The sequence below is a fragment of the Peromyscus californicus genome, unplaced genomic scaffold (genome assembly GCF_007827085.1).
Source record: "Peromyscus californicus insignis strain IS unplaced genomic scaffold, ASM782708v3 Scaffold_14__1_contigs__length_90479793_seg_2, whole genome shotgun sequence".
In the NCBI taxonomy this organism is placed as follows: Eukaryota; Metazoa; Chordata; class Mammalia; order Rodentia; family Cricetidae; genus Peromyscus; species Peromyscus californicus.
In genome coordinates, this window is record NW_026294436.1 from 26,407,811 (window position 1) to 26,479,899 (window position 72,089).

At 37.0% G+C, this 72,089-nt stretch overlaps 1 protein-coding gene across 1 annotated transcript; it reads right to left on the reverse strand.

Annotated features, from left to right (window-relative positions):
• Positions 1 to 7,409: 7,409 nt before the first annotated feature.
• On the reverse strand, positions 7,410 to 56,705 carry LOC128109560 (complement factor H-like). The gene is made up of 16 exons (XM_052736708.1): positions 56,651 to 56,705; positions 40,584 to 40,778; positions 40,035 to 40,211; positions 32,170 to 32,352; positions 30,805 to 30,981; positions 26,783 to 26,956; positions 25,868 to 26,050; positions 25,604 to 25,783; positions 23,621 to 23,797; positions 22,065 to 22,241; positions 21,686 to 21,895; positions 20,887 to 21,060; positions 20,095 to 20,271; positions 17,402 to 17,578; positions 14,224 to 14,406; positions 7,410 to 7,633 (listed from the first exon to the last, which is right to left on the reverse strand). The coding sequence occupies exons 1-16, from the start codon at positions 56,703 to 56,705 to the stop codon at positions 7,410 to 7,412; spliced, it is 2,823 nt and encodes a 940-aa protein (XP_052592668.1).
• Positions 56,706 to 72,089: the final 15,384 nt, after the last annotated feature.

The window sequence follows — 72,089 nt, forward strand, 5'->3', positions numbered from 1 at the left end:
GGCCCCAGGTTTCAAACAGCCAACTCATGCAATGAGCACAGGACCCGGTCCCACTGCCTGGATGCCTCCCAAACAGATCAAGCCAATCAACTGTCTCACCCATTCGGAGGGCCTGATCCAGTTGGGGACCCCTCAGCCATTGGTTCATAGTTCATGTGTTTCCATTCATTTGGCTATTTGTCCCTGTGCTTTATCCAACCTTGGTCTCAACAATTCTCACTCATATAAACCCTCCTCATTCTCGCTAATTGGACTCCCAGAGATCCACCCGGGGCCTAGCCATGGATCTCTGCATCCAGATCCCTCAGTAGTTGGATGGGGTTTTTAGCATGACAATTAGGGTGTTTGGTCATTCCATCACCAGAGTAGGTCAGTTCGGGCTGTCTCTCGACCATTGCCAGCAGTCTATTGTGGGGGTATCTTTGTGGATTTCTGTGGGCCTCTCTAGCACTTTGCTTCTTCCTATTCTCATGTGGTCTTCATTTACCATGGTCTCCTATTCCTTGTTCTCCCTCTCTGTTGTTGATCCAGCTGGGATCTCCTGTTCCCCCAAGCTCTCTTTCCCTCGACCCTCGCCCTTCACTACCCCCACTCATGTCCAGGCTGTTCATGTAGATCTCATTCCATTTCTCTGTCATTGGGTGATCCCCGTGTCTTTCTTGGGGTCCTGTTTTCCAGGTAGCCTCCCTGGTGATGTGAGTAGCAGTCCAGTCATCCTTGTTCCACATCTAGTATCCTCCTATGAGTGAGTACATACCATGTTTGTCTTTCTGAGTCTGGGTTACCTCACTCAGGATTATTTTTTTCTAGATCCATCCATTTGTCTGCAAACCTCATGATGTCATTGTTTTTCTCTGCTGAGTAGTATTCCATTGTGTATATGTACCACATTTTGTTTATCCATTCTTCAGTTGAAGGGCATCTAGGTTGTTTCCATGTTCTGGCTATTACAAACAATGTTGATATGAACATAGCTGAACAAGTGCTCTTGTGGTGTGGTTGAGCATTCCTTGGGTATATGCCCAAGAGTGGTATAGCTGGATCTTGGGGGAGATGGATTCCCAATTTTCTAAGAAAGCACCATATTGATTTCCAAAGTGGTTGTACACCTTACGCCTGTCAGAATGGCTAAGATCAAAACACTGAAGACACCTTATGCTGGAGAGGATACTGCATGGAACAAAGGGAACTCTCCTCCACTGCTGGTGGGAATGCAAGCTTGTACAACTATTCATTCTTATTTAAGACTGGAGAATTCTGCTCTATGTATACATACGCCACATGTTCTTAACTCTATGCTATTTGGGAGCTAAGGTTGTCTGTAACTTAGATGGAAACTCTACCAGGCAGTTGCAGGTACCTGTGTTCATGTTCTTGTTTGCTTACCTCAGCCAAATGCTCAGAAGTGAGAACCCCAAGAAAACCTCCAACTCATTCTCACAAAGGCAGCATAAGTTATCCAACACTGCTTTGCACCAACATTTGTTGTTTATTTCCTTGGTGATTGCCATCCCAACTGGGTTGAGGTGGAATCCTAATATACTTCCAACTTTCACCTCCATAATGGCAGAAGACATTTTTTTTCTCTCAGGTATGAACATTCTTATTTTTTATTTTTATTTTTCTGCTTCACAAACTGCGTATTCTATTCCGTTACCCAATTTTAGAGTGAACTTTGTGTTCTTTTGTTGCTTAGCTTTTGAAAATTTTTATATATTCTATATATTAATGCCTTACCAGTTGAACAGCTAGAAAATCACTTTCTCCTGTTCTATAGGCTGTCTGTTCCCTCTGCTGATTGTTTTCTACTCTGCAGTGAAGAAACCATTTAATTTAATACAACCTTTTCTATTGATCTTCAACATTATTTACTCAACTATTTGGGTCCTACCAAAAATACCACAGCCTACCTATATATCTTGGAGAATTCCCCTGTATTTCCTTTCAGCAGTATGAAAGTTTCAGACCACATATTAAGGCCTTTAATGCTGTTTGAGGAGATTTTTTTTTCCATAGAATGAGAGGTAGTTTGGTAATTCTGTGTGGACATCAAGTTGTTCCAGCCTCACTTATTATGAATTTCATTTTTTCCTCTAAAAGATATTTTATCTCCTTCATGAGTAATCAGGCAGTTATAGTTTCATGGGTTCATTTATATCCCACTCATTCTATTGGGCTTGACGTCTGTTTCTGTGTCGTCTGCATGATCTGCAACATCATTTGTAATTAGTGTTGTGATACCTTCAGAATTGCTCTATTTGCTCATGATTATTTTGGCTATTTGGGTTTCGATATAAACATTACAATATTTTATCTAGTTATGAGAAAAATATAAAGGGTGAAGGACTGTGTTGAATCCTTGGGGATGTGGAGGGGGCAGTGAGCTCAATGAGTCAAATATATTGCCTCCCCACTCCCAGGGTTAGTTACCTGTGCTGCATACCCAACTTTTGACACATACTCTGGGAAACCAATCTCAAGTCTTTATGCTTGCCTGGCAGATACTTCAGTGACCAATTCATCCTACTCTGGACCTATTCTTAGGTATTTTTTATTCATTTCTTCTTCTCCTATGTATCAGATCTCAATTGCATTTTTCCCTACTCCCTCTCCTCCCAGTCCATCCTAACCCCCTACCCACTCTTCCTTTATTTCCTTGCAGAAAACAGCAGGGATATCAACCAAACATGGTATGTCAAGTGCAATAAGACTAGACACCTCCCCTCATATTAAAGCTGGACAAGGCATCCCAGTAGGAGGAAAGGGGTACCAAAAGCAGGCAAAAGAGTCAGAGACAGCCCTCACTCTCAGTGATAGGAGTCCCACAAGAAGACTAAGACATACAACCATAATGTATATGCAGATGGCCTAGGTCAGACCCATGCAGGTTCCCTAATTGCTGGTTGTGTCTCTGTGCGCTCCTGTGAGCCCAGGTTAGTTGATTCTGTGGGTTGTCTTGTGATGTCCTAGACCCCTCTGTAGTGGAGGCCATGGGAGAGGATCAGTAGTCCACAATGGAGCTTATGGAATACAGCTCACTGGTTAGCACAGCTACACTGAGTGTACCCTGGAGAGGCAAAGCTCCCCTGCCCAGGGGGTGTTGTCTCCAAGATGTCCCTTGCTCCTGCTGTGCCTTCTCCTACTTGCAGCTATCCTGTACCTACTGTGTTTGGCGTGGTCTGATTGTTGACTGGAAGAATCCCACTGTATCTAGAATAGTGTGATTATTTCATGGGAAAATTCTACTCCTCACTAGGTAATTTTCTTTCAGATCATAATGAAGATGATTTTCATAGAGCAATGACAATTAGAGATGTGAGAGTTGCTAAGGATGGAAAATGAAAATAAGGAAGTTTCATACCTTATAGATCAATGAACCTGTGGAGAACAGGCTGATAGTCAAAACGGCAATTATGTCCCTTTACCCCAGATAGGTCTGAGTTCATTGGTCATTCTGTAGTTTACAGAATTAATCACAGGTTTTGGTGTGCACCTTAAGAAAACAAAATTGTGAAAGGAAATTAAATAGACATAGATGGTTAACTAGACAACTTAAGTAAGGTTTTGTAGAATAATATAATAATAATATTGGTGTCCCTCCCAACTCCTCCACTGGAAGTCTTGCCTGGTTACAGGAGATAGCCAGTTCAGGCTCCATTACCACCACCACCCCATTACTAGAAGTCTTGACTAGAGTCACCCTTGTAGATTCTCAGGGGTTTCCATTGCACTGGGATTCTACCTAACCCCTAATATGTTCCCCAATTCCCTTGTCTCTCCCAGTACTGTCTCCCTGCATCTTCCCTATCCGGTCCCTCCTGTTTCTGTCCCCACCTGCCACCAGTCCACTTATGATATCTATTTTATTTCCCGTTTCCAGAGAGATGCATGTGTATTCTTAAATAATTTTGGTGGCTGTTGTAAATGAAAATTTTTTTTCCTGGTATATTGTGGGAACCCACAGTAACTCCACTTTGTGGCTTGATTCCATCTTGACTCAAGGTCAGAGAGTTCAAGCTTGTATTTCCTCTTCTAGGCTGAATAACAGGATGATTAGCCAGACGCCTGACTACTTAGATGTTTCGCTCTTCAAGGCCAAATAACAGGATGTTTGGCCAAAGGTGTGCTTACCAGATGTCTTGAGAATTAAGGAAGTGTTTATGTTTGTTTGTACCATCAACTATGGTGTCCTTTAGAGGGGGGGACCTTTTGCCCCCCTTGCTTTGGGTATAAAACGACTGTGAGAAATAAATTCAGGGCTGCTATGTTATTGACACAGAGCCTTCCCAAACTGTTCTTTGTCTCTGTCTTTTTCTTTTAGGTCTACAACTCTGTTTTTCCTATCTATTATTTCTCAATCCTCACTCCCCTATTCAGGAGTATTCGACAGGTTGGGTGGTGCCTGGTAGTGTATTAATTGAAGTAGTCATTACTTTCATGTAGAAAAATACTGTTATTTGTGTGTTCATTCTGTATTATGAGTCTATGTAACAATTGTTGGTCAAATATTAGAAACTTCAGGGAGAGTCATCAGGGGCTTTTAAGTATAAAATCATAATACCTGAAATTTAGGTAATTCACTCTAAGTGTCTTGTTCATTTTTTCTTTTGTTTTATTTTTCTGACAAATATTTCAAGTACTGTATTGTTCAAGAGTGGTGACAGTGGGGATCCTCATTTTACATGGACGATTAGAAAAAATATTTTATTTTCCTCCATTCTGAATAATCCTGGCGATTCATCATGTATAACCACTATTTTTTTTTCTGAGATGTGAGATTCCTGTCCCTGTCTTTCTAAGGCTTCTTAGCATGAGGGATATTGAATGTTGTCAAGGGCTTTTCCACATCCATTGACACGACCATGTGGTTTTTGTTTTGATTCTGTTATGTGCTGCAATGTACTGATATATTTGCACGTATTGGGACAACATTCCCTGTAATGAAAATGTTTTGCAGCTTCCAGCCATTCTTTCTTTGTTCTGCACATTTAGTGTTTTGGCTTACATGAAACAGAAGATTTCGTGTATTTCTGGTTCTCTATGCCTCTTGCACCTGGATATTGGTGTCTTTCCTTAGATTTGAATAATTCTTCTGTAATTTGGTTGAAAATATTTTGTGTTTTCGATCTGGATTTCTTCTTCTGTGTCTTTGTTTAGAAGATTATGTCCTTTCAGAGAGTCCCAGAGTTCCTGAGTGTTTTGTTTCTTGGATTTGACTTCGGTTTGTCAATTTCTTTCTCAGAGTGGTCAAACTCCTCCACCTTGTGTTCAAGGCCTGCCCCTCCCCTTTCCACGTTGTCCGTTCTACCCTCGAGTCTTTCCATTCAGGTGTCTTCTGTCAGACTTACTCACAGATAGTAATTTGAACTGTACAAAAATAATCAAATTAACCTTCTTTCTTCAGTCAAGCATAACTCAAAGTAATGTGTACATTTGTAGGATCTGCCTTTGTGAAAATGCAGTTTGTCAATACTGCTAGGATACTGTATCTATTATTTGAGGGCATAATAAAGCTTACTGGCATTATTACTTCCTGTTTGTTTTGTTTTAGATTTTTTATTCAGGATTTCTATCTTTTTATTGAGTTTATTTTCTGATCCTGAAGTATATCACTTACCTTATTCAACTGTTAGTTTGTGTTTTCTTGATTTTCATTTCATTGTTTAATCATATCCTCTTTCAGTTTTTTTCAAACTTATTTATTAATTTTATGTTGTTAAAACTATTTTATACTCTCTCTGGCAACTATCCAATAGAATAATAGAATGTTATAAGATATTTGTTCAATTTTGACCTTGTTATTTATACCTATATTTTCATCTTAAAGATCCCAAACATTTGAAAAACTAAAAATATCTTTAGACATCCTTTTCTTAAAATAACTTGTTTTTATGGTTCAAAACCTATTATGTTCATGGTAGAGGTACTAAAATATAAAGATAAAGATTAATACTCCTCAGTTTATACTGGAATTACATCCTGACTAGCCAAGGTACACTGAAAACAATGTCAGTTTTAATTCATTTTAAGTACCCAATGTTCTATTAATCGGAGTAAACCAATATAGGGCTTTTGAAATGTTGCCTGGTTTTCTTGTTCAAATAGGAACTATGATGAGTTACTGCTGCCTGTTTTCACAATGTAATATTACATATAGAGAGCCCAGGAATAAAGATAAAATCTTAGCAGTATTTGCTGAATAATCATCACTTTTTCAATATCATAAAGTCAATAAGTTATGTCCATCCACTGTAAACTAGAAACTATCTTTAAAGATATTAAATAGGATCATGATAAGGAAACTTGCAGAGATGACCAAACCAAACTCATGGCAACTCATGAAAGTTGGATCAATGGCGGTGGAGCCTGCATTGGCAGTGGAGTCCATGGGACTGTACTAGGTCCTCTGCATGGTAGACAATTGTGTAGCTTGATCTGCTTGGGGGGCCTCTTGGTGGTAGAATCAGAATCCATCCCTGTTGCATGAGCAGGCTTTTTGGAGCCCACTACCTATGATGGGACACTTTGTTCAACCTTGAGGTAGGGGGAAGGGTTTGGACTTGCCTCTACTGGATGTGCTTCCCCATTGGAGGCCTTGCCTTCTTGTGGGGGGAATGGGGGGTGGGTTGTGGAGGAGGAGGCTGGGGGGGAGGAGGAAAGAGAGGGATCTTTGATTGGTATGTAAAATGAATGAAAAAAATTTTCTTAATAAAAAAGATATTAAATAGCAATTCTTAACACTGTTTCCCCTAATGATAAATACAGCGTTTTTTTTTATAAATTTGATTAGTTTTAGTGTTATTCTCCTCTATTAATCTGAGCACAAAGTTTGTATGTGCTTATTGCCTGTTTATCAGGTATAGAGAATATTTATAGGTTTATATCAGTGGCAGAATCCTATACCTAGTTAAATTTTAATTTCTTTGTATAATTGTTTAAATATTTCAAAGTGCCAAATTAACATAGAAGTTCATACTAAAATGTTTCTTAGATTTGTTTATTAATACAAAGGTAGTATTTAGCAAATAGCTATATTCATTAGTAAGTTAAGTATGACAGTTTGATTATTAGATATTTGTGAGATAATACTAATTTGAAGATGAAACAATATGTCTTCTGTTCACCATGAATCAAAGCCTTAGATTGAAATGAGTGATGGGTAGAAACAGACACTAACAGGTCACATCTATTGTCTTGCCATTGGTTACTGTGATAGCACACAGCCCATTCTGCTTTAGGAGTTCTGAATGTACTGCTTTGCATTTGTGGCAGTGATCTCTCAGGCTCCAAATTATTAATCACCATACATCAACACAAGTTTATATTTATGAGAAGAAATGAGTTAAACAATACTTCAAACATAAAGTAAACTGTATTAGTAATAGACATGCACATTTCTAAACAAAGGTTCATTCACCCATTGAACCAAGAACGTTTTTGGAGCAACTGGGATAATTGATGTGACCATCAATGCACGTTGTACGTAATGGAGGTGATGTTTTTGTCTGTTTATATCCAGATTTACACTGAAATTCAACATAGTCTCCTGATCGGATATAAAGCTTTTTGTTTTCTCTCCATCTGGAAATTATGTTATGTCTTTCCATAATTTCTTCCGATATTATACATGCATCTGAAAGAAAAATTATCAAAAGTTTATTAATACATAAACCTACAGTGACTCAGCTTTCAAGTATTATTTCTCAAAAATTTTAAAAACCTGTATTAAACCTGCACATAGAATCAGTTTGTATTGAATAGCAAATAGTATCAAAACAATGTTTTTAATGTGATAATTGGATTTCAAAACAAGAATACCTAATGTGAATGAAATAAGACACCAGGATTTCAGGACATTTGTGGTTGTTTGCATTGATTTAGATATTGGGCAAAGGTAAAACATTTGAACCTTGACATGTATATGATATTCAGACCTAATGTTCAGTGAGATGACTATACTGAAAAAGACTGCTCTTAGAAAGCCAAATCATAACCACCTTCATAATGATCATCATTCACTCACAGGGTTGTAACTATGAATAGTGATTATTGTGTTATGATTTTGATTTTCATAGTTTTAAAAATAAACCTATCAAGTTATCACACTGGATAAGTTAGTAACCCGCTTGGAAAGCAGCTTCAGCAACTACAACCCTGTCCCCTGGCCTTCTTTACATTGCAAGAAAACCAAGAGGGCATAATGTCCAAGTTCATGCTGTGTGCAACCAATTCACTTAGTGCTGCCATCCTGCCCCACAACACATCTGATCATACTCTACTGTAAAGGCTGGGACTAAGTACTACAGACTGGATGACAAATTCCCATAACCATTTCCGATTGCAGCCTCTGGTGTCATGCCATTGTCTAGTAAAAGGAGAATCCTACTGACCTCCCTCTGCTGAGGGTTCCAGAAAAAAAAAAAAGCCCTTGTGAGTAGCAGATCTGCCAATAACAGTTTCTGAGAAAATCTGCATCATCTTCTATGAGCTGGCACCCACTGTAGGAATCTTGACACATTAAGAGCCTGGTACCCTGAGCTGTCTCTATCACCCCACCTGTCAGTTGAAAAGTTTTAAAAAATCATTTTTTAAAAAACACAATTATTTCCAAGGGAAAACAGAAAAAAATTAAAGAAATTAAAAAAAATCCAATGGGGGTTGTGAGTGAAAAAATGTATGGGCAAGATACAGTTTGAAACAGACTCAGACCAAATAATTGGAAATTTGACAGCTGTATAAGTTAATTAAAATAGGTAAAAAATGTCATTAGGAGAAAAATCCTGACCATTCCAAATGACAATTCTAACTGTTCAGAAGTTCATTGAGATGCATCAACTTGGAGTCAAATAACCAACCAACCAACCAAAAAACCAATACAAAATAAAGCATAATCAATTAAAAACTGAATGAATGCATATCTAGCATAACTAAATGTGCTCTAGAGAGAGCAACACTCAAAAATGAAATATAACTACCAACATCAAATATTAAATACATATAAATCCCATGAAAACAGAAGATATAATAAAAGTATAGAGAAGAGGCAAATATAGGTACAAAAATTCTCTTAAAAGTTTGTTTTAGAGCTGGGTGGTGATGGTAGATTCAGTTGAGGCAGGTCCAATCCCCTCCTCCCTATACCAAGGCTGAGCAAAGTGTCTCAGCATAGGCCTTAGGTTCCAAAAAGCCAGCTCATGCACCAAGGACAGGTTCCGGTCCCATGGCCTGGGTGCCTCCTAAATAGTTCAAGCTAATCAACTGTCTCACTTATCCAGAGGGCCTAGTCAAGCTCCATGGCGGCTCCTTAGCTATTGGTTCACAGTTCATGTGTTTCCACTAGTTTGGCTATTTGTCCCTGTGCTTTTTCCAGTCATGGTCTCAATATCTCTTGCTCAGATTAGACACTCCTGGAGCTCCATCTGGGGCTTGGCCGTGGATCTTTCCATCTGCTTCCATCAGTCACTGGATGAGAGTTGTATCACGACAGCTAGTGTGTTTGGTCATCCAATCACCATAGTAGGTCAGCTCAGGTATTCTCTCAACCATTGCCAGTAGTCTATCATGGAGGTATCTTTGTGGATTTCTGGGGACCTCTCTAGCACTCTGCTTCTTCCTATTCCCATGGGGTCTTCATTTATCATGGTATCTCTTTCCTTGTTCTCCCACTCTGTTTCTAATCCAGCTGGGACCTCCCATTCCCCTAAGCTCTCTTTCCCCTGACCCTTGCCCTCCATTACCTCCCCCACTCACCCCCAGTTTGTTCATGTAGATCTCATCAATTTCTCTGTAGTTGGGTGATCCCTGTGTCTTTCTTAGGATCCTCTTTATTAGGTAGCCTCCCTGGAGTTGTGAGTTGCAGTCTAGTTATCCTTTGCTTTACATCTAGTATCCATTTATGAGTGAGTACATACCATGTTTGTCTTTCTGAGTCTGGGTTACTTCACTCAGGATGATATTTTCCTGATAGTTCCATCCATTTGCCTGAAAACCTCATGATCTCCTTGTTTTTCTCTGCTGAGTAGTACTCAAGAAATTAGACATCAAAATACCCAACAGTCCAATTAAAAAATGGGCTGTAGAGCTAAACAGAGAATTCTCAACAGAGGAAACGCAAATGGCTGAAAGACATTTAAGGAATTGCTCAACATCCTTAATCATCAGGGAAATGCAAATCAAAACAACTCTGAGATACCATCTTATACCTGAATGGCTAAGATCAAAAACACTGAAAACAGCTTATGTTGGAGAGGATGTGGAGCAAAGGGAACACTCCTCCACTCTTGGTGGGAATGCAAACTTATACAGCCACTTTGGAAAACAACATGGCACTTCCTTAGAAAATTGGGAATCAATCTCCCTCAAGACCCAGCTATACCACTCTTGGGCATTATGCCCAAGGAATGCTCAATCATACCACAAGGACACATGCTCAACTATGTTCATAGCAGCATTATTTGTAATAGCCAGAACCTGGAAACAACCTAGGTGCCCTTCAACTGAAGAATGGATAAATAAAATGTGGTGCATATACACAATGGAGCTTAATGTTTTTGTGGGACTCCTGACTATGAGTACAAGTGGGTCTCTGTTGTGATATTTTATTTGTGCTCTACCAAATAAAGCTTGCCTGAAAATCAGAAGAAGGAGATAGCCACTAGTTAACCATAAAGGTCTGGAGGTGTGTACAGACAGACAGGAAGTGATAGAGCTGGGCAGAGAGAGGAAGTGATAAGATGGGGTGGAGAGAGAAGCTTGCTCTCTTTTGGCTGAGGATTTTGTAGGAGTAAGAACTAGCGGTTTGCTCTCTGCCTCTCTGATCTTTAAGAATTTTCCCCAATATCTGGCTCTGGGTTTTTTGTTAACAAGACTGTTTAGTAATTCATGTTACAGGTCTCTGACTCTTTTGCCTGCTCTTGGAACTCTTTCCCTCCTGTTGGGTTGCCATATCCAATATTTATATGATGGTTTTTGCCTCATCTTATTATATTTTATTTTGTCATGCTTGGTTTTTATCTCCTAGATTCCTGTTCTCTTCTATTGAGAGACAGAAAGGGAGCGGATCTGGGAGCAAGAGGAAATGGGGAGGTGATTGGGAGGAGGAGAGGGATGGGAAACTCATCAGGGAATGTTGTCTGAAAAGACTATCTGTTTTCAATAAATAAAAAATGACTATATGATCAGCAGTAACAGGTGTCCACTCTCCCAAATCTTTTTACTGAAGTATCAGAATTTGAATTTTAATAATTTGGAAGATAAACTATACAATTATTGAGGAGAAAGTCAAATCATTTTATTCTTATACATGTAAATCCCAAAAGTTCACCCAAAATATAAGAACTGAAAACAAAACTGATTAAGTAGTGATATGCAGTATCATTATACAAAAATCAGCCCTTTACTATAGATCAATTCCATTGTTTCCTGAGAATTAACAATAAAGTCAATCTTGTTATCATTAATGTCAAAAAATTAATCTAGCAATGAATTTAACAACTGAAGTGACAGACTTCTACCACACTATCAGTTAACTGCTGAAAGAATCTGAAAAGAGAAAAATGGAGAAATTTGTTTATTAATGTATTGTAATATTAATATTTAAATGTCCATGTTTTCCATGCCAGTTAGGATACTCTGTGAAACCCCAGTGAAGTACCAATAACATTTTTCCCACACAATTGTGTAGATTTCCATTATCAAACTAGACAGTGGAGTGTGCCTGTAAGCCAAAATCTTTCTGAGATTTTACAGTAGGAGTCAGGCATTCATTCCTGACTTGGGTTGAAAAACCTGGATTCACTTCATTATTTTAAAAGCCAGCAAATTTTTTCCTCCCAACCAGAAAGCTGGTGCCAACATGTGTTATTTGATTGACAGCCTGTCAGCTAATAAACTAAGGGATGAGCTACCTCTGTTGCACTTCTCCCTCTGCATGTTCCCTCCCTGCACTCCCCCCTCCATGGGGACTTTTTGGTATTTGAACTGATAAATGCTTGCCTTACCTCTGTCTGACCTGTGTATGCAAGCTAGGTGTATTTTGCTTGTCCCTTTATCGTTAAGCTATATATAAACTAGCCTGTTACCCCAGTAAACAAGCTGCCCCAGATGCAGATTTCCAAGTTGTTCCTCACACTTATATATTCAAACCCCCTGGCACCCTAGCCTCTGTTCTCCTCTGGGTCCTAAGACCGCCCCACCTGCCATGGAGACTTGGGAAAAGGGGATGGATAACAGCACAAAAGGAGGGGTTCTAAATTTGATGGAAGAACAATAGAATAAGTAAACAAATGGAACTTGAGCAAAAAGAATAAAATCTGGAGATATCATAATACTGTATTTAGTTATATACCAAGAGCCCTACAGTAACCAGAACACCATGACACTGGGATAAAGGGTCCAATGAATGAGAAAAGAGATCTGAAAAATTGATGTATGCATATAATGTTAATTGATATTAATAGTTTCCAAAACATATGTAAGAGAACTTATAGCATATTCAATAAATGATACAAGGATAATTGATATCCATGTAGAAATAAATAAAATTTGATTCCTGCCTCTCATTCTGGGGGAAAATAATCAACTCAAAGTTGATCAAAGACATAAATGTAAGAACAGAAACACTGAACTTACAAGGAAAGACAACAGGGTAACACTTCTCTGATTTGGGGCACTGAATGATTGGCTGGAATCCCAAAACATAAGACACAGAAGCAAACCTTGGCCAGTGGAGTATATCACAATGAAATACTTGTGTATAGCAGAGAACATAATCAATACAATTAAGAAATGACAGCCTGTAGACTTGGAGAAAATGATTGTCAGTTTTTCATTGTCAGGGGTTTATATATGCAATGTAAGGAGTTTCCTATGTCAAGAATAAATACAGAATTCAAAATACTTTTAAAAAGGAAAACAAGCCACCCAACACTGTGTAAAATTATCAGACACTTTACAAAAGAATAAACATACATGCCTGTGGAGGAAAAAAAAAGATAGTATCATTAGCTATCATTTCACTGCCAATCATAGCTCCAATGAGATACCTTATCATCCAGTTAGAATTGTGTTAAAGAAAGGAACACTTAAAACTTACAAATGCTTGTGAGTATGTAGTGGAAAATAAACTCAAAAGCTGTTAAGGGGAACATGAGTTTATGCAGTTACTATGGAGAACAATATTGACATTTCATGAAAATCTAAAAATAGATCTTTCATATTCTGTCCCTGTATCCCTCTTTTGGTATGTACCCAGAGGAAATGAAATCAACCTATTCAACCTGCATATACACTTTTATTGCACATTACTATGTCATAGTATCTAAGATGGGAAAACTGTCTAGATGCTCGCCAATAGATGAACTTATAATGACAATGTGGTATATTTATACAAGAAATATTTTTCAGACATTATAGATAATTTCTATTGTTTTAGTTAGAAAAAGGCATTAAAGGTCATTAAGTGAAATGAGGCAAACACAGGAATACAAGTCCTTTGTTTTCTTTCTCACAGAGTGGAAAGAAAAACTAAAATTCCTCTTGAATGCCTGACAGTGATTGATACAAGCTAGATGATGTAAATTAAGGGAAGAGGAGCTTATGTGAGGTATACTAGATTTAATAAGTACAAGGTATATACAGATGTGGTGATTTGAACAAGAATGGCCTCTGTACTGGCCGGTTTTGTGTGTCAACTTGACACAAGCTAGAGTCATCAGAGAAGAAGGAGCCTCAGTCGAGGAAACTGTTATGGTGTCTTTTCAAAGCAACAGAGCACTGACTGAAACAATGGGTACGGAAATGTCATGCTGGCACAAAGTTTTATGGATATCAATATATGTCAGCAAAAATTCAATAATAAAGAACAACATGCATAATTATATTTGCCAATGTTTTTTGTTTTCTTTTGGTTTTTTGAGACAGGGTTTCTCTATACAGTTTGGATGCCTGCCCTGGGTTTAGTTCTGTAGACCAGGCTGGCCTCGAACTCACAGATATCCGCTTGCCTCTGCCTCCTGAGTGCTGGGATTGAAGGCAGACACCACTGCTGCCTGGAAACTATTTTTATATAAAAAAAAATCTAATAATTTTGCTTTCTTCACAAGCTGATATTTGGCAATCAAACACTAAGCAAAAGAGTACTTTTAGTTTGTGAATGTTATTAACAGAAAAATATCCATATCATGAAACTGAATCTCCTATGATCTATAAGAATGAGGTACTTACATAAACATTTTGGTGGCTCTGACCACTCTCCATTTCTACATGTTATTTTCTTGTTGCCCTGCAGTTGGTACAAGGACTGGCACTGATATTCAACTGATGATAATGGTGCGTATACTGGCAATGGGAAGGAGGTGATGTCTCCATTGTCAATAGGTGGAGGAGGCCCACATTTCCCTGTTGAATCTAAGAACACAACATTTGAATGTTTGAGAAATCAAATCAAAGTACAGGCTTAAACAGAACCAATGAAAGTACAGTGCTAAAGAAGACTTTAGTGATTTCTGGCTACAGAAATGATTACTAGAATAAATTTCAATCATTTAAACTGAAAGTTACAAGTCCTTCCTTCCTTCTCACCTAAAGCACTTAATGAAATGGAACAAGCATGTCTGCTCTGAAGCCTTCCACTGCTCATAAATGGACTAATAGCTTCTGAGCACACAGACTCCAATGTAGACAGGCAGAATTTCTTTGTTTTCAAGACACCAGAGTATTTTTTTGCTCTATATATACCTTATCTTCATCATCATTTTTTAGCAACACATATTTATGGACAAGAATGTAAAACTTTTAAAGTTACAGAAGGCAAAAGAGGCTTCCTGGATCCCTGATGTGGGTGAAGTAAGTATAGCATCTATATGTCATTCTTGCTGGGTACAATGAGAGTTCTTGGACATAACATTTTTAGTAAACAATATAGGAAAGGGAAGACATTGAGAATTCTAGTTAAGATATTCAGGACTCAACTAGCTACATAATGCTTTGTGATATTTATTTCTCTTCCAGACTGCTGATTGTCCTGGTGAAGCCACAGGAAAAGACTGAAATCAAGCACTACTGATGGTATGCTGTGTTGAGTAAGGTGTCACCAGGAGCATCATGAAACTGAACTGAACTCCAACATTGTTTAGAAGAAAAAAAAAGTGTCCAAGATTCAAAGAAAATATTTTAGCATGAAGGAAAATGAAAAAGGTTGGGCATAAGGCATGCATGTGCATATTTAAGAGCTGATTAAACTCAAAAAAGACAAGTCCCTTGAAGTTCATGCAGATGTATGTATTGAAACTGCTTAATGAAAACATTTCGAAAAACAACATCATTATGGAATCACCAGTCACCCAGGTTCAAGATCCAAAATAAAGTAACTTCCCATCTACCACCATGGAGGCCATAGGAAGTAAAAGGAAATAAATGTCTACCTTGAGTTCTATGTCGTGTGGTGCTAGCCTTTCCAATAAAGATGGTAATGAAGACATTATCAGATAAAAGAAGATAAAGAGGATTATCACCAACAGAGTTTCTTATACAGAATAAAAATAACAATTAGACTTTAGGAGAAAAGTAACTGGTAAAATGAGGGTATATACTAGATGATCTTTCTGCTCATAAAGTTATGTTTATTTTTGAGATGAAACCTAGCACTGGAGAATGGTGCTCAATATATGTAACAGGAAATGCTAAGGGAATCTTTAAGTAAAACATGGAAAATGGGAAGTACAAATAGATTTCAAAGGTAAGTATAGTTTCTACTTTTTCTTTGAAATATAAAGTGTCAGAATTAGTAAGGATGGCAATCACAGATTTAGGATGACTTCAGAGATAGGTGGTTAGGAAATGATTAGAGATAGCATACTCAAATTGTGTACTCAAAACCAACAAAAGATGTATGCCAAAATAAAATTCCTGAGAACTATTCCTCCAAAGCAAGGGAAATAGGAGAAATATGGCTTATAATCACAGAACTCAAACACAAATTAACAATAGAAGAAATATGTCAAACTTACTAGGAATTGTTTTACATGCAAGTGATCTGCATACAGAGATTTTAGTGGTGGACTAGGCAGTTGAAGTTTCTTTATAGATATGATGTAAATTTATTCATCAGCAATATATAGTTCATATTCAATAGTAAGTGACTTATTGAGGTAATTTGGGAAATTTCTGTTCTTGTAAAACTAAGGCTCCACATGTACTCATAGAAAATACCTGTATTTTGAGGGTTTTTTTGTGTGTGTTTGTTTGTTTGGTTTATAGTGTTTTTTTGAGTCAAGGTTTCTCTGTGCAGCTCTGGAGCCCTTCCTGGAACTCACTTTCTAAACCAGGCTGCCCTCAAACTCACAGAGATCCATTGCCTCTGCCTCTCAAGTATGGGGATTAAAGGCATATTTTGAATTCAACATGTAAGAATATCCCTGGTGCATGAACCGGCTTTCTGAACCCATTACTTATGGTTGAACGTCTTGCTCACTCTTGATGCAGGGGGGAGGGGCTTGGTCCTGCCTCCGCTGAATGTACCAGGTTTTGCTAACTCCCTTTTGGAGAAATGGAAGTGGGGGGTGGGTTGGGGGAGGGAGTTGGGAGGAGGGATGAAGGATGAGAGGGGGAATCTGTGGTTGGTGTGTAAAATGAATAAAAAATTATTTTTTAAAAAGGAAAATCTCATTACCCCTTATCATATGTGGCAGGCACGAGATCTGGTCCCTGGGTCATTAGAGTGGGAGAGCTGGCCTTGCCCCTGACCTGCTGTGGAGTGGTTCCTGCACCTGGTCTGGTTAGCACAGTAGAGCTGACTTTGTTGGTGAGGGCTTGTCTGAGCTGGCCCTTAGGACATGAGAGTAGGATAGCTGGCCCTCCTTCTGGCATGTGGTAGCATGGGCTCTCAGAGACTGAAGCAGCAAACACAGGCCTGCATGGGTCTGCAGCAGGTGCTCTGCATATATGTTATGGCTTTTAGCTTAGTGTTTTTCTGGGACTCCAACAGTGGAGATGGGTGTATCTCCAACTCCTTTGCCTGCTCTTAGGACTCTTTTCCACCTATTGAGCTACATTGTACTGCCTCAATATGAGGAGGTTTGCCTTGTTTTATTGTATCTTGTTTTGTCCTGTTTGGTTATTGTCTCTTGAAGGCCTGTTCCTTTCTGAAGGGAAATGCTGAGGGAGTGGATCTGGAGGAAAATGGATATGTGTGTGTGGGGGGCGGGGTGTGAGTTGGGAGGAGTGGAGGGAGGGGAAATTGCAGTAGAGATGTATTGTATGAGAGAAGAATCTATTCTCAATTTTAAAAGAAAAAAGAAAATTAGAGAAATGCTTCTCATAAGAATTACTTCACTTTATCTTTACTAATGTACGGTAACCAAATTACATTATCAAATAAACATTGGGAAATATGATGGCCTACCTTTGCATTTGGGTGGCTCTGTCCAAACCCCATTTTGACACATCACTTCTACTTCCCCAAATAGTTCAAAAGGTTTATTACATTCATATCGTACTCTCTCATTGGGTGGATATTTATCCATGGGCCTTGTTACTATAGTAGCATTTTTCACAAGTGGTGGATCTACACAGGAATTATCTAAGGAGCAAAAGAAAGTATCATTACCTATTTGTTCATCTTAAGTATGCAATCAACACATAAGATTCTAAATGTATTTCTCAACAGATGAATAGATAAAGAAAATGTGGTATATTTACACACACACACACACACACACACACACACACACACACGCTTTCTCACATACACACACAAATAAACTCATGAAATTCACAGGCAAATGGATGGAACAAGAAAAAAAATCATTTTGAGTGAGGGAATCCAGACATAGAAAGACATATATGATGTACATTTGCTTATATGGATACTAGCTGTTAAGTCAGTGATAGTCAGTCTATAATCCATAGACCAACAGGGGTTAGGTGTAGAGCAAAAGACCTCCATACCATGGGTAAAAGGTATAGATAGTTATGGAAGAAGGAAGGAGAGGCAAGGAACAGAATACATGGAAGTACAACTAAAATTAAGCAACATTTCAGGGATATTATAGAAACATAATACAGTAGAAACTTCCTAAAACACATACATATATGAAGACAACGTAAATGAAATAACCAAAAATGTGGGGAGACAGAGCCCCAGTGGACAATTCTTGTTATCAAATGAAGCTTCTAGTACCAGGATTGGGTTACATCTAATTGAATTAGTGGCCAAAGATGTCACATGAGAACTTCCAAAACACCCAGGCTTTTGGCCAGACTATAGGTTGTTTTACACAAACTGGAGACAAGGACACATTGTGAAAGACAATACCTTCACCACTCACTGAACACAGCAAAGCCGAGCTGGTGCCTACATATAGGCTAGCATCTTTGGTAAAGGAAGGTATATTGCATGCTACCAAAGTAGAAACATAAACACCAACCTATCCACACACCCTTGATTTACAATGGAATCATGTCTGCAACTTATGATAGGAAAATGAAGACACCTAGCTTGTTGGATTGACCAAAAAATATGGAATATAAATTAAGAGCTTCTCCATGAGATGTAACCCATATCTGACACTGCTTGGGTGACCAAGAACCTGAGACTAGATAGCCCAGACACCTAATACTACTGTGAAACCAAATAGGACTCTTGGGAAAAAAACAAAACAAACAAACAAAAACCCAAAAAATAAAACCCACAGAGATAAAAGGACTCCACATGATATTCTTCTATACTCTTAGATCAGTGCCTTGCTCGGCTATCATCAGAGAAGCTTTTTCCTGCTGCAGATAGGAACAAATACAGAGACCCAGATAAAGACATTATGTAGAATCCTTGGAACATTGCAAGATTTGTCGTAGAATGTCTCAATCAAATCCCTCCCTATATGGTTCAAGGAACCATACAGAAGAGGAGGTGGAAAGAGTGTAAGAACCAGAAGAGATACAGAGGACACCATGAAAGCAAGGCCTTCTAAACAAACAAGATTGATGTACATATGAACTCACAGAGACTGAGTCAGTGTGCAAGAGCCTGGATGGGCCTGCACCAGATGGGGTTCTAGAGCTAAAAGGAGCAGGTGCCATAGGCCTACATCCCTAACCTAGAAGCAATTTCCAATTGATGACCACTTGCAGTCAAAAATTTAGAGTTCTGCAAGGAAGTATCACATGAGAAACAAGCTACTCAAGGGCAGGCTGCATAAAATAGACATCTTTGGAGGTTCTTTGTCTCATAATGTCCTGTTAGGGCTTTTCTTTTTTTAAATTCCATTTCATTTTTCTGTTTTGTTTTTGGTTTTACTTTATTTTATTTATTTGTTCCTTCTCTTTTTTAACTTTTAACCCTACAGATCATATATATATATATATATATATATATATATATATATATATATATATATATAATGGTTTCCAGTTTAATGTATTTTTGGAATTCCTGAGTGTGGGAATGAGTGGGACTTTCAGTCTCTATCATTCTCTTGTCTTTTCTTAAAGGGACTGTGTGCAGATGGGACAAGAGGTGGTGAGGAACTTAGAGGAGTAGAGGAAAAGAAAAACATAATCAGGATATATCATGTGGGAAAAAAATCCATTTTCAACATGATGGGGGAAAGATTGTTTCAAGACTATCAAATTATAGGAAAACTATGATCAAATAAAAAATATCCTTTTATCCTAACAACTAGAGAAAATGATATATGTAGAAAATATCAATTGAAAGGTGATTCTTTAGCAATGCATTCACAAATGTTTACAGTCTACAAACCGAGTTTGCCCAGAATTCATGAAGGACATTATAGTGGACTCAAGGTCCTTTAGGTATTTTTCTATTTAAGATCTCTAGGATGAGTTTCTCAGTGCTAAATTACATTCATAAACCAGGTCCAAAAATACTGATGATGCTAGTCATTGACCACACTCTAGAGACAATCACTCTATTAGCTTAGTCATTGGGTTTTCAATTTCCTGATTTTATTTTTAAACATAAACCAACTTCATCTTGCTTTAAAAGCTAACTTTCGCCCACTTTCAAATTATTTAGACCTTTTCATCAATATTCTAAGAATATAATAAATACATGTTGAAAGTTCACCAAACTACCTTTGCATACCAGCTCTCCAATCCACTTTTGATTAACACATGTCACAATGTTGGACCCATCCAAATGATAAGAAGGTGCACATTTGAATGTCACTTGTTCACCTGACCTGTATGAAATTTTTTCCTTTTCTATGAGTACGACATTTTCAAACCTGGGAATACTGTCACAATTAGTTCCTAAAAGAAAAAGAATATAAAGGATTTTGTTTTCAGGAAACTGTAGAATATCCAATATATGAAACAATAGTAAGGTTCATTGAGAACAGTAAATACTGTAGTTGCCCATTTTGACTTAGATATATAGAATTGTTTCATATTTATGAAAATAAATGAGGTGGGAATGACCACGGATAAAGAATACTGATAGTTATAATTCTTGAGATATTTTCATTGTGTATTCAATTTTTCCTCACTTACTTTCCACTCTTACGATATATTTCTATTTTTTAGATTCATCAAATGGAAAATAATTATAATTATTATTTCAAATTTTTAGAGCATATGTAGTTGTAGTGGCATTGCTGTTAAAACCATCACTGTAGTGATGAGTTTCTTGAATAGAGCCAATGTTTTCTGAAGTCTGAGGATGCTGATAGCTCAGGGTACATGAAGCAAAAATGAAGTGATTGGGTTCAAAGTATCAAACTACATTTTGCCAGTACTGTGTTTGTCTGTTAGCATCCAGTGAAATCTTATGATATGCTAGAATTACAGTGTACTTTTTTATTATTTGTGCCACATATAGCTTGAATTAGATGATCTAAAACACAAAGAAAGAAAACAAAGCTATACTTCTGCAAGCTGGTGGCTGGGACCACTTTCCTCCTTCACATTTGATCAGTGCTGGTCCATCAATTCCAAAGCCTTCAGCACAACTGTATGTCACCTCTTCTCCATGTTGGTAACTGTCTAGCTCATGAGACACAATACCATGATGGATTGAAGGTGGAGGTCCACAGGGAAGTCCTGAAAATAACACAATGAGAGGAACAGAGTGAGATGATTCCACATTGCACTAATTCAGAAACTCACTCGCATATGTCAATTCTGTGTGTAGTTGTACTAGAAGGAAATGTTAACAAGGAAGATGTTCCACCACAGAAGAGGTGGACAGTGCTTCCTAAGACCACATTCTGTTATCTTGCATCTGCTAAACTGCTTACACATCAAAAAAGAACTTGACACCAAAATATCTAAAAAATCAGGAGTGGCAAATGAAATAAAAAAGCAAGAAATAATATTCTCAGGAAACCTCCCTTATATTGCAGGTGCAGCACATTGTGGGGAAAAGACACTGAGTAGTTTAACACCTGGTGACAAATGAAAACAATGCAACTCGCATGAGCAGGTGAGGTCAGTAGAGTATGCATCATATTTAAAAAGAGAAATTCAAGTGTAAAATGTATTTCAAGACAATCAATACAATTAACAAGAGCAGGATCAATTGAATTATGCAAATGGAAATTTATGGTTAATAGATTAACAATTGTATGTGCCAATCTAAATCATTCTTTCTCCCGGTTTTCATGAGAGTATATTATTGGTAAAGACTTATTCTAAAACCAGAATTAAATTTCCATGCTGTTCTCACCGAGACAACGAGGTGGAGCACTCCACTTTCCCATGTCGCAGGTTACCCCTTGTTCCTCAGCCATCCTAAAACCATCCTCACAAACATAGCTGAGTGTAGTGCCGTGTTCATGAATTCTGGACTCCACTCTGTCTCTCCTTTCTTCTGATGATCTGGGTAATTTAATAGATCCATGGTCTATTGCAGGGGGCTGGGAACATGGAATTTTCTCTATATGAAGAACACATATGAAAGAGTGGAACCTAGATAAAACTTTACATTGGAAAATAAAAACAAACTCTTGGGATTATGTCTCCACAATATTATGTCATGCCCTCATTTTTTCAATATCCTCCCCTACACCAGAATTCTCATTGTCAAATAAGTCAGAGCTACTGACCAATGCAGCGTGGTAATGACTGCCACCTCCCATCTCTGCACACCATTTCTTCTGTGTCCTGTGTTCGGTAATTGTCTTGACAAAGAACAGATACTTTCTCTCCATCCCAGTATTTCACTGTGGTTTGCATCACTTGGGCATTTGGAATCTGTGGTGGAGGAGGGCAGGATTCTTCCTCTGCTCCCAAAAAATATCAGAAACCAAAGTTCTTGACCAAAGATAGTATCTTCAATTGTTGAAGTAATAATTTTCTTTAAATATTAAATTATTTATGATAGTGTAATAATCATATATTTTATATTTTTGAAAAGTTTTGTCTAAATCACTATAAAATGAAGACACCTCACATTCATTTTTCTATTCATGATGTAAAAGTGTGCTTTATTACTGGTTGTTAACAATAATTTTTTTCTATTTCTGCTTAAGTAGAGTAGAACTACTATAATGAAATTAACAGTTAAGTCATTAATACATTTTCCCACAGTCTTTGAACACCTAGCTAGTCATACAGGAAAGAAAAACAACTACTACTTTACTTCAGACAATAATCAAAATGATATCAGACATGATAAAACCAGAGGCAACCACAAAACAACATGTGCACCTCATGAAAAGGTACATAATAAGTTGATTTTTGAATCACATGGAAATACCTTCTGTGAAAGTTTTTAAGAAATATCAAGTGAGGCATGGCATTCAAAGTGGTAGTGATAAGTACATATATAGAAGCAAATGTAGTTGAATGAACTTGTTGCTATTTAAACAGAATTGGAAATGTCAAGCGAGTCAGTTTTATACAGTAACAGATTGATTACTACAAGAACGAATATTCTATTAGATTAACACTATATACATTCATACAGAAATGCATGATGACTAAGCAAAGGCATAGGAATTGCATGGAGCATTTGTTGCAATAAGAGTTAGAAGCAATGGGAATCTAAGAGTAGGGGACTATGAGGACACAGAGGTAAGTTCATTTTCATAGAGTTTGCTAGAGTGTTTTACATTACAGGTCAATAAAATATGTAATACATGAATTTCTAAATCATCTTCTCTATTAAAAAGTATTTTTCCATTATGTCTGTTATGAGACAGTGTCTTCATATATGACAGGGTATTTAATCATATGAAGTCTCAAAGGCATGGTCACCTAAACAAGACCTGCATGATGACAATACCAGTTGACATGTCAACATGGGTGAAGAAAACCTTACAAGGCCCTTCTCCTATGTGAAGAGCTACAGGTAATTAAAGACCGTCTAGAGAGTGATAATCCGTTTTCTCCACAGATGAGTGAGCCAAAATATCTGTTACCCAATCCTAAGCATTTATTCCTAAACACATACATGTAGAAGAAACACTAAATGGATTCATCAGGCTCAATTATGTAAGCCAATTTGAGTGGGAAGACGGAGAGTTGGAAGTGATAACAATACAGGATTCACGTATGAAATACTCAAAACTTCCATTGTTTTAATAACTCAAAGACACTACTATCACAGATGAGAAAGGACTAGAATAACCACTAGAAGACAATGCAAACAAGAACTTACCTCTACAGGTTGGCTCAGGATCCCACCTTCCATTGATGCAGGTTGAGTGTTTATACTCCTTCTTTCCTCTACATTTGTAACTAATGCTAAAGTTATGACTAAATTCTTTCTTATTGGGTTGAATTCTGTCCACATCAGTTAACTGTGGTGCTTTACACTTCTCCAGTTGATCTGTTGCTATGTGAAAATATTTCCATGAAAAATAAAACAATTTACAAGAAGTGAGCTAGTTGCTACATTAAAAACAGCTATGTAGTCATTATACAACACCTAAAATTCTGCCAATCAAAATGCTCAGGGTTGCCATGCAGAAGTGGTTTATGAAAAGAGAGCTACATCTCATGTTCATCCAGTCTTTTATGTCTCAGAGAGTTTGTGTTGTGAAGGGATTTGGGTACTCGGTAACTGCAAGTACATAAGAAATCACTATCTCAGATGCTCTACTTAGGAAATGATTATGACATGTCCGGCTTTGGTCCCATACTTGAAAGCTGTGAGAATGTTCATATTTTTCCCCCATTATATTATCTTTATCCAAACGTTTAAAAATATTAAAATAGAAATATGTGTGGATATAACGTAAAATGTTTCTAGTTTAAATGTCCTTTTTAGATAGATGTGATATAAGAAAAAATATCTAGTTCAGTCCCTTGCAGGTTTCTCAGCTGCCTGTCTAAAGTTAGTGTGTTCCTACGAGCTTGGTTCAGTTGTCTCTGTAGATTTCCCCCATCATGATCTTGACTCCCCTTGCTCATATACCCTCTTCCCTCTCTTTGACTGGACTCCTTGAGCTCGGCCTGGTGCTGGACTGTGGATCTCTGCGTCTGCTTCCATCAGTTACTGAATGAAGGCTCTATGATGACAGTTAGGTTATTCACCAATCTGATTACCAGGGATACTAGTTCAGGCACTCTCACCACTGTTGCAAGTAGTCTAATCTTGGGTCATCCTTGTGACAAGATTCCTGGGAATTTCCCTAGCACCATGTTTCTCCCTAGCCCCATCTAGGCCCTCTGCATATGGGAGACAGTTGTGTAGCTTGGGCTACTTAAGGGGCTCCTGGAATGGGGTCAGAATCTATCCCTGGTACATGAGCTGGCTTTCTGGAGCCCATTACATATGGTGGGAAGCCTTGCTCAGTTTTGATGCAGGGTGGAAGGGTTTGGACCTGCCTCAACTTAATGTACCAAGTTTTGCTGATTCTCCATAGGAGCCCTTATCCTTTTGGAGGAGGGATGGAGGGTGGGTTGGAAGGGGAAAGCTAAATGGGAGGGGTATCTGTGGTTGATATGTAGAATGAGCAGAAAATTTTCTTAAATAAATAAAAAAGAAAAAATGGTCCTAGGGTCCTACCTCCAGCACACTGACTTCAGCTTGCAGCATGTGGAATAGACAGAAGGAAAGTTTGTTGTAGTGGAGTAGGAAATGGGTACTTGGCAGACTTTATTTCTTAGCTTTCCAAGACATGGAAGGAGAGTGCCATATAATAACAGCAATGATGTTTTGCATAACATAATCATATCATCTTGGGTATTAGATTGACATTTTAGTCACATAAAAATTTGCAACTAAAAATTAGATCGGACTGAAGATAGACAACAAACATTTACAGATTATATTGTTAATTTATGCTCATCTGTAGACATGCATCAATCTATAAACAATTAAAGTTTAAATTGCCATTTTTTTTTTTTTTTTTTTTTTTGGTTTTTTCGAGACAGGGTTTCTCTGTGTAGCTTTGCGCCTTTCCTGGAACTCGCTTTGGAGACCAGGCTGGCCTCGAACTCACAGAGATCCGCCTGGCTCTGCCTCCCGAGTGCTGGGATTAAAGGCGTGCGCCACCACCGCCCGGCTTAAATTGCCATTATTTAAGACTAGTTGTTTCCAAAAAGAGTACTAACTTCAGAAGTATATAGTAGCAAATATCTCTGCAATAAAAATATTAAACTTTTTGAAGTATCAATTTGAGGCACACAGACTTACCAACACATTGTGGAAGCTGGGCCCACCTTCCACTAATGCATGAAACTGACCCACTTCCAATCATTGTGAATATTTCCAAGCAGGTGAACTCCACTGAATCTCCGTGGTGGTAGGGGGGGTTAGAAAACTGTACAGAGCCATGCTTAAGTTCAGGAATGCCTCCACATGTTCTTTCCTCCTCTGTAGTTGTTTCACAAACATATATTTAAGATTAAGAGGTCACATGAGATACAAACAGTGTTTAAATATTTACGCTTTAATTACCAATACATATTGGCAATGTTGTCCACTTCCCATCAACACACTGGATTTTACTGGGTCCCTTCAGGATAAATCTAGGCTTGCAATCATATTCTACCACTTCACCATGACCATATTCTTCTTTCTTTGTTCCCTTAATTTCTCCATTGAGGACTTCAGGAGGCTGATCACATGATCCTACTTGACCTATTGTGGAAATATTGTGTAAATATAAATGAAAATGTTCATCTTACAGTCTAACAATCTAGTATATGGAGAAATTTAAAACAAATATTAACCATGTCACTTTTTATAACACTATATTAAATAATGGAATTTACACTAGATTCACATTTCACAATTGTAATATGCCTGCTGAAACAGCATTGAAAACATTTTGAAGGTGGAACGGTGTTTGATAAACTTGATATCTTGAAGATGCATGCAAACCAGTGAGCAACTGTAGTTGTATCAATTATAATGATGTTCACATTTTCTGGAATTATCACTTTGCAGAAAATATCATCACTGTAGCAAGCATCTAATCAGTCTGTTTCAATTTGTCTGATACATGGAATCGAATTAATAAAAATCTGTTTTCATACTGTTTTGACGTACTCTGTGAGAAGGGATGGAAGGCTCATCCTATAAAAATGCCAGCATTAATGTTAATCTAGACAAAATGAAATAAGTCTTTGTAGTCTCACCTTTCATGTTTGCAGGGGTAAACACAGTGCTACACATTTTACGAAGCAAGTTAGCCTAGGATTATCCTTGTACATAAGTGACTGTGTATTAGCCACACAGCACATCTTGACCATGACTGTCTCTATCTCTGAATAAGCTCAAGATTACAGACATAATGGAAGACTGAGGGATATTAGGAGAAGGAAAATAAACTTCTGATCCTCATTCATCAAAGGTAAAACAGATACTGACCTTTACATGTTGGGAAACTAGGAGACCATCCAAAGTGGTAGCATTGCACTGAATCAGGTCCAACTCTGTGTCCTGGTCGGCAAGAAAATTTCAACAAATCTCCAACTTTATATTTGTCTTTCTTGGGATTGACGATTAAGTATGGTCCTAGTAAGGGAATGCTGCATTCGCTTTCTTTAAAGTAAGATAATTAGAATATACAATTAATTATTGTTAAGTAGGTTTATCTCCCTCATGCACAGTCACAGGAAGCATCAGCCCCCTTCCTTATGAAAAATGCTGCATATTAGATTTGATATAGCACCCAAATCTATATGGAAGTCTCTGAGAAATGTAAGATAATGCAATGTATTAGTTATAAAACTGATTAATAAAATCAACTTATTTTTACTGGATCTGATTTGATGTAATGAGTTATTAATGCTGAAGTCACAACTTCCCTATTCTCACAACAAAAAATTGTTCTCTCATATTTGAAATTAATACTATACAATATCTAAATCACATATCAAAAATTTTCAGTTTAATATAATTGAGGAAGTATATCACAAAAAATCAGTTTTAATGTAACTGAAGTTAGGAAAATATAATTAGTATATTTTGAATTGAAGAAAATAAAAAACATGCAAAACAATTACATTACTCTAAACTAATTTGTTGTACTTCCAATTTAATAACCAATTGTTAATTATTCTGCCTCAAATTAGGAATGTATAATATTCTCCATTAAAATAAAAATTTTCTTCAATACCTGGAGTTCTTGTTACAAAAAACCAACTAAGTAAACATTTTCTTCCTTAATATTTCCCCTTTTTTGGTAATTTATCAATTAAAAATCACAGGGTTAATATTAGGGTGATACAAAAAAGATAATTCATACTTTCAAAAGTAAAGTGTTAATACATACTCAGCAACAGATTTGAAAGACATGCTTTAAAACAAGTACTAAATAAATACTTACAGTGTGGCTGGAGATGGAACTCAGAGGAATGCCACATGCTAAGTGTGTGAGACCCTCTGGGAGCACTCCCCAAATTATTCCTTTCTTTTATTATTGAGCTTTAGACTAATTGGGAAAAATCATCCTGAACAAGACTCATCATAATTCTTCTATAATAAAATTATAATAATTTAGAGATTATCTTTTATTTGTATTTCTGTCTGTTTATGTATTTTTGCTTATTTTATAGAAATTATCATACTAACATACCATAATACTCTGTCTTAAAGTTAAAAAATATCCTGTTTTTCATTTTATATTTGTAATTCTAGGACTGACCCTTAGGCTATGGGCTAGCCAAGTATTGTCTAACTGAACTGATAGCCCTGCCTTTGCATTCTAATTTAGTATTCCATTGTATTATAGAAAGCCCTGATTTCCAATGAAAGAGATATCTTGATAAAGGGAGACATCATGGGGATAGGAAGAAACTGGGTGCTAGGGAAGTTCCCAGGAATCTACAAGCATGACCCCAGCTTAGACTACTAGAAGCAGTTGCAAGGATGCTTGAGCTGGCCTACCATTAATCAGACGGGTGAATACCCTGACTGTCATCACAGAGCCTTCATCCAGTAACTGATGGAAGCAGATGTAGACACCCACAGTCAAGTACTAGGCCGAGCTCCAGAAGCTCCAGGAGTCCAGTCAATGAGAAGGAAGAGGGATCCTATGAGCAAGGGGTATCAAGATGATGGGGAAACCTACAGAGACAACCAAAACAAGCTAGTGGGAACTCATGAAATTTAGATCAACAGCTGTGGAGCCTGCATGGGACTGACTGGACTAGGCCCTCTGCCTAGTGAGACAATTGTGTAGCATGATCTGCTCAAGGGGTCCCTGGGGGGGAGGGGCTTAGACCTGCTTCAACTGAATGTACTCCCCTTGGGAGGCCTTACCTTTTTGGAGGAGGAGATGGGGTATAAGTTGGGGATGAATGTTGTGGGGGAGTGGGAGGAGTGATAAGAGGGGGGTCTGTAATTGGTATGCAAAATAAATAAAAAAATTTGTTGATAAAGAAAAAAAGAGAGCCGTGATTTCATAATCTTGAGCTGTGTATAGTCAGAGAGAAATTAATGATCACCATTTGTTTAGTTTGATTTTTTTTTAAATTTAGGGTTCACTTGTTTGTAGTTATTTATGATAGGTCTTCCTATGTAGCCCAGTGCAGGGAAACTTGAAGTCAGTTCAAGACACCTCAAGACCCAATTCTCTGCATAAAGGAAATTCATTTGCTCCAGAGGGGGAAAGGGCAAGAAGTAAAATGACAAAGACAGGAGATAAAAGACAGGGGACAAAGAAGGAAAGGAAGGGAACGAGGGAAAAGGGGAATGGATATTTGTGCCAGAGGAGGTGGAGGGGGGGAGAACTACCTCTGTATAGAAAGAAGACAGACACATAGGAAGATGGCAGTTTATAAAGGTAAAAGGGGAAACCCTTTGTTAGTATGAGGTGTTTGATTTTAATTGGGCTTGTCAATTAAGTGAGCCAAAGGGGGCTTTTGATTGGTGGATTTCAGTACTTTGATAATGGACCTTGGTAGTCAGCCTCAGAATTAGGAAGTGGCCAAGTAAGGGAGTAGACTTTGGTGGCTAGCTTTAGGAATATAATCTAATGGTTTTTAGCGAGGCAGAGGGAATGGGGAAGATGGGCAAGGACTGGTAGAGCCATGTTTGCCATGGTTGGGCTGACTAGAGTCCCTTTACCCAGACTGGTGTGGAACTGAAGACCTTCATTCTTCTACCTCACAAGGGCTAAAATGAGAGGTGTGTACCACACTGCCAGGTGTAGACATGCTTAATGAATTCTGTTTGAGTTGACCCTTGAGCGTTTCACAGTCTCTGCTGCTATCCTTTTAATTTTTTATTTCTACTCCTCTTCCTTCACATTGTTCATGTTTGGATGACTATATTTCATACTCAAATCATAATTTTGATAATTGAGACCTAGTTTAAATAATTAAGAGCTTGCATTTATGATAATAAAACAATTATGCTTTAATCAGATATATGTGAAATATACAGGTCATAAAAAGGGAAAATTAATTTAATATATTTGTTTGCTTGTTTTTGGAAGCAGAGACTCGTTATGTATTCCAACATGTCCTTAAATGTAACCCCTCCTGTGCCTGGCTCCTAAGTGCTGGAATCAAAAGCATGTGCCACCTACACCTGAAGAATGGATTATTTTAAAATACATTATCAGGCTAATGAGATGGATCAGTCAGTGTTAGTGCTGGCCTCCAAGTCTGGAGACCTGAGTTCAATCCCTAGGATTCCCATGATGAAAGAAGGAAGCTGACTCTCACAGGCTCTCTGACATCTACATGTGCACTGTGGTGTGTGTTAGCTCTCAAACTCAGGATGAATGACTAACTCAGGTGCCTATTGAACATATCAAAGGAGATGCTGACCAGTCTTTCTAAACATCACCAACACTTGTTACAGAGGCCTTACTCTTCTCAGCACTTCTCACCATACCTCCCTACCACCAACCTCTGCAGAACCTGAGTTTCACTGCCCTGTCCCAACTGCTCTTCCATATATAATCCAGTCATTTTGGCTACAATATCTCTTTCTTTCCATGTTTCTGGGTTCCCAGGTACTCTCTTTGCTCTCTCTCTCTTCTCTTCCTATCTTGCTGTCCCACACCTCTCATTGCCTGGTTCAGTCTGGACCCTTCCAGATGCCTCTGGCTGTTTTGCTTCCGTTTATCTACAATAAACCTTCTCTTCCACCCATACCTAGGAGCAGTCATATCCTCATTGTTTGTTTGTTTTTTTTTTTCATTCAGTGTGGCACACTTTCATAGACAAACCACACACATGAATGCATATACACACACAGGATAAATAAAAGAACATGATGAAATGATAGAAAGCAATATGATCATCTTTAACCTTCAAGACATTCCTTTCTCCCAGTTTACATTAAATAGGAAGGAAGATTCTAGGAAATTAATTTTTTAAAGTAACATATAAATATTTAGTTTTATTTTATAAAATTCAAGAGAAAATAGTACTCACCATAACATGAGGGTTTATCAGACCATCCATCATAATTACATATTATGGAGCCTTTGGTATCTTTATATTTGTTTTCATATCCAACACGGCATGCATAGTCTAATTTGTCATTGAGTTTAAACCATGTGCTATTACTTTTAGTTCCAGAATTCTCAAATATAGGCCTATCACAAGACTCTAATGCAAAAAAATGGAAGATTTAATTTCTAATGTGTCAATGGACAATCTGAGTAATTCCCATGAGAACAGAGTATTCACAGGTTAATATATGATAACAGTTAAAATATCATATAAAAACGTCCTTAGAAAGCCCACAATAAATCATTTTTCTGAAACTGTTATTAACATGAATAATACACTACTGTATGGCACTTATATGCTCACTTAAACTGTTGTAAAATATTATTTAAAAATAGTTTCTCAGCTTATATTTATCATCTACTACAAATGAAGAAACAAGTGTATATGTTTTTTTTAAGGCAGTATAATAGCATTTTGTGAATTTGGCTCACATATTTAGTAGTTAAAATGACTCATAAAATATAGAAAAGTTGATTAGCTGAATTTAGTACAGGTGCATTTACTGTATTATAGCAAGGGGTTTCTCTTTCACAATAAGAAAATCCAATAAAGGCTTGTTAATTATAACTTAATATAAATGAATATCACATGGGAATAATCTTAATTGCTTTTTCTTTAACTAGATTCTGTAAAAGCACAATAGATTAAAAAAGGAGAAATTAAAAAATTAGTGACTATCTTAAATTGCCTTTTCATTTAAGATATGTTGAATAGTTCTTGAAAAATACCACTGGTTAGCTTTCTTATAAATAAAATAAGCTGAATTAATTATTATTCTTAGAAAAACTTCATATATCTAAAACAAGGAAAACTTTCAAAACAGCACAATTTGCTGCTACCTGGAAATGTTTCTTTCTTTCCAATATCAAGATATTTGGGGAAATTTCTAAGAGGGAAACCTTCTGAGATGGACCTTAACTAATAGTTAAGTTATTACATATTCTGGGATTTAAAACATGGAGATATACATTCATTAGAAACTTTACCTTATATGTAGGAGTAGAGACTTTGATATTCAAAGCAGAACAGTTTTTAAAAAGGCAGCTAATCAAGGAATCCTTCACTAGATTTAAAATTATATATTTTAAAGCATTGAAAAGTGAAATGAACTGATATTCAACAATACAGGAGTAAGTCCAAAAGGAAAAACAAATAGTGATTTGAATTTTTTTCTTGATGTTTAAAACTCATCTTTCAAATGAAATAACTTCAGTCACATAAAAGGAGTATAAAACTAAACTCTTATACACCAATATAATGGCAGGAATATAATGAAGTACTCACTGATACATGAAGGTTGAGCTGACCATCCATTTTGGAGGCAGGTAATTGGTCCTGATGTTTCTCCACTTGCCATTACATATCCCTGTTTGCACCTAAACTGTGTTTTTTTATTTAGAGCATATGTAAGATCAGATTCAGAAAGAAATCCATTCTCAATTTCTATATCTGACTTTGAACATGTCTCTAAAAGGGAAAAGAGTAAGAAAAACATGAGTACATACACAGTGGCTTAAGGATTAACAATAAAAAGATATTAAAAATAGCCATTAGTCATTTATATGTGAAGACCTGGAATAATCAAAATCATTCACATTACTGGGCCAAGGAAAATAAATCATAGTTTTAAAGATATACCATAATCCTCTGTAAAATATTTTTCTAACAAAACAAGATTTAAATCATTCATAAATATTACTTTTTGTCCAAGTAAGTCCATAATCCTTCAAAATGTCAGCACTCTTGAAATTTTTTTTCCTTGTACTTTCTTTAAACCTGAGAGTAAATTGGCTCTCTTAGATGTATAGCTCATTTACCCAACTAGAGTTCTTGTGTTTTGGTGATGAACTTGGAAAATACATAGATGTTACTGACACCAGTACCAAGAATTTGAAATTTCCTCATACCTTCATGCCTAAAAAAAATGGATGTTCAAAGTTTAAAGATGTTCAGAACAAGCAATAAGTTTATTCAGTTTTTTCATGCCATGATGATGATCCTCAACTCTTGTGCAACTTAACTTGAAAGCGTAAAAGTAAACTTTTTAATTTCATTTTTATAAGCTAAAAAACATATCATTATGAAATGTACCAGATAAAGACATATTGCATGAAAAAATCAATTTAAAAAGAAAGTATAAAAGTGTACTTCTTCCAGGTATCAGATTTCTTCCCATAAAACATATTTGCTTGTTTATGGATAAGTAGGAAATCAAAGAAGAAAACATTAAATACCTTATGTAAATGTCATTGAAAACATAAGATAAAACATTGGGAGGTAGTATGTAATGAAGAGACAGGAACATCATCAAAGAGCTTGAAAAGAATAAATAATATGTCAATAAATTTTTTCACTGTGTGTACTTAGTAATTAGCAAGACAAACACAAATTTTGGAAACTTAGATGAAGGGAGATCAAGCAGAAATCAGACAAGGCAAAAGTAAAGAAGTTGTATGAGCTTGTAAAGGAAGGCAATAAAAATGTAAATAAAAGAAAAAAAGTGTCAGTGTAGAGCTCCCGACTTGGCTCCAGAGTGCAGCACCTAGCCCTAATCCTTCCTTTGTTTAATCACACCTTTTGTTTCTCTAACCTTTTGTCTCTCTTATCACCCTATGTGAACCTTATTTGAGAGTCAAGGATCAGAGAGTCCCCCAAGGATCAAAGGCCTATGCAAAACTTGGTCCAGGAAACCAGGAAAACCGAGGTACCGATATTTCAAGTAATTTGCACCTGGCATTTGGTCTCTGGGAGCTCCTTTTGGGTTGCTTTGAAGGTATGGAAATTAACCATCTAAACTGTAAAAAAGAGTAAACAAATATGCCTTAGGTGGAGGGAAAAGGGCTTTAGTACTTTGAGGCTTGACCCCCCTGCAGCCATGAAAGGATAGTTTCATTCTTAAGATGCCTCTGTGTCTTCATTCCAGGGACCATGTGAACCCACACACTTCTGTAGCGACCACACAGCTACTTGTCAGACAGAAAAAAATGAGGAAACAGAGGTTTGTAGTTGAAAATTACCAATGCCAGGTATTGGAAGATGAAGAGCACTGGCCTAGAATTCCAGGGTATCAAAAGATAATGAGGTTCATTATCAAGGTGGCTTTATGTATGGAGCGGTTCTGCAGAAAATAACATAGAGTGAAAGAACCCAACATCACCCTTCCCCTTTCCCAAAGAGGTTTGTTTTGCTGAAACCTGTAGTATAGAAAAGCAAAGAAGAGAGAAAACCTAGAGCAGAACTCTGCAGATCTGCACAGCTATTTCCACCTTCTTTACCAGATGTCAGCATAGTGTAGCCCGGTGTAAGATGACGTGATCCAGAACAGGAGATGAATCACTACCCCAAATAGTAAGGTCAAAGATTCCCCACCCACCAACAATGTAAACTATTCAAAATGGAAGAGTGGAAGAGAAAGACCCCAGGAGAGGTTTGTCAATATTCTGAATACTCGAGTTGGAGAGGAAAAGTTATCCAAACCAATCTAATAAAATTTCAAAGGGAACAAAACGATCAGACAAACCTAGTCTTCTAATCCTGCAGGTCTCCTATCCCAAGTACTAGCTGCAAGAGTTCCATCAGAGCATTGCTGCATTATTCAAAAGATTGTGGTGCATGTCAAAGAAAATACATTGTGGCAACTGACTGTAGGTCTACCAATCCCAGTTAAGTCTTTACAAGACAGTCCCTACACCGAAGGCTCACAGATCTTCGTGGAAGTAGGTACAAAATGATTGTGAGAGTCAGATCACCAGAATGTTTGCTATGAGATAATGTTTTCTATAGATGACAGGGAAACAGCATCCATGAAATCTCAGAAATAACATTGTCTAAGTGAGCTCAGCACAATACCAGTTAACATGCCAGGGTATATGGAGAAAATCTCAGTCACTACCCCAGGTGAAGAGTGATAGGCAAACAATACTTGCTGGAAGAGGAAAATCAGTCTTCTCTAGGAATAAGCATCTCTCTGATAAACTAACCAATCCCGGGTGATCAGGTCTCAACACATGTACATTCAAGCCGCACTGAAGGACTCAGTAGGATGTGCAAGCATGTTTGAGTGTGTGTGTGTGTGTGTGTGTGTGTGTGTGTGTGTGTGTGTGTGATCCTGTGTGTTGAACAATTATAGTTAAATGTCAAAAATCTGAGAAGGGGGAAAGGAAAAGAGTATGTGGGTGGAGAATGATGATAAAATGTACTCATGAATGAGAGATGCATTTTCAAAAATATCTACAAGTAATCAAAATGCAGAGAATAAGAGACTGAAATGTTCCATACTATATGGATATATTTATCACATTATCTCCTGCCAAGGTTCAAGGAACACTGAAGAAGAATGGGGAGAAGGAGTAGAAGAGCAAAAATATGTAGGTGAATATTAGGAAGCAGTATTTTCCAGACACAGCAATGAAGATGCACATAGGGATTAAGAATGGTAGTGAGAGCATGCACAAGACCTACATAAGTTCAAGACAGACCAATCCAGCACAAGGAGGGAAGATGGCACAGATTCCCACCCTAGCTGAAGAGTTATTGACAATCAATAGCTATTGGTAAAGCTATTGGAGATTATTATTTCTTTAAGAGCATACCACTGGTGGATCAGCCACTCTCCATTGCAATACCACACATCCACACATATAGATACATCAGAAATTGAATTTTATTAGTTAGTTTAAGAAGGAAAAACAAGAAAAGAAAAAAGACACAAAGTTGGGTGGGTAGTAGAAAGGACATATATCTGAGAGTATTTCATGATGGGTGGATATGATTAAAACATACATAAAATTTTCAAATAAGTATACAAAAAGATAATCTCAAAAATTATTTTAAGTATCAAATATAACTAAAAATAAATCACAAATAGTATTTACTTGGACTTCAGTAAATGTTAAAATACACATACTGGAAATAACTATTAGAAACTCATGATGAGTCAGGTTATACAAGAAAATATTCACAAATTTGATAAAAGAATTGATCATGGAAAAGTAAATGATTATAAAATAAATTATACAATAAAACACACCATTGAAAGGAGATTGTTAGGTGAATGATATTGTTAGTCCACTAGATATAAATATGATGATACAATCCTCTACTGATGTGTTTAGATTCTAACACTAGACTCTCATGATTTTTAGAGGGAAACAAGTCAACTGGAAGTCTTGTTCATTACTGTTGTGGATGCAAAATATTCCAAATATCCTGAAAATCCAAATGGAAGATTCTTACATCCAAGCACATGCCATAGTTCTCATTAATTTCAGTTCTAGATATTTATCTAAGAAGTACTTTATAAATTTAAATACAATGACATATGTTCAATTTTCATAAGTAGCTCAAAAATTGTCACAACTTAAAACATTCAAAATGTTAATTAAAATGGTACAAAATGATAACTTAATTGTTATATTTCAATGTGAAGACATCTTTATACAATAAAAATTAGTTATTAATCAACTAATAACATGGGAGAATGACAAAGATAGTCTCCTAAGAAACAATGGAATTGTTAGAAAAAATGATGCATAAACCTACTGAGATCATGTAGTAGAAACACAAAAGTGCAGTAACAAAAGAAAAGTTGTTACCTAGAGTGGCGGAGTTGATCATAGACAGAAGAGGAAGAGAACAAGAAAAATTGCTAAAGATTTTAAACTTGATGGGGTTGTAGTCATATGAGCACACTCATTTGTCAATGCCACAGACCTGAACCCTAAATATGTGTGAACTGAATTGATTCCTGAATAAAAATAATTTTTTAGAGATGAGTCCTTATAAAGTGAGCATAAAGATGTCAGTTGTTTTAAGATCTTGTTGAGTTACTTGAAGTAAGAAAGCCAAAGTAGTTTACCTGGATAGGATGTAAAAAAAAAAATGAAAATAAACAGAAACATGAAAAAAAGAATATGTTCATATAAATCAGCCCAATTAACAAAGGCCCTAGAAAGAATATGTACAAAGTGCATGTCTGCCTGCTTGCTGCTATGTCCCACCATGATGAGAATGGACTGAACTTCAGAAACTGTAAGCAAGCCACCTCAGTTGAATACTTTCATTTATAAGAGTTGCTATGGTCATGGTGTCCCTTCACAGCAATAGAAACCCTAAGACAGAAGTTGGAACCAGGGACTGGGGTATTGCTGTGATAAGCCTGACCATGTTTTTGTTTGGAGAAATTTTGACTTGGTACTTGGACAGCAGTGGGATGCTTTAATCAGTGCTTAATAGGTCATAGTAATAGGATCATGGAAGACAGTGGTCCTAAGAGTTATTTGAACTGTGGAGGGCTGGCTCAAGAGGCTTCAGATAAAAAGAATTTTAGTATGTTGCCTAGAGATTGTTCCTGTGATACTTTGTTGAAGACTGTAGCTTCCTTTTGCCCTTGCCTCAAGAGTCTGACTGAGGCTTAAGTTAAGAGTTTTTGATTAATTTTTTTAGTAGAGGAAATTTCCAAATAGCCTAGTATAGACTTTGATGTGTAGTTATTACTGGTAACTCTAATGAAGATTTATTATGAAAAGCATAGCAAATAAATATAAAAAGCACAGATTCAGAAAAGGTTTACCAGGAAGTGGTGTAGAGCTAAATCCTGTGTTTAAGGCGATAAATGGATTAAGAAATGAAATAAAGGCTGGGCGGTGGTGGCTCATACCTTTAATCCCAGCACTCGGGAGGCAGATCCAGGCAGATCTCTGTGAGTTCAAGGCCAGCCTGGTCTACAGAGCCAGATCCAGGACAGGCACCAAAACTATACTGAGAAACCCTGTCCTCCCCCACCAAAAAAAACCAAAAAAAAAAAAAATGAAATAAAGGGAGTGGTGACCTGAGGGCAAGATCCTACACAGTTAGTTTTCCAACTAGTAAAAAGGAATTGAAGAAAAGCTTGTAGCTCTGTGTGTATTTGCGTGTGTGTGTGTGTGTGTGTGTGTGTGTGTGTGTGTGTGTGTGTGTGTGTGTGTATTACACACCTTTAATTTCATCACTCAGAAGACAGAAGGTGGGAGATCACTGAGTTTGAGGCAAGCCTGGTCTACAGAGCGAGTGCAAGGACAACCAAGCATAGGCAGTGAAGGTAACCATCGAAAACAGAAACCTGGTGAAGATGTAATTGCAAAAGGGGGCCATGTTCCAGTCCCAGTAAGCAGTAGTCCTTTGCAGCTTTGGACACATGGTTCTGGAATTAAGGATAGGAGAAATGGTCTTTGGAATTTGTCTCTGCACCTAAGAAAAACTGTTGAGGTCAAGCACGTCTCAGGGGTGTCCCTGAATGAAGGCCTAGAGAGGCTATTGCATGAAGCTGTGAAGTTGAAGCCTGGATTGCCTTGAAGACCCAAAGATGTTAGAGATGCCAGAGTAGTGAGATATCTGCCAAGAAAAGCTGCTAACAGAGAGTAGAACCAGCCTAAGAGGAAGAAGTATGTTATAGTCAGCAAAGCTGAAAGGAGTTGGAGATCTGAAGACTGCTTTGTTATCTGACATGAAGATGAAGAGTTTGGAGTTTGCCCAGATGGTTTTTGGTCTTGCTTTGTTCCAGTATTTCCTCACTAAGCTCCCTTTCCTATATTTTGGAACAGTAATGTATATCCTGTGCCATTATATATTGGAAAGATGTGATCTGTTTTTTGATTTTGATTTTATAGGAGATTACAATGAAGAAATTGCATGAATCTCAGAAGAAACTTTGAACTTTAGATTTTTAAATAAATTTGAGACTGCTATAGGCTATAGGGACTTTTAAAGTACTGAATGCATTTTTGTATTAACATATGGCTACAAGACTTTTGGGGGTCAGGGGATGGAATATGGTGCTTTGAAAGAAAATTACCCCCAAAGGGAGTGACACTGTTAGGAGGTGTGGCCTTGTTGAAGTAGGTGTGGCCTTGTTTGAGGAAGTTTGTCACTGTGGAAATGGGCTTTGAGGTCTCTTTTGCTCAAGCTTCCCTCAGTGTGATACTCAGACCACTTCCTGCAAGATGCAGGACTCTCAGCTACTTCTCCAGTACATGTCTACCTGCATGCTGCCATGTGCCACCATGATGATAATTATAAGCAAGCCACCCCATTAAATATTTTCCTTTATAAGAGTTGCCATGGTCATGTTGTCCCTTCACAGCAATAGAAACCCTAAGAAAGACAATGGTCAAGCTATCTAAAAATGAAAAGAGCTAAGTTTGTTATCAGCAAAATGATATAAGAGAAGGCATTTGACAAAAATTCAAAACCAGATTAAACATTTAAAGACACACCAAATATATATATAGGAAGACTCAATATTATTATGTGATTAATTTTTTCAAAATTATTTTGAAAATTCAAGATAATGTTAGTAAAATCTAAACAAGATTGTTTAAAGGAAGTTGGCACTCAGAAGTAAACAAATAACACAATTATGATATGTATAACTCAAACAGATTGGTTTTTAGAATTCTTAATATTCCAACAAAGCAAAGTAATTACAAATGTATGAATTAGAAAAATTGGATTTGAAAAATTAAATTATTAGGCCCACATAAACATAGGATTGATATTTGGAAGCCCAAATCATAATAAAATAAATGCATATCAACATTATTATATTGCAATATCTATATACATTTATTTATGAAAATAAAGTATGACATCATGCAGTCATTTGCAAGGATATAGACAAAGGAAAGAAACATTATATTATAAATTATTATTTATATTTATAAAACATTATAAAATGTATATTAGTGGAGATTTTGGAGAAAAACATGATAACAATATAATGCACAGTGTGCTAGGATTCTCTTCCCAGTTACATATCACAGAGTATTCAGACAATATTAGTACTTTAAGATTTCATGTTACTACTTGAAAATATGAATGATATGTATAGTTATTACTGTATTTGCTTAATTTTAAACTATTGTTGTATAATTGTTTTGAGTCAAATGACAAAGTGATTTCAAAATTTTTAGTACTATGAATTAAACAACAGTTTACTAAATGTTTTGTTGTATTATGGCCTAATATCTGTTAGGTGTGTTTATCTTTCTAAATACTTACCAAGAACCCTCAGTACTCACTTATACACACTTGAAAAGAAGCATTTTGCCACAGTTAATACAGATGGGATGGGGAGTCAAGAGCATCATGTGATCTCTGAGCCAGTTACTTACTGAAAGCAATGCATTTGGGTTGAGGAGACCAGCCATTCTCTGTACATGTAACTGTGTCTTGATCATTTGGAAGACTGTAGCCAGGATAACATTGGACTTTTACAGATTGCTCCTGTACATATTTTCCTTTCTGTTGTAAAGATTCCCCATTCTCCACATACTGGAAATCACATTGCCCTAAGGACCACAAGATGATAAATTAAAACAAAAACATTAGTTAATTAAAAAACTAAATTAATAATTATCTTTACAATAGTTAAATGCATGTGTGATGTTCAGAATAAAACCAATACTCAATGTTTAAAAGATTGCCATTTTTCTTAATTTTTATAAATAAAAATACAAGCAATAAAAGTATTCTCATCGTCCCTACTTTGGATGTACATTTCATGAAGAGCTGCTCATAAAGGACAGAAACTAGTCTCTTGTGCACACAAACTGTTCTGGTCTTATTTTTGTCATGAGAAACTTTACCATAATTATGTATGTGCTCTTCTCTTCCTACTTTTTGATAGAATTAAATATGATTTAATATAGACATTGACTTACTGAGGCATGGAATTGCAGGCTCCCACCCTTGCACAGTGCACCGAATGTCATCCCAATATGTTCCTGAAGGAGTCACAAAACCTCTGTTGCAGTAATAGTAGAACTTATTTCCTATAGGTGCTGGGAAGTAGGGTCTGCGGCTCTTTTCATTATATAGACCTCCATTTTTGATTTGTGGAAAATCACAAAGTTTCACTTGCAAGAACAAAACAAAACAAAACAATTGACAGAATAACACTCAAATATAAACCATTTGATCAGTGAATTGCTTTCTATGAATTAAAAGAACTGTGTGAGTAGACAATGTCTGGGAGAAGGAGACAAATGGAATTCAGACAACTGAGGTATATGAGAACTCCTTTCCTCATGAAATCAAATTGTCCCTTACAGCTCACCAGAGAAGTGGGTCAGGGATATTTAATATCCAATATGATAATTGCTTATTTATAAGTTGAATTTGAAGAGAAGTATAATGTGATTACATCATAGTGAGCTATTGTAACTTCATATTAAAGTGCTATATTTTTCATTTTATTAAGTTTATGTGACATATTTCATTAAAAATTTTCCCTTTCATCTTATTATTTACAAATAATTAGAATGTTATTATCAAAATAGTATTAATTTTTCCATGAAGAATGATGCTACACCTGGGAACTTCATCCAATATGTTAAAAGAATTCCAACAAATACTGACAAAAGCACATAAATTTCCTATTATTTCTCATTCTTTTTTTGTTTTAAAAGAGAAAATTCAGAAAATTTAGAAAAATTCAAGAATATTCTCTAAATTTGATAAATGTTAATAAATTTAAATTCTTTTTATCCTAAGTGTTCTTCTTTGACAAATGTCAGAATTATACTTTTCATTGAACATCAATAAATTGAATTAGCTCACTGAGATTTCTTTTTAAAGGGTACCAAAATGTGGCATGTTTTATAGTGAGAATATCATTATTGCTGTAGTCCTGAGACTCTTAGCTATTCTTCATTCTCATGTGGACACAGATTAATCTCTGTTTTTTTTTTTGTTTTTTTTTTGTTTTTTTTTTTTTTTGGTGATTCCTTGAAACAAGCCCAGTATTCCATGAAGTGAATAAACGGCAAAAGTGGTTCGTTCTTAAAGCAGTTCCATCGAATATTCTACTTTTCCAGATGTAGGTTGTGGCCCATCAGCAGTGATGGTTGGCCCATCACAGTGTTGATTCAGGATACTCACAACATTGATCAATACATTTACTATGTTTACAACTGTCCTAAATAAATACTAGGGCAACTTATTTTTTGATTCACCCCAGGAATTTCTATTTATTACTGCTAAATTTTATCCTACTACAGATTCACTATGGCACAAAAGATCAATTTGAAGAATTTGTCTTAATGAAGATTCAGGATCATCATCCTTTTTTTTGGACCAGTTTTGCATTTATACTGTATTTTCCATGATTTTGTTGAATATGTTTTCTGTGCCTTTGAGTTGTATTCTTCTCCTTCTTCTATCCCTATTATTCTTAGGTTTGGCCTTTTCGTAGTGTCCCAGATTTCCTGGAAATTTTGTGTTATGACTTTTTTGACTTTGATGTTTTCTTTGACTGACAAATCTATTTCCTCTATTGTATCCTCTATGCCAGAGATTATCTCTTCCATCTCTTGTATTCTGTTGATTATGCTTGTATCTGTAGTTCCTGTTCATTTACTCATATTTTCTATTTCCAGAATTTCCTCAGTTTGTGTCTTCTTCATTGTTTGTATTTCAATTTTCAGGTCTTGAACTGTTTCCTTCACATATTTAATTGCTTTTTCATGGTTTTCTTGGCATTCTTTAAGGGATTTATTGATTTATTTCAATTTTTGTTTGTCTTTTCCTCAATTTCTTAAAGGGAAAATTTCATTTCCTTTTTAAAGGCCTCTATCATCTTCATAAAGTTATTTTTAAGGTCACTTTCTTCTACTTCTTCTATGTTGTGATGTTCAGGTCTTGCTGTTGTAGAACCGCTAGGTTCTGGTGATGCCATATTGCTTTTTATGTTGTTGTATGTATTTTTGCACTGGCATCTACCCATCTCTGCCTCCAATAGGTACAAAAGGTGCCTGTGTCTGAGCGAGCTGCTCTTAGTCCAATCTGTGCTTGCTGTATCTGTGTCTTAGGGGGCTTAGGTGGAATCTTAGCTCTTGATCTAATTGGAGCTGACTGATTCTGTGTCTCAGGGAGCTGCTCTTGGTCCTATCAGGCCTCTTGGTCCAATCAGAGCTTGTGGATTCTGTGTCTCAGGGAGCTACTGGGGTTGTCAGAGGATAAGTATGTTTTGGGTAGGGTGTAGGTCTTGTAGATTGCAGAGTCCGATGGGGGATTTTGTTGGGACAGCCTGCCTGCAGGAGTCTTCTCTGCTGGCCGACAACAGGGACAGCGATGCATGGGGGTTCCTGGGGACTGGTTATGTCCCAGGGCCTAGGTCAGACAGGCAGGACTCTGGGTGGGAGAGGAGTCACTCATCTCTTGGTCCAATGAGAGCTGGTGGATTCTGTGTCTCAGGAAGCCACAGGGGTCACAGGGGGATGGGTAAGTTTGGGGTAGGGCATGGGTCTTGTAGATTGCAGGGTCCAATGGGGGTTTTGGTGGGGGAGCCTGCTCGGAGGAGTCTTCTCTGCTGGCCGACAACTGGGACAGCGATGCATAGGGGTTCCTGGGGACCGGCTGTGTCCCAGGGCCTCTGGCCACACTCTTAAAGCCTCTTGTCATCCTTGCACTTTGCTCTGTTCAACTACCTAAATATCACAATCAAGCCACATTTAGTCAGTTAGTCTTGTGATACTGTGTGTGTGCACGAGTACGTGTGCATGCATGCATGTGTGCTATATGCAAATGTTTGTTTGGGATTTTCCTGTACACATGAAAGGCCAATGAGGAAAATCAGATGTTTTCCTCTATCACTCTTGTTATTGCTTTGAGACAGGGTCTCTTATTGAGCTAGAAGATTGTCATTTCAGTAGAGTTGGCTACCCAGTGAGTGTCTGGGTTTTTACCTGTCTTCATCTGGTGGTGAGATTATGAAAATGTGCAGCCATGTCCAGTTTTTTATGAGTGCTGTGGTTTCAAATGTAGGTCCTCATGCTTTCACAGGAAATGTTTTCACCTGCTGAGCCATCTACTCAGCCCTCATGTGGCATTTTTTTTAACCATAAATTTTATCTGTGGCTATCAGTCATGTTTTGTGGCTAGCTGCATTTCCTCACATTGTTCATTATATTGATATAACACATTTCACTTAAGCACAATTTTGACAACCATCTAACAGTACCATCTAATGGTAGATTCTCATAGTTTCGTATTCTGTTATAACTACTAAATCATTAAAAATGTGTTTAATTGTACATTTCTTCCTTCAATGTCAAACTTTTTGAAAATTATTATTATATAGATCATTCATTTTTCTTTTCTATCCTATAAAAAGTTACCATAATTTCAGTAAAAGTGTACAACCTTTGTTTTAAAAACTTCACTAACTGAGACTACTTTAAGAAAATTTTGACTCATTTATTAAGAGCTTGTGAGAAGAAAAACATTAAAAGATAAGATGAAAGTAATTAAGTGGAATCTTGCCTTTGCTAAGTAGCATCCAGTGTATTATTTACTGATGTTGTCATGATGACAGAACACTTGGCAAAGGCATCTTAAGTAAGGGAAGTTTTTCTCTTTTGTTTTGGCACAGTCATTGTGCTCTGGAAGTCATGGTGGTGAGAGCGTGAAGCAGCTGGTCAGCTGTGTTTGCAGTCAGGAGGCAGAGAGAGATCACTGTTGGTGATCAGCTCACTCCCTTCCTGTGAGTCAGAGTTCTCAGCCCATGGAATGGTGTTGCCCAGTGCAGGCTGTGTCTTCCCACTGCAGTTAACCCAGTCTAGTTAACTCAGTCTAGTAGATGCTCATGGACATACCCAGAAGCCTGTCTATTGGGTGATTCCTGCTGACAACCAGTATCGACCACAGCATGAGATGACAAGTGTGTGGAGTATATTGCAGGAAGTCATTAATGGAGCAAAAGAAGTCTCCCTAGTTAACTAAAAGTCAAAGTTACTTCTTTTCCTCCCATTCCCTTTATATACATTTCCTTGCATTAAACAAGATACAGTATTTTTCCTGAGATTATAAAGTCAGAAGTCAATTGCCATTCTTTCATTTCTTAAAACCATACACCACCAACACAGCAATTTCTCTAACATATAAATCCCTATCATCTAAACTTGTTTGTTTAGATGAATATCATCTAATTGTAGGCTAAAACGTAATTATGGGATATTATCTTAAAGTTCACTATGGATGACTTCACCACACCCACAGCTTTTATTCAGATAATAGAAACGAACTCTTGAACACACATAATTTTAAATGGCAAAGAGAACTTTGCAAATGTCTTATTTATAACCTATAGCTGAACAAACCTCTCTAGTTCCTTTTTGTCTTCTTCTCTTTCTTCTCTATTCTTCCTTCTTTCATCTAATTGTTTCTTCCAGGAAAGAGAACAGAGCTAGAGGAGAAATGATCTCACCAGAGTTGTGGAAAGCTAGGACTGAATAGGTTAGTACAACTTCACACAGGCATAGCTGTGAATGGGTTTTCACTAATATAATTTATTTTTTAATGGGTTTCACATATATTTTTAATTTATATACCAATGTGTAAGCCTATAAAGAGCAAATAATATAGTTAAGATGTGTGTTTCTATTATAGGAGATACACAAAACATCAAATCACTTATTAAAACTAACAGGTGGAGTAGTCAAACCCTATTCCCTAAGGAAGAGTAGGCTAAAATACTGTAAGAGCTAGAAGGGATGTATGGCACACACACACACCCACACACCCTAAGGCCTTTTAAACACATAAGGATTGAGGCACATATGAATTCACAAATAGTATGGTAGCATGCACATGACATGCGCGAGTCTAAGTATGATGGGATCTCAGTGCTGATAGGAGAGTGGACACAAACATCCATCCCTAATTCAGAAGCTCTCTCTAATTGACAAGCACTCACAATAGAAAAACTAGTTTTCTCTAATGAAGTCTCAATGAGTAGACAAACCACACTTCTTTATGGGCAAGCCTCATGTCCAACAGTGGATGACAAAATAATTTCAGTTACAGTTTTTGGAGCTTTTTGTTTTGTAAACTTACAGGTCCTTTCTGTGTATAGTATGGTTTCTGATTTTGTGATTTTATGGGATTAACATGTGGTTGAACATATGTTGCTATGTCTACATGTATTTCTTTTGATTTTTCTTTGGCTCTTTATCTTCTTTTTGCTTGTTTTTTGCTTTCCATTGAGTTTTTATTTTAGCTTATTTTATTTTGTTATTACTATTCCTTGACTGTTGTTTTCTAGTGGGAGAGAGAGAAAGGGTGTGGATTTAGGAGGAGGTGAAATAAAACACCATTTTAAAGAGTCCTAATATGAGAAAAAAAAGTTCTTTTGTTATCAGTTGATGTCTATAAACAAACTGCATGTAACCAAACATGACTATTGTCTTTTTCAGCAAGAATGAAAGCCATCTTGAAAATCAGTTATATTGAATTTTTATTTATTTTTATTATGTGTAGTAATGTTTTTGTGAATTTATGTTTGTTTGTGTATCACCTACATACATGGTGTACTGAGATATTAGAAGACGGCATTGAAACATCTAGAACCAGATATACAAAGGGTTGTGATCTGGCAGGTAGGAGCAAGAATCAAGCCCAGGTCCTCTGCAAGAGCAGTTAGGACCCTTATATGCTGGTCCATCTCCAGCCCCTCATTTTCATTCTTGCATATTTGTAGAATTTCCAGTGAAAGCACAAATGCTTTGGAAATTTAGTGTGCTCTGTTTTGAAAACTTTTCCTCAATATATTTTATGTTATATTGAAGATCAAAACACAAAAGTATTAAACAAATGTTAGTTGAAGGAGGCACAATTTCCAGAGTATCTTTAATAACCGAGGGTCAAAAATAGAATTAAGGCTCACAGAACACTTGGAGATGTCTATGTATATTTAACAATTCAAAAATGTTCAAAAAGGTCTTCACATGCATTGGTATCTAACAATAAGAAAAGCATGCAAAAAGTTAAATGACTAAATAGAGATATTCAGTAGTAGCCTCACTCCAAAACTAAGACTCAGGAACTGAAAGTCATCAAAGAGATAGAAACACTGTAGGAGAAATACACCTGCAATAGTGCCAGGCAGTGGGCTAAGACACACTGACACTGGTTTGCTGGGGGAGAAGACTCTTCAGCACAGGAGAAAGTGTGAAGGGGGCAATCACAGCAGGCTCCATTGATAATGGTGCCAGCAACCTTATCACAGATCTTGAAAACCAAGCAAGGAGAGGGGCTGTCTTAGAGCTCATGTGGGCTAAATTCCTAAAATCTGCACCACAGCTTTGCTCCAGAGAAGAGAACTATGAACCATTTGATGATAATAAATTGGAAAATATAGAAGAAACAAATTCTTAATAGCTATGTCACAGCACACTGAACCACAGGATGCAAAGAATTACAAATAAGCCAGTGGGACTGAAGAAATAGAAAGTCTAACAAGGTGAATACTGGGATAAAGTGGAGTCAGTGTTTGATTCTGCTAGATTTGTGAAGAAGGATTAACAATTCTTCTCAGACTTCCAAGAGCCTTGGAGAGGAAACTCAGACGCTGCCACTTATAAATGTGCAGAAGGTACCTATTTTAGACCATGGGCTATATCTTTGTTGTTAGTTTTTGCACTGGTAGTAATGTTGCTATGCTTGGAAAATGAAATCCTAGGTATAGTATTACTTTATGCAAATCATAGACTATTTGAAGAATTTAGTTTTATGAAAAGTTGCTTGAAAGGTATTTGAAGCTTGGAATGATGACTCCTGTCTAGCATCCCAGCATTCTGGAGTCTAAGAAAGAAGGATCTTCACTTAGTTCTAGCTAAACTGGGCCACTTAAGTAAGTTTCAGGTTAGCCTGGGCTACAAGTAAGATGATAAGCTAATTAATATTATAATATATTTTCAACAAAATCATAGAAGAAAATTATCCTAACTTAAAGAAGTAGATGTGTATAAAAGTACAAGAAGCATACAGAAAACTAAGAAGTTGGGACCAAACAAATAAGTCCCCTTGGTACATAATAATCCAAACCCTAAACATATGGAACAAGGGAGAATGTTAAAATCTGAAAGGGATAAAGACCAAATAACATGTGAAATCAGAGTTATTCTAATTACACTTGACTTCTCAATGGAGACGCTAAAAGCCAGAAGGGCTTGGACAGATGTTCTGCAGACTCTAAGAGACCACAGATGCCACCCAGACTACTATTCCAAACAACACTTTCAAGCACCATAGAGGGGAAAAAAATAAGACATTCCATGACAAACCAAATTTAAGTAATATCTAACTACCTACAAATACAGTCCAACAGAAGTTGTGAAAAGGAAAACTATAACTTAAAGAGGTTAATTACAACCAGGAATGTGTTTCTGTGCACCTTCCAAGTACAGCAGATAGAAGTGAGTTTATTTCAGATTACACATTACGGCTTGCTGTTGTTGTTCAATTAAATGTTTAAATTATCCTTTATATGCCTCTATGGAAGAACATGCTTTTCAATGTGGGACTTGTCCTTCAGATTGTATACAGCTTAATCTCATGGCAATGTTAGTCATGTGACCTTTCTTAACCCTGAGAGTATAAATTGTCTGGGTTCTAAATAAAGTGGCTATTGCATGATACTTTATTCTGCCTCACTTACCAGTTCATTTCTCTGAGTTTCCACTACATCCAGCAAGATGACAGGGAATAAATAATCTCAGACTAGCAAATTCAAGAGAAGGAAAGCAAACACACACACACACACACACACACACACACACACACACACACAGAGAGAGAGAGAGAGAGAGAGAGAGAGAGAGAGAGAGAGAGAGAGAGAGCCACCGCCACCAACAAAAACAAACAATAGAAAATCAAAACCATTGGTCATTGATGTCTCTCAACATCAATGGTCTCACTTCCTATTGAGAGCTGCTGGTGGCAAAAGATCATGGGAGAGTACAGCAGGTAACAACTAGTGTTCAGAAGGTCAACTTATTAGAACTAAGGGTTCTGTTAGAGGAAACCATCATGCAAGGCATTATGAAATTACTGCCTTTGGAACAAATTGGCCGTTTCTTGTTGTAAACTTCTTGTGCAATAACAGCTATGATTCTCCTCATTTACTGTGCATTTCCAAGTTATATGTACATGCAATCTCACAATTGCATCTCAATCTTGAGCATAATTTTCCCTATACATTTGGGGTAATTGGATAACTGTCTCCAGCTGTGTTTATTTTTCATTAACATAAATCTGGCCAGGGCCATTCTCTGGACGAAAGTATTTCAGCTAAGATACCTTTTTATCCAAGGACAAATACAGATAGATAAACATTAGCTAATGTTACCCACAGATAGAGACAATAACCACTAACAATTAGATGCTCAACTCCTTACTCTCAACCCAGTTTGTTTACACAAGAACTAATTTAAGAGATTTACTGCTCACATTTCTGGGATGATGTTTTAGCCATCTGCTAGTTACTGAGTTAAGGTAGTTACTTCCCACTGACCCAAGAAGATTTCTGACAAGGCCAGACAGATGATAGGTGCCAAGCTTCATTTCTTGTGCAAATTAAGATTTTATCCTCCCCCTTTTATCTCAACCAGGTGTTATTCCTAGATTCCCCCTTTAGCAATTACTACCAGCAAAAGTGGTTTCACTAACCAAATGCTACATGCTCTGACTTAGATTGCTTAGCAACCGAGTATATGTCCCCCACCCTTCCAGAAAGTGGCTGCAGCTGGGATGAGCAGGGAAAAAAAGTAGTCCCAAAGACTACATTTTTTTTACTTTTCTAGTGACTTATTGACATTTTGAGACCCCTAACATTCTACCTAGCCACTTCTAGATTATAGTCTGAGCACATAAATTACTTTGTAGAATTCCCTAATTGATCTCAGCCTTTAGTCGACCTTACCAGACAATTCCCTTTTAGTGACTCCCCGTTTTGGGTTGTAATTAGATGCTGACAATTATTGCTTTATGTATAGATCCTTATCACCTCTTTCTGAGACCCTGAAAACTTCAAACGTCACATTGCATTGCCAAAGAACTACTGTTTGTGTATACAGTTTTCCCGTAGCACTGGAGGGATTGATTTAGAAGAACAAAGATGAGAACAAAGAAGGAAAGAACTAGATAGACATGAGAGAACAGCAGAAGGGATTGAGAGCAAAAGGGAATGAGAGGAGCTAATTTATGAGAACAGAAAAGAAGCTGTGTAGATAGAGTTGATTTAGAAGAACAAAGTGAATGAGTGAAAGAAGTCAGTGTGCTTAGATTCATTTAGTATCCCTCAGATTAGAATCCTCAGCTGGGTGTTAGACTCTTCTACTGATCCTGGGAGAAAACAATAAATGCTGGATCTTTATTGTTTTCAGTAACTTCCCCAATAAAAAGACACAGACTAACTGAATGCATGTGAAATCAGGATCCATACTTCTGCTTCAATCAAGAAACACATCACAGTATCAAGGATAGACATTACCTCACAGTAAAGGGTTGGAAAAAGATATTCCAAGCAAATGGACCTCAGAAGCAAACTTTTGTAGCCACTTTAATATCTACCAAAATAGACTTCCAACCAAAACTAGTCAGAAGAGATAGGGAAGAACATTCCAAACTCATTAAAGAAAAACTCCATCAAGATGACATTTCAATTCTTAACATTTATGCCCCAAACAAAAGGGCACCATAATTTGTAAAAGGAAGCAATACTACAGCTTAAATCACTTAATGACCTTCACACACTGTTAGTGGGAGACTTCAGAACCCCTTCTCAGCAATAAACAGGTCATCCAGACAAAACCTAAACAGAAAAATGCTGGAGCTAACTTGTTATAAACCAAATAATCCTAATAGATAACTACAGATTATTTTACCAAAACCTAAAAGAACATACATTTTTCTCTGCAACTCATGGAAATTTCTCTAAAATTGACCACATACTTTGACATAAACCAAGTCTCAACAGATACAAGAAAATTAAAATCACCCCCACATCCTATTGTTGGATTTCAACAGCAATAGAAACAACAAAAAATTTACAAACATGTGGAAACTGAACTGTAGACGAATTTCTAAATGGTCTTATTCGGACCGGGAGGGACACAGGAAACCTTCAGTTACACTGAACAACTCTCTACTGAATGAAAAATGGGTCAAGACATAAATTGAGAACGAATTTAATGACTTTCTAGGATACAAAGAAAATGATAGACAGCATTCTCAAACTTAGGGGACACAATGAAAACAGTGCTTAGAGGAAAGAGGAAAGTACAAAGCACTAAGTAACTCCATTAAAAAACAAACAATCAAACAAAAAAAACTCAGAGAGATATCATACTAACAATTTAACAATACAAATGAAAGCTCAAGATCAAAAAGAAAAAAATGACAATAAAATAATTGATTATTTATTGCCGTACAGTCGGGGCTGAAATCAATAAAATAGAAACAAAGAGAACAAAGAAAGCATCAATGAAACAAAGAGCTGGTTCTTTGAGAAAATCAAAGGATAGAAAAAAAAAACCTATGCCAAATTAATTAAGATAGAGAATATCCAAATTAACAAAGTTGGAAATGTAAAAGGGGACAGAACAACAGACACAAAGGAAATCCAGATAATCATAAAGATACATTTAAAAACCTGTACTCCAACAAATTGGAAAATCTAGAAGAAATGGATATCAAAGTTAAATCAAGATCAGCTAAACAATATAAATAGACCTATAACTCAGAATGAAATAAAAGCAGCCATTAAAATCTCCAAACCGAAAAAGGTCCAGAGCCAGACAGTTTTAGTGCAAAATTCTACCAGGCTTTCAAAAAACAGTTAATGCCAACACTCCTCCAATTATTCCACAAAATAGAAGCAGAAGGAACTTTACCCAATTCATTTGATAAGGCCACAGTTACCCTGGTACCCAAACCATACAAAGACCCAACAAGGAAAGAGGATTACAGACGAATTTCCCTTATGAACATAGATGCAAAAATACTCAATAAAATACTCTTGCAAACTAAATCCAAGAACATATAAAAAAATCACCCACTGTGATCAAGTAGGCGTCATCCCAGAGAGTTAGGGATGGTTCAACATATGTAAATAAATAACTATAATCTACTATATAAACAAAATGTAAGAAACCCCATGACCATCTCTTTGATGAAAAAGACTTCTTTGACAAAATTCCAACACCACTTCAACACCTAATCTCTCCTGGAGAGATTAGGAATAAAAGGGACATAATTCAATAAAATAAAGGCAATTTACAGCAAACCCCTAGCCAGGATCAACTTAAATGGATCAGCAATTCTATCAAAATCAGGAACAAGCCAAGGCAATTCATTCTCTCTATACCTATTCAATATAGTACTTAAAGTCTTAGCTGGAGCAATAAGACAACTGAAGATCAAGGGGATACAATTTGGAAAGGAAGAAGTTAAGTATTTTATTTGCAGCTGATATTGTAGTATACATAAATGACTGTAAAAATTCTACTGAGGGAACTCCTACAGATGTAAAACACTTTCAGTAATGAAGCTAGATACAAAATTAACTCAATAAAAGCAATAGTTTACATAAATATAGATGATAAATGAACAGAAAAAGAATTATGGAAAAAACACCAATCAGAGTAGCTTCAAATAATATAAAATATCCTGAGGTAACTTACCGAACAAGTGAAAGACTTGTATGATAAAAACTTCAAGTCTTTGGTGAAAGAAATTGAAGAAGATATCAAAACATGGAAAGATCTCCCATGCTCATGGATCAGTAGATTTAACATCCTACCAAAATCAATTTACAGTTTCAATGAAACCCCCATCAGAATTCCAACACATTTTTTCACAGATCAGAAAGATAAATATGGCATGTATTCACTTACATGTGGATCATAGTAGTCACTAAGTAAATGATAATCAAGCTATAATCCATAGATCCATAGAGATTAGGCATAGAGGATAGGATTACAGGGAACACATGGATCTCCTTGAGGGGGTAATACATTAGGTTTTATGGGTGGATTTGGGGGGCAGCGCCATATGGAAATGGAGAATCAGGTTGGGGGAATGCAGGGAGAGACAGCTAGAATTGAGGGGCATTTGAAGGGTGGTGCAGATATTTAGTGTAGTTCAACCTTTTTAAAATATATGAAAGTGATCCTAATGAAATCTTGAAATAGTATGGGAGATAGAGTTGCATCTCTTGTCAACAATGAAGCTTCCAGTCATGGGATTGGTTTAAATCCAATTGAGTTATTGGATAAATGAGTTCCATGGAAAGTCCCTAACAACCCAAGCTGTTCCAAGGCAATAGGTTCCTCTCCACAAACTGTTATCCAGGCTCCATTGGTGAAGGCAACACCCACACAACTCATTGAACACGGAGATAACAAGCTGGTGCCTATATAAAACCTTCATCCCTATGTTCTAGAGACTGTGGTAGAGGAAGTTACTGTGTAGGATATCAAAAGAGAAACATATACACAAACCCAGCCACAAAACCTTTGATCTACAATGCTGTCCTGCCTGCAAAATACGCCAGTGCAATCAATAGTGGTATGCCACTTTTAGGAGTAACCAAATAATGTCTGGTTTGACTTAAAGCCCACTCCATGAGATGGAATCCATACCCAATACTGCTTGGTGGAACAAGAACCAGAGACTAGATAGCCCAGAGACCTAGGATAAAAGCAAATATTTCTGGTCTTAAATAAAATAAGTAGTAAAATTATTCCTAATGATATTCTGCTCTATTGGTAGACCAGTACCTTATTCAGCAATCATCTGAGGCTTCCTCCTGCAGCAGATGTGAACAATTACAGATATCCAAAATCCAAAACCAGGTATTTTACACACACACACAGAGAGAGAGAGAGGGAGAGAGAGAAGAGAGAGAGAGAGAGAGAGAGAGAGAGAGAGAGAGAGAGAGAGAGAGAGAGAGAGACAGAGACAGAGACAGAGAGAGACAGAGAGACAGAGAGAGACAGAGAGAGAGAGTATGGAGGGATGGAGGGAGGGAGAAGCAGGAAGGATGGAGGCAGAGACCTTGGAACACTCAGTTCCAAATGGGATATCTCCATCAAGTCTCTTCCCTCTAAACTCAGGATAGCTCACAGAAGAGAAGGCAGAAAGAGTGTAAGAGCCTGAGGTGGTGGAGGACACCAGGAGAACAAGGCCTTCCAAATCACCCGAGTAAATCTCCTATGACTGAAGCATCAAACACAGGCCCTGCAGGGCTCTGCACTCTGTGTATATCGTTTAGTTTTCAGTTTGGTGTTTTGGGGACTCCTAAGTATGTGAACAAGTAGTTCTCAGATTCTTGTGCCTTGACTTGGGCTCTTATTCTTCCTTTGCTTTGCCTTGTCCAAATTCAATGTGATGGTTTTTCATTATTTCTTTTGTTCTTTTTTTTTGGTTTTTCAAGACAGGATTTCTCTGTGTTGTTTTGGTGTCTGTCCTGGATCTCTCTCTGTAGACCAGGCTGCCCTCAAACTCACAGTGAGGCTCTGGCTGGAGTGCTGGGATTAAAGGCGTGCGCCACTGCCACCCAGCTGATGATTTTTCTTTTTGTGTATTATATTGTATTTGGTTATGTTTTGTTGTTATCTCCTAGAATACTGCTCTTTTTTCTAATGAGAGACAGAAAAGTTGTGAATTTGGAGGTGAGAAGAAGTGGGGAGGAACTGGGAGAAGTAGAGGCAGGGGAAATTTGTAATCAGGATATATTCCATGAGAAAAGAACCTATTTTCCATAAAAAGAGAAAAAAGAATCAATTACATGATTAGACAGAGAGATGATAGACAGAATGACAGACAGACAGATAGGCAGGCAGTCAGGCAGACAGACAGATGAGAAGATTGGTGATAAAAGTTCATCAAATTGACTGCAGAGAATAACCTGAAGAAATATATGAGGCAAGCTGGTATTGCAGCCAGCTGGAATTCCAAAGGGCAGAGCAATGGCCCTTTGCATGAGGCTTCCAAGTAAAAAACAAAAATAACAGAAAGGTAACATCATCAAATTTGCTTGCAGATATCCAGTAGAAACTGAGGAAGCATGTCTAAGCCAGTTGGAGTCCCCATCTGGGTTCCCAGGAAGAGCAGAAAAAATAACTGAAAGATTGGCCAAAGCAAGTTTATCTGGGGGTGGGAGTCAGGGCAATTGGAAACTCCAGCTTACTGTTTGGAATTTTTCCAGTCAGTTTCTGCTGGAAGTTGTTTGCACCTCATTTGATTTTCCAGTCAGTTTCTGCTGGAAGTTGTTTGCACCTTATTTGATCATGTGATATCTATCTGTTGCTATTTGTTCTATTACTTAAATTGGACTCTCAGAGGGGAAGTCCAGGTACATATTGCCATAAATGATCTGCCTTAGAGGATTAATGATGGACATCTTGAGGGCCCGCCTGCAATAATGTTTCCTTGTCGGTATGTCTGTCGATCACCTCTTACTTGTTATATACTGTTTTACTTTTCTTTCTGTATACTTCGAAAACTTACTCATTCAAAAGGAAAAGTGTGATTATTGTAGCTCATTCTCCAGACTGTACTGAATCAGACACACAGTATTTACAATCAAATTTAATGAACCGACCAGGGTATATTTAAGGATGTGTGTGTGTGTGTGTGTGTGTGTGTGTGTGTGTGTGTGTGTGTGTGTGTGTGTGTATAAATATACATACACATCATTATATATAAGGATAATTATAGGTATGTATATAAATATACACACATGCATGCAGTAACAATTAGTGAAAAAAGAGGCTATGAGAGAACAAGAAGGGGAATACGGGATGGTTTGGAAGGAAGAAAGGACAGGAGAGATGTAATTATATTAATCTCAAAAATTGAAAAGTACAAAAAAGTTGAAAGGAAACATTTTTTTGTGTGTGTGTGACTTGGCAGGATGGACTTTTCTCTTTAGGCGACTGATTTTCCATGATTACAACTCAAATATAATAAATGTGAAATGTAGTAACATAATAAAATGAGTTTAAATCTCTGAAACCATGTTAAAAAATTGAAAGGCTGGATTTTACAACAAATGTAATGTGAAGACTGAAGAGTTACATAAATCACCCCTAATTATACATAATCATTAGCAAACAATAAATGGAAAAGTAAAAACTTCCTGAAAACAGGGTCAAGGACAATGACTAAATTCCAGAATCCTACACCTTGTTGAAATCATTATTTGAAATTCCGTGAGTGCAGTGGCTTCATGTGGTGGCTTTATGAAACCCCGAGGGACAGAACTGAAATCCCCTTTAGTCTCAATGTTAATACAGAGGTGTTGTGATCTCCTACTTTCTGCACACAAACATTGGAGAGATCAGAAAAGAGCAAACTGTTGGTATTTTGGTGGTTTACAACTAAAATAATAGCATTCTTCATTGTCTTATTAAAGACATTTCCATTAGATGAATGATAATTTGATTGACATGGAAAAAATTACTCACTTGAATGACTATGAAGTTAAAATATCCAATCTGTGAAGATGAAATCAACCTCACACAGACCCAGAGATGTTTAGAGTGTGTTGGAGCTTTGTCCTGGTCAGTGGCTTTGTTTAAATTAAGTTGAATTTCATTTTGAAAATTCATCTTGTTACATTTATAATTTATGCATTTTAAAAATAAATTCTTTTTTCTCGCTAAATTATATTTAGAGGCTATTCACAGTTTGCAGTTTAGAGAACAGAGAAAAATCCCTTTTCATTCAATTTTATTCTTATTGATTATTAGAAACTATTTCCAAAAGTAGGTTGTATTTTGTCATTCAAAATGTTTTCTGTCTTCACTTAAAATATTCTCATAGTTTATTTTCTATGTATAATGTTTTATTAGAAATTAAAATGATTTAAAATTATTCTTGTATACACACAGCAGATAAATACATTTGAGTAGGAAGGGCATGTTTCAAATCTGTTTCCACTTACCTGCACCTTTGGCAGTAGAAAGCCATAGGGTTAGAGCATTGGCAAAGAGCCACATCCTAGACCACCCCATCTTCTAAAACCCAAAGTTCTCCAGCAGTGGTGCTGTTTCTGGCAATCCTGTTATTAAAAGGACTGTGCATGACTTTGAATTTCACTGCATTACTGGCACCTAGTTTGGTAAATATCAAAGGTCACAGAAGGAGGGAGAAAATAAACAATGTTCAATCGGTGTTTTCCCATTAATACTCTAACCATTTTATACTTATTAAACAATAAAATATCATTCAGCATGAGTTGGCTGTTTGAAACCTGGGGCCTATGCAGGATCGCTTGGCTCGGCCTGGGAGGAGGGGACTGGACCTACCTGGACTGAGTCTACCAGGTTGATCTCAGTCCGCGGGGGAGGCTTTGCCCTGGAGGAGGTGGGAATGGGGGGTGGGCTGGGGAGAAGGTGAAGGGGACTGGAGAGGGGAGAACAAGGGAATCCGTGGCTAATATGTAGAACTGAATTGTATTGCAAAATAAAAATAAAAATTAAAAAATATATATAAACATGAAAAACATAAGAGACAATTGGTTTTAGTATTGTTGATGTTATTTTCAAAACTGCATTTAGTTTTGTGGAGGAAAATAAATGGCTGGTAGAACTAGAAAAAAATATCATTCAGTTTCTTGGTGCATGTCTCTAGACAATCTAATTAGGTATTCAGAAAGGAAGATAAGAGATTTTTTTTTTTTTTTTTGCCTTATAATAGGCATCAGAGCTGGCTGGGTAGGACTGTTGGTTGATTCTCTTCTTTGAGACTTGCATAGTGACTTCTGGTACCATGAATGCTAGTCCTCAGGGAGGAGGCTTTCAGGACAGTTCCGGCTCAGGGTCCTTTGGGTCCTATGATGAGGTACATTGTACCTTCAGCAATATGGACTTTTCTTCCCTCTCCTGGGGACAACTAAGTGCAATAGCAATAGTCAATAATAGTTTGAATTCAGTAAGACAAGTCTGACCAAAAACTCAAAAGAGTGTGTGTCTTTTGCCAACTATTGGCATGTTTGTTAGATAGTTTTAGTTCTTGGAGGGAACATTGTCAACCTAGAAGAAATATTCTATGTACAATATATATTTATATTGATACATAGAAGACATGTCAATTATAGTTCATTTTGGGTGGTGGGTTGTTAGTAGTATGATTCCTTTTGACTTTCCCATGCATCCTTACTGTTATTCTAATTTCCCTTGTGTATTTATCACCTTCCACTTTCCCTAAATAAGGTCCCCTCCATTTTTTCCAAGTTCCCCTGTCAAATCATTTGTACCCTGCTATTCACCTTTCTGTTGCTCAACCACCCTACTACTTTGGCAGTGGTCGGTATTTACTTTTCTGGTTCCTGCAGTTGCTCTAGTATGTGGGCTCACCTGTGAAGGTTTGGAGCTCAGAGTCTACAATGGGAGAGGACATGTGAAGTTTGTCTTTCTGGGTCTGAGTTATCTCACTCAATATGATATTTTTCTAGTTTACCATTTACCTGGAAGTTTTATGATTTCACTTTTATTTACAGCTAAATGGTATTATATGGTGTATATGTCAGGCGTTTTTATGATCCATTCATCAGTTGAAGGACATTTAGGTTGTTTCCATTCACTAACTATTGCAAAAAGAGTAGCAGTAAACATGGTTGAGCAAAAATATATGGGTTAGGATGTCAAGTGTTTTGGGCATATGCCAAGGCATTGTTTTGCTACATCCTGAAGTAGATTTATTTTTTTTTATTTTTTTATCATCGAGCTGGAACGGGGACTAAGTGGGAGAGCAATGAAAGAGATACCATGATAGAGGGAGACATCATAGGGATAGGGAGAAACTGGGTGCTAGGGAAGTTCCCAGGAATTCCCAAGGATGACCTCAGATTAGACTACTAGCAATAATGGAGAGGGTGACTGACCTGGACTAGGCCCTCTGCATAAGCAAGACAGTTGTGTATCTTGGTCTGTTTAATGGTCTCCTGTAAGTGGGATCAAGATCTATCCCTGGTGCATGAGCTGGCTTTTTGGAGCCTGTTACCTATGGTGGGATGCCTTGCTCACCCTTGATGCATGAGGAGGGACTTGGACCTGCCTCAAATGAATGTATCAGGCTTTGCTGGCTCCCCATAGGAGGCCTTACCTTTTTGGAGTAGTGTATGATGAGTGGGTTAAAGGGGGAAGGCTGTTGGTAGAGCAGGAGGAAGGATGAGAAGAGGATCTGTGATAGGTATGTAAAATGAATAAAAAAAATCTTAATAAAGAAAAAGAAGGCTAGAGTGTCATGCAAAAGACCACTTGCCTAGCACACATGAAGACCCCAGAACTTGAAAAAATGTACATAAAAAGTTTAGAGTAGCATTATTTATAGTTGTCACAAGACAGAAACAGCTCAATCTCCCATTTACATGAAATGCTGAGAACAAGCAAATCATAGAGATCAAAGGCAAATCAGTAGCTGTTCAAGGCCAGGTATGAGTGTAAGATTAACTGTTTTCAAGAACTATATATTACAGAAGCTTCTCAGTTTCAGGAGGTCACATTTATTAGTTGTTGCTCTTAGTGTCTCTGTTAGTGGTGTTATATTTCAGAAGTGGTCTCCTGTTCCAATGCAGTCAAGACTACTTCCTACTTTCTCTTCTATCAGGTTCAGTGTAGTTGGATTTATGTTGAGGTCTTTGATCCACTTGGACTTGAGTTTTGTGCATGGCAATAGATATGAATTTTTTTTGTAGTCTTCTACACGTTGATGTCCAGTTATGCCAGCACTGTTTGTTGAAGGTGTTTTCTTTTTTCTTTACAGTTTTTGCTCCTTTGTCAAAAATCAGATGTTCATAGGCATGTGGATTAATGTCAGGGTCTTCAATTTGATTCCAGTGGTCCACATGTCAGTTTTATGCCAATACCAAGCTGTTTTTATTACTATAGCTTTATAGTAGAACTTGAGGTCAGGGATGGTGATGCTTTATTAAAGAGCTTGCTTTATTGTACAGGATTGTTTTAGCTATCCTGTGTTTTTGTTTTTTCATGTGAAGTTGAGTATTGTTCGTTCCAGGTCTCTGAAAAATTATGTTGGCATTTTGATGAGGATACTATTGAATCTGTAGATTGCTTTTGGTAAGATTGCCATTTTACTATGTTAATGCTACCTGTTAATGATTGGAGATCTTTGTGTTTTCTGATATCTTCTTCCTTTCTTCAGAGACTTAAAGTTTTTATCATACTGCTCTTCCATTTGCTTAGTTACAGTTACCCCAAGGTATTTTATATTATTTATGGCTATTGTAAATGGTGATGTTTCTCTGATTTCTTTCTCAGTCTGTTTATCATTTATATATAGGAGCGCTACTGGGATTTTTTTTGTTTTTGTTTTTGTTTTTTTAGTTAATCTTGTATCCTGCCACATTACTGAAGGTGTTTATCAGCTGTAGGAGTTCCCTGGTAGAACTTTTGGGTTCACTTATGTATACTATCATATCATCTGCCAATAGTGAAAGTTTGACTTCTCTTCTGATTTGTATCCCCTTGATATCTTTTTGTTGTCTAATTGTTCTAGCTAGGACTTTGAATACTGTATTGAATAGATATGGGGAGAGTGGAAAGCCTTGTCTTGTTCCTGATTTTAGTGGAATCACTTTGAGTTTCTATTTACTTTGATGTTGACTGTTGGCTTGCTGTAAATTGCATTTATTATGTTACATATGTTCCTTGTATTCCTGATCTTTCCAATACCTTTGTCACGAAGGGGTGTTGGATATTGTCAAAGGCTTTTTTAGCATCTAATGAGATGACCATATGTTTTTTTTAATTTCAGTTTATTTATATGGTGTATTACATTGACAGATTTTTGTATGTTGAACCATCCTTGCATCTCTAGAATGAAGCCAACTTGGTCATGGTGGACAATTTTTTTTATGTGTTCTTGGATTATTTTTGACAGAATTTTATTGAGTATTTTTGAATCAAAGTTCATGAAGGATACTGGTCTGTAACTCTTCTTTGTTTCATGTGTGTGTGGTTTGAGTATGAGGATAACTGTAGCTTCATAGAAAGAGTTTGACAATGTTCCCTCTATTTCCATTGTGTGGAATAATTTGAAGAGTATTTGCATTAGCTCTTCTTTGAAATTCTGGTAGAATTCTGTGGGAAAACCATCTGGTCCTGGGCTTTTTTTTGTGGGGGGAGACTTTTAATGACTGCTTCTATTTCCTTAGGGTTTATAGACCTATTTAAATTGTCTACCTGGTCTTGATTTAATTTTGGTATGTGGTACCTATCCAAAAAATTGTCCCTTTCTTTTAGATTTTCCAATTTTGTGGAGTACAGGTTTATGAAGTATGACCTGATAATTCTCTGGATTTCCTCATTGTCTGTTTGGTCTCCCTTTTCATTACTGATTTTGTTAATTTGGATGTTATCTCTCTACCTTTTGGTTAGTTTCAATAAGATTTTTTTCTATCTTGTTGATTTTCTCAAAGAACCAACTCTTTGCTTCATTAATTCTTTGTATTGTTCTCTTTGTATCTATTTTACTGATTTCAGCCCTCAAATTGATTATTTCCTGGCATTTATCCCTTTTGGGTGAGAGTGCTTCTTCTTGTTCTAGAGCTTTCAGGTGTGCTGTTAAATCACTACTGTGAGATTTCTCCAACTTCTTTATGTGGACATTTAGTGCTATGAATTTTCATCTTAGCAGTGATTTCATTGTGTCCCATAAGTTTGAGTATGTTGTGTAGATGGATTTCTTAATGGTCTTATTAAATAAAAAACACAACGCCAAATATAGGGGTGAAAGTCTTAGAGAGATCAGGGAAATAGGAAAGGGACCATCCAACCTTACCTCACTAACTCTGCAGTTTCCTTCCTACCCATGTCTATGTACCTTGCTCTTCTGCCATCTCATTCGCTCTCTTTGTTCAGCAGCATCACTTCCTATTCCTACACAGCTCTGTCACTTCCTGTCTGATTGTCCATGGTTAACTAGTTTTGGAATTTAAGGCGTGTGCCACCACACCTGGCTCTGTTTCCAGTTTGGCTTTGAACACACAGAGATCCTGCTTACCAAGTGATAGGATTAAGGGCTTGTGCTACCACTGCCTGACTTCTTTGTTTAGTAATGGCTGGCCTTTTTCCTCTGATCTCCAGGCAAGCTTTATTTATTAAAGCATAAATAAACTATCACCACAATTTTGTATAATAATTTTCATTGAATTCTGGGAAGTCTTTAATTTCTTTCTTTATTTCTTCCTTGATCCATTAGTGATTCTATTGAGCATTATTCAGTTTCCATGAGAATATAGGCTTTCTATAATTTTTGTTGTTGCTGAAATCTAACTTTAAGCCATGGTGGTCTGATAAAATACAGGAAGTTATTCAAACTTTTTTGTATCTGATGAGATTTGCTTTGTGACCGAGTATGTGGTCAATTTTAGATAAGATTCCATGGGGTGCTGAGAAGAAGGTATATTCTTTTGTGTTGGCGTGGAATGTTCTATAGATGTCTATTAAGTTTATTGAGTCATAACATCTATTAGAGCCCTTATTTCTCTGTTAAGTGTTTGTCTGGCAGACCTGTCCATTGGTGAGAGTGGGGTGTTCAAGTCTCCTGCTACTAGTTTGTGGGATTTGATGTGTGATTTAAGCTTTAGTAATGTTTCTTTATATATGTGGGTGCCCTTGTATTTGAGGCATAAATGTTCAGAACTGAGGCTTCATCTTGGTGGATTTTTCCTTTGATGAATATGCAGTGTCCTTTCTGATCTCTTTTGATTGATTTTAGTTTGAAGTCTATTTTCTTAGCTATTAGGATACCCACACCAGCTTACTTCTTAAGTCCATTTGATTGGAAACTCTTTACCCAGACTTTTTCTCTGAGGTAGTGTCTGTCTTTGAAGTTGAGGTGTGCTTCTTGTATGCAGCAGAAAAATAGATTCTGTTTTCGTATCCATTCTGTTAGCCTGTGTCTTTTTATAGGTGAATTGAGTCCTTTGATATTAAGGGATATTGATGACCAGTGATTGTTCATTTCTTTTATCTTTTGGTGGTAGTATGTGTGTAGTGTGTATTTCTCATCTTTGAAATTTGCTCCCATGGGGTTATCTATTGCCTGTATTTTTTGTGGGTTGGAGTTTTCCTTCTAGTGCTTTCTGTATGGCTGGATTTATGGATGTTTAAATTTGGTTTTGTCTTGGAATGTCTTGTGCACTCTGTCTATGATGATTGAAAGTTTTGCTGGTTATAGTAGTCTGGACTGGCCTCCATGGTCGCTTAGTGTCTGCCTTACATCTGACCAGGACCTGCTTGATTTCAGAGTCTCCATTGAGAAGTCAGGTGTTATTCTGATGGGTCTGCCTTTATAGGTCACTTGGCCTTTTTCCTTTGCTGCTCTTAATATTCTTTCTTTTTTTTCTATATGTTTAGTGGTTTGATTATTATGTGGTGAGGGGGTTCTTTTAGAAGATCTAGTCTATTTGGTGTTCTATAAGCTTCTATCTTCATAGGTATTTCCTTTAAGTTGAGAAAGTTTTCTTCTATGATTTTTTTGAATATATTTTCCGTGCCTTTGGTTGGTATTCTTCTCCTTCTATCCCTATTATTCTTAGGTCTGGCCATTTCATGGTGTCCCAGATTCCCTGGACATTTTGTGTTATAACTTTTTTGGCTTTAGTGTTTTCTTTGACTAATCTGTTTCCTCTATTGTATCCTTCACGCTAGAGATTCTTTCTTCCATCTCTTGCATTCTCTTGGTTATGCTTGCATCTGTAGTTCCTGTTCATTTACTCAGATTTTCTACTTCCAGCATTCCCTCAGTTTGTGTCTTTTTCATTGTTTCTATTTCAATTTTCAGGTCCTAAACTGTTTCCTTCACCTGTGTTTTGCTTTTTCTTGATTTTCTTGGCTTTCTTTAAGGGATTTATTGATTTCCTTCAATTTTTTGTTTGTCTTTTCCTCAATTTCTTTAAGGGAATTTTTCAGTTCCTCTTTAAAAGCCTCTATTATCTTCATAAAGTTATTTTAAGGTAGCTTTATTCTGCTTCTACTACGTTTTAATGTTCAGGTCTTGCTGTTGTAGAACTGCTAGCATCTGCCCATCTCTTCCTCCAACAGGTGCAAGAGGTGTCTGTGTCTAAGGAAGTTGTTCTTGTTCCAATCTGTGGTTGCTGTGTTTGGGTCTCTGGGGCCACTCTTGGCCCAGTCATAGCTCTTGGTCTAATTGGAGCTAGCAGATTCTGTGTTCAGGGAGATACTCTTGGTCCAATCAGAGCTAGTGGATTCTTTGTCTCAGGAAGCAGCTGAGGTTGCAGAAAGATGGGTTGGTTTGGGGTAGGGAGTGGGTCTTGTGGCTTGCAAGGTCAGGTGGGGGATTTTGGTTGGGAAGGCTGCTCAGAAGAGTCTTTCCTGCTGGTCTGCAACTGGGGCAGCCCATATTACGGTTTTATTTTTGTGTATGTGTATATGTATGCATGTATGTATGAACTTATGTTTCTTGTATGTTTTCTTTTTTTCTGTTTTGTGTGTTTGATTTTTCCCTCTTTGTTTGCTGTTTGTTTGCTTTCTAAATGCAAAGAAATAGAAGTTGCATGGAGATTGGTAGGTAGAGTTGTGTGAGGATCTGGTAGGAGTTAGGGTAGAGAAAATCATGATCAGGATAGATTTTATGAAAATATATTTTCAATTAAAACAAAAGAAGTCTCTTACTACAGTTACTGAGAAGCTAAGGTTGGAAGGTGAAAGAAAGAAGGAGGTGTGAGTGAGTGGGCACCCAGACTGTCAGCCAGCACAGGACTTCAGATGACATTGTTAGTGTCTTAGTAGTTAAGAGGAGGGTAAGCAGAGTGCTTCTTGTAGGGTACCAGGAACTCAGATGCAAGTCTTCATGCAGTCAGGAATGGAGGAGCCAAGGCTGTGAAATGCTCATATGCATGTAGATCTTCATATGACAGTGGTTTGGGATTGTGAAAAGGTGGGAATAAAAATCTAATTATTTTCAAAGATGAGTTTTATTGTGTAGCATATGATCCATCCTGGAGAATGTTTTTTATGCCTTTGGAAAGGACTACCTTGTTAGGTAGTATGCTATGAATGTGTCTGACAGGTTCTATTACTTAAGTTCGTTAGGAATGTGAAGTGTGTCAGTTTGGTTTTACATGTTGGGAAGTAATACAATCTTGAAGATCAAAACAATATGTCTAACATATCATTCAATCTAGTGTTGTTGTACTGTGTTTCTGTCTATCTGATTAATCCACAGTTAAAATAGTAGTATGAAGACCACAGTGGTTATCCAATTTCATATAATAGAAGGTTATAAATATTTGTTCAACTTTGACCTTGTTATTTATACCTATATTTTCTTCTTAAAGATCTCAAATGTGAAAAGCTAAAAATATCTTTAGACATCCTTTTCCTAAAATAACTTGTTTTTATGGTTCAAAACCTATTATGTTCCTGGTAGAGGTACTAAAATATAAAGCTAAAGATTAATACTCCTCAGTTTATACTGGAATTACATCCTGACTAGCCAAGGTACACTGAAAACACTCAGTTTAGATCCATTTTAAATACCCAATTTTCTATTAATCAAAGTAAACTGATATGAGGCTCGAAATGTTGCCTGGTTACCTTGGCCAAATAGGAACTATGATGAGTTACTGCTACCTGTTTCACAGTATCATATCACATATAGAAAGCCCAGAATAAACATAAAATCTTAGCAGTATTTACTAAATAATTATCACTGTTTCACTATCGTAAAGTTAATAAGTCATGCCCATCCACTGTAAACTAGAATCTGTCTTAATGATATTAAATAGCAACTCAACACTAATCCTTCTTTTATGAATTTGATTGTATTTATTGTTATTTTCCTTTATTAATTTGGGCACAAAGTATGTATGTGCTTTTTGCCTGTTTATCATGTATAGAGAGTATTTATAGGTTTATATCAGTGGCAAAGTCCTATACCGAGTTAAATTTTAATTGCTTTGTAAAATTGCTTGAATATTTCAATGTGCCAAATTAACATTCAGAAGTTCATCACAAAATGTTTCTTAGATTTGTTTATTAACACAAAAGTAGTATTTGGCAATTACTTCTATTCATGTTAATGTTATAAAACATGTCATGTTAAGCATGACAGTTTGATTATTACATATTTGTGAGATAATACTAATTTGAAGATGAAACAATATGACTTCTGTTCACCAGAAATAAGAACTTTAGATCAAAATGTCCTGAGGAAGATTGGAGAGATTTTTAAAAATGATGGGTAGAAACAGACACTAAGAAGTTACATCTCGTGGTGGCGCACGCCTTTAATCCCAGCACTCGGGAGGCAGAGCCAGGCGGATCTCTGTGAGTTCAAGGCCAGCCTGGGCTACCAAGTGAGTTCCAGGAGAGGCGCAAAGCTATACAGAGAAACCCTGTCTCAAAAAACCAAAAAAAAAAAAAAAAAAAAAAAAGAAGTTACATCTCTTTTATTACCATTGGTTTTTGTGCTAGCACACAGCACATTCTGCTTTAAGAGTTTTGAATGCACTGCTTTGCATTTGTAGTAGTGGTCTCTTAGGCTCCAAATTAATCATCATATGCCATCACAAGTTTATATTTATGAGAAGAAATGAGTTAAACAATACTTCAAACTTAAACTGAAACTACCATACTAACATGCATGCATATTTCCAAACAAAGGTTCATTCATCCGCTGAACCAATTACGTGATTTTGAGCAACTGGGATAATTGATGTGCCCATCAATACACCTTGCACGTAATGGAGGTGATGTTTTTGTCTGTTTATATCCAGGTTTACACTGAAATTCAACATTGTCCCCTGATTGAGAATATAACTTTTGGTTTTCTCTCCATCTGAAAATTATGTTATGTCTTTCCATGATTTCTTCTGATATTACACATGCATCTGAAAGAAAAATTACCAAACATTTATTAATACAGAAACCTATAGAGACTCAGCTTTCAAGTATTATTTCTCAAAGTTTTAAAAAACATATATTAAACCAGCACATAGAATTAATTTATATTGAATAGCAAATGCTGTCAAAAAATGGTTTTAATGTGATAAAATAGATTTCAACAACAAGGATTTCTAATGTCAATGAAATAAGACACTTGGATTTCAGGACATTTATGGTTGTTTGCATTAATTTAGGTATTGGGCAAAGGTAAAAAATTTGAACCTTGACATGAATATGATATTCAGATCTAATGTTCAGTGAGGTGAGTATATTGAAAAATACTGCTCTTAGCTAAATTTTAACTACCTTCATAATGTTCATCATTCACTTACAAATTTCTAAATATAAATAGTGATTATTGTATTATGAATTTGATTTTCATAGTTTTAAAAATAAATCTATCAAATTATCAGACTAGATAAGTGACTAACCTGCTTGGCAAACAGCTTCTGCAATTACCACCCTGGCCCCTGGCCTTCCTTAGATTGCTAGAAAAGCAAGAGGACATAATGTCCAAGTTCATGCTGTGTGCAACCAATTCATTTAGTGCTGTCATCCTGCCCCACAACACATCTGATCACACACTACTGTAAAGGCTGGGACTAAGTGCTACAGAGTGGGTGGCAAATTCCCATAACCACATGTCCCATTGCAGCATCTGGTGTCATGCCACTGTCTAGTCAGAGGAGAATCCTTCTGACCTCTCTCTCTGCTGAATAACCCTTGCAAGTAGCAAATCTGCCAATCACAGTTTTGAGAAAACCTGCATCATCTTCTATGAGCTAGCACCCACACTATAGGAGTCTTGACAAGGGGAGTACCCCGTACCCTGAGCTGTCTCTATCACCCCACCTGGGGTGATAAGTGTCCCCATTTCAGTATAATTCACAGAAACAGTGATTCACCTTGTGCCCAAAGGTCTTAACTATAGGCAAACAACCCATAGGTGTAGCTCAAGATACATCTCTAGCAGAGAGCTTCCTACTAAGGAGGTCTCCATGGATATAATGTATCAAAAATTGATCCATCAGATGTGCAGAAAGCACAAGAAATGGAAAAATGGAAGACAACAAGATTCTTCCAAAGTTGCATTTCTCCTCCAGGAACAGACACCAAACATAATGATATGAATAAAAGATCAGTTGGAGAGTTTTTAAGAATATCCATTTTAAAACAATTATTTCCAAGGGAACACAGACAAATAATTAAAGAAGTAAAAGAACACAATGGGGAATATGAGGGGAAAATGTACTATAACTGGAAAAATGTACTCTGTACTGTCTGGTACTTAATGTCAACTTGACACTAGACAGTAGCTGGAGTTATCAAAGAGGGTAGAGTTTCAGTTGAGGAAATATCTCCATGAGATCCAGTTGTAAGGCATTTTCTCAACTGGTGATCAATGGGGGAGGGACAATGATAGATGGTGCCATCCTGGGCTGGTAGTCCTGGGTTCTATAAGAAAGTAGACTTAGCAAGCCATGAAAAGCAAGTCAGTAAGCAGCACCCCAACGTGGTCTCTACATCAGCACCTGACTCCAGGATCCTGTCCAGTTTGAGTTCCTGTGCTGACTTCCTTTGATAATGAGGAGCAATATGGAAGTGAAAGCCAAATAAACCCTTTTCTCCCCAAACTGTTTTTGGTCATGGTGTTTCATCATAGCAATAGAAACACTAAGTCAGCCTCCATAGGCATATATATATATATTTTTAATATGGCAGTGTTTCTACTTGAAAAGGATTGGAGATGTAGCCTAGTTGGAGTAGGTATAGCCTTGTTAGAAGTGTGTCTCTGGGGATAGGCTTTAAGGTTTCAAAAGCCCAAGCCAGGTTCAGTGTCTATAGCTTCCTACTGCCTTTGGGGCCAGATACAGAACTCTAGGCTACTTCCCAACACCAAGTCTGCTGTGTATCACCATACTCCCTGCCCCCCATGCTGATAATTGACTGCACCACTGGAACTATAAGCAATCCCCAATTAAGTACTTTCTTTTATAAAAATTGCCAGGGTATGGTGTCTTTTCAAAGCAACAAAGCACTGACTGAGACAAGGGGTATGAAAATATCATGCTCACACCAAGTTCTATGGACATCTATACATGTTAGCAAAAACTCAATAATAAAGAATAACATGAATAATTTTGTCAACAATTTTTATATAAAAAGGAAACTAATAATCTCACTTTCCTCACATGCTGATATTTGGCAGTGAAGTAGTAAGCAAAAGTACTTTAATATGTGAATTTTTTATTATTAAGAGAAAAATATCAAGTATCATTAAACTGAATCTCCTATGATCTATAAACATGAGGTACTTACTTAAACATTTTGGTGGCTCTGACCACTCTCCATTTCTACATGTTATTTTCTTGTTGCCCTGCAGTTGGTACAAGAACTGGCACTGATATTCAACTGATGATGATGGTGGGTATTCTGGCAATGGCAAGGTGATGTCTCCATTGTCAATAGTTGGAGGGGGCCCACATTTTCCTGTTGAATCTAAGAACACAACATTTGAACGTTTGAGAGATCAAATCAAAGTACAGACTTAAGCAGAACCAATGAAAGTACAGTGCTAAACAAGACTTTAGTGATTTCTTGCTACAGAAATGATTACAAGAAGAAATTTCAATCATTTCAACTAAAAGTTACAAGTTCTTCCTTCCTTCTCACCTATAGAACTTACTGAAGTGGAACAAGCATGTTGGGTCTGAAGCTTTCCAGTGCTAGTAAAGTCTTAACAGCTTCTAAGCACACAGACTCCAATATAGACAGAGTTTCTTAGTTTTCAAGACACTGGAGTATTTATTGCTCTATGTATTCCTGATCTTTATTATCATGTTTCAGAAGCACACATTTATAGACAAGAAATTAAAGCTTATCAAGTCACAGAAGGCAAATGAGGCTTTCTGGGTTTTTGAAAGGGGCAAAGTAAGTATAGGTATCTATAGATTATAGTTTTGCTAAGTACAAATGGAATTCTTGGACATAATATATTTAGTAAACAATACAGGAAGAGGGAAGACACTGAAAATTCCAGTTAAGAAATTCAGGACTCAACTAGCTGCACAAGGCCGTGTACCATTGCTTCTCTTTTGGACTGCTGATTGTCCTGGTGAGGCCATGGGTAAAGACAGAAATCAAATACTGATGGAATGTTCTGTTGAGTAAGGCCTCAGCAGGATCATCTGAAACTGAACTGAACTCCAACACTGTTGAGAGGAAAAATGAAATGTCCAATATCCAAAGAAAATATTTTAGCATGAAGGAAAATAAAAAAGTTGGACATAATGCATGGATGTGCATATTTAAATGCTAAGTAAACTCAAACAGGACAAGTCCCAGGAGGTTCCTTTAGATACATGCATTGAAACTACCTAAAGAAAACATCTTGAAAAAAATCCATATGAAGTCATCACTAGCCACACTGGATCAAGATCCAAAAGAAAGTGACTTTCCATCTACCACCATGGAGGCCACAGGAAATGAAAGGAATGGGTTTCAACCTTGAATTTTAGGTCCTGTGGTGCTAGCCTTTCCAATAAGGAGAGTAATGAAGATATCCTCAGATAAAAGAAGATTTATCTGCAACAGATAGTTCATCAGAAAAAAATAAGCACCTGTACTCACTACAAAAATAAAAATAGAAAATAAGACTTTAGGAGGAAAGTAACTAGTAAAATGAAGGTTATATATTAAGTGATCTTTCTGCTCATATAATTATGTTTATGTTTGAGGTGAAATCTAACATTTGAGAATTGTACTCAATATAGGTAACAGGGATTGCTGAAGGAATCTTTAAGTAAAGCATGGGAAGTGGGAACTATAAATGGATTTTAAAGATAAGGATAGTTTCCAGATTCCACTGAAGTATAAAATGTCAGCATCAGTAGAGGATGACACACAAGCACAAATACCTAGGGTGACTTCAGTAAAAGGTGGTTAGGAAGCTATTGGAGATAGCATACTCAAATTGTGTACTCAGAAACAATAAAAGATACATACCAAAATAAGAGTATTGAGATCTATTTCCCCAAAGCAAAAGAAAAAATAAGACTGCTAAACAGAGAAGGCAAACACAAATTAACAAAAGAACAGATACATGGAAAATGCAAGTAATTGTTTCACACACAAATGATCTGCATACAGAGATTTGAGCAGAGGACTTGGCAGTTGATGTTTCATTATAGATATGATGTGAATTTGTGCATCAAAAATATATAGTTCATATTCAATAGTAAATGACCAATTGAAGTAATTTGGGGAATTTCTGTGCTTATAAACTAAGTCTCAGCATGTACTCAGGAAACTCCCACATTTTTAATTCAACATATAAGTAATAAGGAAATCCTGTAGCGACTCTCCCTCCCCTTGCCACCTGTGACAGGCAGGAGAACTGGCCTTTGGTCTTGAGAGTGGAAGAGCTGTCCATACTTCTCACAGGCTACTGCTCTTGGGGGAGTGGACCCTGCACCTTGCCTGGGCAACACAGTAGACATTGCTGTAGCTGGAAGTTTTCCTGTGTCCTGCCTGGTCCTGTAGCTGCTCACACCCAAGTAAACACACAGAGGCTTATATCAGTTATCAACTGGATGGCCTATGGCTCAAGCTTCTTGCTAGCTAGCTCTTGTATCTTAAATTAACCCATTTCTATCAATCTATAAGTTGCCACATGGCCGTGGCTTACTGGTATTTTCTGCTGGCAGCTCACAGCCTCTCCTTCCTCCCATTTCTCCCCTTTCTCCTCCCACTATCTCTCTTAGATTTTCCCACCTGGCTCCATCTTGCGCTGCCATAGGCCAAGGCAGCTTTATTTATCAAGCAATCAGAGCAACACATATCCACAGCATATAGAAAGATATCCTATAGCACCTGGCCATGGTGGTGTGGAATACAAATAAGCTGGCTCCAAGGTAGGGAGAGGAAAAATGGCCCCATCCCTTGCTGCCTGCTGAATTGGGTGAGTTAGCTGTGGCCATGCTGGAGAGCTCTCTGTGGTGGTGAGGATGAAGAAGAACAGGCTGGTTGACCAACCTAGCTACCACTCAGGTCTAGAACAAGGGCTATATGTTGGCCCAACAAAATCTCCACCTCATCTATGAACTGCTGGAGCACATGAAAGCACCAGTCCTGTGTATCCAAAGCTGCAGTACCTCCATGACACAGCGCAACAACAGAATATCTAAGAGGAGTCCCAATGAAGACCAGACCAATGACTCATTGCACTGAGCACTTGCAAGTGAAGGTATACAAATTAAAAGGTATATACTGTGTGACTCGCTAGGTCATTCTATGGCTTCCATGATGAGATTTTTTTTCTTTCTTTTAAATTTTATTTTATTATATTTGGTGGGTGTTTACAAGGGCAGGGGACAGATAAGAAGGGACAGGGAGATGGGTAGGATTGGGATGCATGATTAGAAATCCATGAAGAAGCAATAAAGTCTT

Coding starts and splice junctions, on each gene's coding strand:
- LOC128109560 (XM_052736708.1), bottom strand. CDS start 56,705: ATGTGGCTCTTTGCCAATGCTCTAACCCTATGGCTTTCTACTGCCAAA. Junction 32,353..40,034: donor ACCCAAATGCATTGCTTTCA/GTAAGTAACTGG, acceptor TTTCCCTTTTAG/AGACATGTTCAAAGTCAGAT. Junction 25,784..25,867: donor AACATTGCCAATATGTATTG/GTAATTAAAGCG, acceptor AAACAACTACAG/AGGAGGAAAGAACATGTGGA.